Genomic DNA, 72,089 nt, shown 5'->3' with positions numbered 1-72,089 from the left:
AAAAACTCCCAAGAAAAATACCCCCTCAACTGAACAAATTTGGTATTTTAATGAAAGAAGGCACATGATTTAATAAACAATACCCATTCTTAGTTTCTGGAACCTTTCATGTGCCAGATACTTTATTCTATTGCTAATTTTCACTTTAGGTAGATCAATCTCTTAAGCTGAAAATCTCATGGTGTCACTTTCCTAAGTGACACCATTCCAAGGCTTCCCCTCATCTTCAGGGCAGTGTCCTAGCATCACCTGGTAAAGGAGAGGTCCTTCCTCATGGGACTGCTTCTGACCTCTCCACTCTCTGCAGTTTAATCTCTTCCCTTCACGTGGGCCTCACCTCACTCTCTTCTCCAATCAGATTGTAACTGGGAAACCTCCAAGATGCCTTGCTCTGACTTGCCTCCCGGCCTTGAACTTGATATCCTCTCTGTGTGGCAAGGTCTTCCTCAACCCTATCCCTCTTTCCTAACACCAACTTGTTTTATTTTGGTATCATCTGAGATCCCATCACTTCCCCAAAACCTCCCCTGAACATTCTTTCCCACTCAAGAACGATTCAGATTTTCCTCCTAGGTGTTATTATAAGTCTTTCTTCCTTCTTTCCTCTTAAGAATATGTATCATGTGGTGATGATGTAACTGCCTGTTTACCTGGGGGTCGTCCCCAGCAGACTTGACATTGCTTAACAGTATGTTGTATGTGTCTTGGGTATCTGGTACACTGAAGAGTTCAATAAATATTCGTTAATTAAATCCTCATAAGATAAATATAATGATATCATCCTCATTTTACAGAAATTTAAGCCTGGCGAGGTTAAATAAGTTGCTCCAAATTGTGCACTCAGCACATGGCAGAGCTTGTTTTACACTAAGACTTATTTTACTCCAAAATCCTTGTAATTTTTAGTACTTCACCATTTACTTCTATGGTTATAGGTAACTGAGCACATAAAAACTGGTGATGATCAAAGTTTGATTACTCAGAAAATTGATATCAGTTTTATGAATGTAAGATAAATGAGTGAAGGAATAAATAAATGATGGTTATATTTCAGGCTAATGAGAAACTTTTTAAATTCATATTGTATCTGAACTGTGACACTCTTTGACTAGAACCCTAGAATGTCAATGAAGTTCTCTATTGGAAAAGGTTCTCTTGTGATAGCAGAACATTTTTACCCTGATAGAGGTTTCTGTCCACTTGCAAGTTCTCACTCCCCACTGAGAAATGAGTTGGAAGGCCTCCAAGTTCTTTCAAACCATCTTGCCAGCTGGTGTGATATGATTAGCAGAGAACCAGGACTATCGAGCCAGCAATTAGGGGTAGTGGAGAGAAGAAAGGGCCTCTTTCCATCGAAAGCTCTGAATGACCATTCTTGGTCAAGCTTAGCTTCTCTGGTCAGCTCTTTTTATTCTGAGTGATACAAGAAGTGGACTTATTTTCGTCCATCTTGTTTATGGTATCCTTTCTTTCCTTTGACTCTAGCCTTGACAATAATGATGAAACAGAAAGGGATTAAAAAAAAAACTTCATTCCTATGATGCTATGCCTTCCCTTCTCTTTACACTTAGATGTAGTAGGGAAATAAAAAAAGATGTGGAGGATAAAGGTGTGGGGCTTAGGACAGAAAAAGGAATGTTTCAGAGGTATATGCAGTGTCATTTATCTAAGTGTTTCAACACTGGAGATGGGATGGAGCTCCAAAGTGAGAAGGTAGGAGGAGTAGGGAAGAGGTAAATGGGATGGCTCATCAAGTAGAAGTAGGAACAGGGAGCTCAGAGTGGATTTGAGAAAGAAGAGCACTTTTTAAATCTGCCTCCTCCCCTTTTTACTGGCATCTCTCATTTGTACTCTTACTCTACAGAAGTCATCTGGTTGTCAGTGGGATGAAGAATGGGGTGAGTGGGGCAGCTTCCAAATAGAGGACTTTTCAGTGGTGAGGAGGAGGGAGAATGAGCAAAGAGGAAAATCCCATTCTCTAGCCAAGTGGAAGAAGGCTTTCCAGGCAGGGCTATTACTATTATTATTATTTTTATGATGGTGGTTTCTAGAGCCTTCCAGGTGAGATGAATGAATGGTTCTCCTATTTTAGGAGGTTTATCACCAAGACCTTGTGATTCTTACACTCTACCCTTAAAGTTTTTACTTCGACAGGTCAGTAGGAATTAAAAAAAAAAATACCCCAGGCAATGAGAATGGAGGTGCTGCATGTGCTGTAATTTGAAATGCATTGGCTGTCCTTATTTTTGAGATTCACAAGTAACTTTGTGGCCTAAAATAGTCATATGACCTTAAGCATTTCTTTAATGCATGAGGTTATAGTCTATTAATTAAACAATGGCATTTAATTTAACATACATGCTGAGAACAAAAGACCTATTTTTGTACATCTAAAGCAGATATCATTTGTCTTATTGTTTGAAACTTCTATGGTAATGTTGTGCTTTTTCTCCAAATAATTGGCATTGGCATTGTGACATCCTTCTATCTTCATTTTTTAATGGTTTAATATGATTTTTCTCCCTGTTTCAGCTTCCTGTTTAATCTGCTACTGCCTGCTAAATTGGCTTCCCTTCAGGGCAAAGACAGGGCCTGCTTTTGTTCGATTAAACATTCTTTTATTATCTGACCCGGCTTTCAGCTTCATCTGCTTAGTTATATCATTGGTTGGTAACAGAAATTGCTGGGATATCACCCAGTAGGAAAACCAGTTCACGAAAGAAGGCCTAATGCTGTGCATCTGACTTGAGAGCATCTCTCTTCTTTTTCCCAGCAGATCTGTCTTCCACACACCTGAGTTTTCCTCCTCAGAGCTGAGAAGAAGTTTTTGCCCTGCCTTTAATTAGCAGCACTCCTTAACCCTTAGTTAATGGGTGAAAAAGATTAATTCTCTTCCGTGTATTCCTAAGAGAGAGACTCACTGAAAAAGGACAAATCATTATAAAATGAAAAAGAGGTCAGTGGAAAGGTGTTGAAAGATCATTCCTCTCCATTGTTCTAGGAGGGTTTAAAAATAAATGTTACTCATAATGTAATCTAATTGGGCATGAGGATTGTTCTTGGTCCATGAATTGAGATGTTTCAAAGGTAAGTTCTTCTTCCCCTTTGATACTTAGTATCTTCTAGCTTTTGGTTAAACTCAAGTTTCTAAATTTGTGTGTAGTCTCTTACAGAGGTATGCAAGAGCTTCACTGGGTCCCAATATATCTGATGTAATATGAAAATCTGCAGATGCATGCATGTGCATTTTTTTGGAGGAGATTTTTCTTGAATTGCGTGAGTTTTTATACAGGATATATGATACCAAAATGATTAAGAACCACTGAAGTAATGATATAATGTGTTGGACTATAAAAAAAATGATTCCACTTTCTGATAGTGGTATTTTTGGGGGGCGATTTTGAGTTAATTTCCATAGAAAGCTAAACTTAAAAGGGAAGGTGCTTCTTTCTCCAGAGAACTCTATTTTAGAATGAACCCCAAGATGATCCCTGCCCAGGGGATTTCTCTCTCTGAATTGGGTTCTGTGAAGTAGTCTGTCGAGTGTTTAATTGAAATGAACTCTCACACTCACCTTTTTTTAAAAAGAAAATTTATCGTGGTTTCATATATAGCATGCAATTTGTCACTGTAACAATTTTAAGCATGCAATTCAGTGGCATTAGTTATATTTGCAATGTTCATCGCCTCAATTAGAAATTCTGTACTCATTAAACAATAACTCTCCATGTCCTGTCTTCCCCTGCCCCTGGTCACCTCAAGTCTGTCTCTATGAATTGCTCTTGTGTTAAGGGGTAAGATTTCAGATGGCTATTGAGAAATTGGAGAATCTTGATTCCTTGCAATTCATCTCTTACTATTTACTGGGTACGTTAGTACTAAATTTTACCTTAGGAAAGTCAGATTGCATACCTGATAGAATTTAGGTTGAGATACAATCAAGTACTTCAGTTTCCTTATCTTTAAAATGGGAATATTACTTTTTATTTTGAGGTACCCAGGGCAGGGGATTGAACCCAGGACCTTGTATGTGGGAAGCTGGTGGGCAGCCACTGAGCCACATGTTTCCCTGAGTTGGTTTTCTCATTTGTTTTGCTTGTTGCTTGTTTTTGTTTTTTCAGGAGGCACTGGGAACTGAACCCTGGACCTCCAGTGTTGGAAGCGGGAGCTCAATCGCTTGAGCCACATCCGTTACCAAGAATATTATGTTTCATAAAGGGGTTGTTTGAAGATTTGATGAAATAATCCAACCAAAATGTTGAGAAAAGAGTCTAGTGCGTATATGATTCAACCTATGTTTACTATGATTATTATTGCAATCTCTGCTGAATAAAAAAGTTGAGCAATGCAAAAATGGGCACTTAGACTAATTGATATATTTCTTTTGTTGTTGTTTAATCTTCACTGGGTCTGGTTTTTAATGCCTTCATGAACTTTGGACAAAGTTAACTTTTAGTTAAGTATATAGACAAGAGGGACATAACTTACTCTTGCTTAGCTGCAGTGATGGTTTGAAGCTGTACCTACCCCAGAAAAGTCTGTCCTTAAAGTTAATCAATTCCTGTGGGTATGTAGGATCTTTTGGTGAGCAGGATCTTAAGTTAAGATGTGACCCACCTCATTCAGGATGGGTCTTAATCCTCTTACTGGAGTCCTTTATAAGAGAATAAAATTCAGATAGAGAAAGCCACAGAAGAAGCTGGAAGCAATGAAACATGGAAGAGAAGGGAGAGACCAGCAGGTGCCACCATGTGCTTTGCCAGGTGACAGAGGAGCCCAGGATTTCTGGCAGTCGGTCTTCAGGAGGAAGGTACCATTTTCATGATGCCTTGATTTGGACATTTTCCTGGTATCAGAACTATAAGCATCTAAGTTAATAAATTCTCATTGTAAATGTCAACCCATCTCTGATACATTGCTTTTGGCAGTCTAGCAAACTAGAACACCTGTTTAATTACTTCTTGTCCTTTTCTTTTCTGATATCCTCATGTCCTTATGTTCATTCTACATATTTCTGGATCTCTTCTCCTGACCTAAGAAACTTAATCTGTTTTGTGTTCAATTCCCCCAGGGATCTATTATTCCTTTTATGGCTAAGTGATTTTTTAAAATGATTGTCATCAGAGCTGCTAAACGTTTTTGTGGTTTCTCTGGAAAGTAAGTTATAATGGATATTTCTTTTCAATAATATTTGTACTTAACATTTATTGGAAGGAGGGTTTCTAGTGATAGAAATCTAGGGCACATGGAAGAAGGTAATTTAAAGACCAACAGAACTTTCAACTTTAGGACATTTTATTTTTATTTTTTTAATGCATAATAAACTTTATTTTTAAAGAAGTTTTAGATTATAGAAAAGTTACATTGAAAGTACAAGGGCTTCCCATGCACCAAACCTCCCCCTCCCACATCTTCTTCTGTTAATAATATCTTACAATTGTGCGGTACATTTGTTACAATTGATGAATAAACATTGAAGCATTGTTACTAACCAAGGTCTATAATTTACACTGTGGTTTACACTTAATTTTAATGCCCTAAAAATGCCCATGTTCCACTTATTATTCCTTCTGCCTCTCCTCAAAACCTCTGATAACCACTATCTTTATAACATGTTACATGTTCTTCCATTCCACACATTTAATAAGTTAATTTTGTCCATGGTTGCATTCTCCCCTTATGTTTGTTTATTCCTCAACCTTGAAGATTTTGGGATGGTGATGCCCACTCTGCCTCAGATTGAGAGGGGGCTTAGATCTTATGGGGCAGATGGAAGGTACAGTTTGCTTGCAGTCATAGATACTCTCTGTTTTTTGGGGATGGGAGTTGTCCAGCATCATCATTTCGTTACTTGTCCTGAGCGAGTACAATAATCTGAAGAGTAAGTGTTGGCCGTAGCTCTTCTGAGATTCAGAGAGCAACTGGCATATGAACTGACTGAAGATTTAAATCGCTGAGACATTACATTTAATGGGTATACTGCTAATTATAGGTTCAAACAAAAGGGGTCGAAGGATCATGCATAGGGAAATTATAAATGAGTCTAATTTACAGTGGGGAAATAGTTTGTCTTACATTCTAAGGTAAGGCCCACTGACATGATGCTGATTTCAAGGGATTGTGTGCCTCGCCCATGGTGTCCAGATGGCTCTAGAGCCCTCAGAAGCACCCCTATTTGAGGCTTTGTTCACAGCGGCAGTTAGTGGGATCTGCCCGAGATACATGTACGTGTAACCTCTGGAATGACCTCCCGATGGAATGACATTTTGAAATCCCTTAGCTATAAAAACTCTTGCATTTGTATTTGATGCTTCCCCCTTTTTGTCAAGGTCATTTTCTAAATGCACCACTGGTTGGTGCTTGGTATTAATTCCTCTCCTCTGTGCCAGGCAGCCTCAACCCTCAAAGTCTTGTTCAACACCAAGGGAAGTTAATGCATTTATCTGCTGAGTTGAGCTTAAATCGAGTCCAAATAGGAGGTTTTCAGGAGGTAACTCTTAGGCAGTAGTTATTATTAAGCTAAGTTGCAATTTTACAAGAATAGGGTTCATGGTTACATGCATTAATATTTAGGGCTTGACATATTGGTCTGTTTTCTATTAGGTCTGAGGTGCGTTTCTTGTAGGCAGCATATAGATAGGTCATAGTTCCTTACCCATTCTGCCATTCTGTGTCTTTTGATTGGAGAGTTTAATCCATCAATATTCAATATTGCTACTGTCAAGACAGTAGTGACTGTCTTTTTAAAATTTAGGCTTGTATGTGTCATATTTTGTTTGTATTTCTCTTTTTATCTTTTTAATTATTCTTACTAATAATCTTCCTTTCTACACTCTCCTTCAACCCTCTTTCTCCTGTGTTCTTTTTCTCCTTTCAATCTGCAGAACTCTCTTCAGTACTTCTTTTTTTTAAGATTTATTTTTATTTTTTTCTCTCCCCTTTATCCCCCACCCCCCACCCCATTGTGTGCTTTATTGTTTCCATTTGCTGTGTGTTCTTCTGTGTCTACTTGCATTCTTGGTGGCACCAGGACTCTTTGTCTCTTTTTGTTGCATCATCTTGCGGCATCAGCTCTCTGTATGTGCAGCACCACTCCTGGCTGGGCTGGGCTTTTTTTCGCATGGGGCAGCTCTCCTTGCAGGGCACTCTCCTTGTGTGTGGTGCTCCCCTACATGGAGGACACTCCTGCATGGCATGGCACTCATTGTACACTGCAACACTAAGTGTAGGCCAGCTCACCACATGGGCCAGGAGGCCCTGGGTTTGAATTCTGGACCTCCTATATGGTAGGTGGATGCTCTTATCAGTTGAGCCACATCAGCTTCCTGCTTTAGTATTTCTCAAAAGACAAGTTTCTTGTTTTCTTGTTGACAAACTCTCTTAACTTCTGTTTATCTGTGAATATTTTGAATTATCCCTCCTTTTTGAATGCCAGCTTTGCTGGATACAGAATTTTTGACTGGCAGGTTTTTTGTTTTTGTTTTGTTTTTTCATATAACACCTTAACTACATCATATCACAGCCTTCTTACCTCCATGGTTTCAGGTGAGAAATCAGCACCTAATCTAATTGAGCTTCCCTTATATGTCTTGGATCTCTTTTCTCTTGTTGCTTTCAGAATTCTCTCTGTCCTGAGTATTTGACAATCAGATAAGTATGTGTGTTGAGGTAGGCCTGTTAGAATTTATACTGTTTGGAGTGCACTGCATGTCCTGGACAAGTTCATCCATAACCTCATAAGAACTGGAAAATTTTCAGCCATTATTTCCTCCAACATTCCTTCTACCCCCTTTCCCTTCTCTTCTCCTCTGGGATGGCTATAATGCAAATGTTTATACATTTCATGTTGTAATTCAATTCCCTGAGTCCCTGCTGAATTTTTAAAAATTTAAAAATCTATCTGTTCTACTATCTGTGCAATTTCAGATGTTCTAGCTTCAACATCATTAATTCTTTCCTCTACCTGTTTAAATATGCTGTTGTGTGCTTCCTGTGTATTTTTAAATTCTTGTATTGTTTTTCATCACTATCAGATCTGTGATTTTTAAAATATATGTTTATAGTTTCTTTTGTATGTTCCCTCAGTGTCTTTTTAAAATCCTTTATCTCTTCCTTCACATCAAGTTGATTTATGATATTTGTTTGGACATTCTTGGTTAGCTGTTCCATGTTCTGCATCTCTTCCTGCTTTTTAGTTTGCTCATTAGATGAGATCATGTATTCCTGTTTCTTAGTATGGCTTGTAATTTTTTGCTGGTGTCTAGGCATCGTTTATCTTGATGGACTTATTCAGTAGGTTAGCTTCTCTTTCTACTCTAGGCTTTCATTTTATTTCGTTTGTGTTAAGGGTCCTCTTTGACATTTGATTCCACTTATTCTATATCCTTGTAGTTGTCCATGTTCCTCTGAAAAAATATTAAGACCATAATAAAGTAAAGAAAGAAGAGAAAAAGACTAATAATAATTTTAAAAGGATGGAAAAGGAACAATAAAAGCTCCAGGAAAAAAAGTCATGAGTGAAAAATCATGAGAATAAAAAAGATTGAAAAAAGGTGGAAGACGAAAGAAAAAAACCTATGGAAAAACAAAAGACTGTAAAGATGTGACAAGAAGAAAGAAAATGAAGATCAAATAAGAGAAGGTGGAATGAAGGAAAAGTGAAGAGGGAAAAATGAAAGAAAAGAAATAGAGAAACTAAGGAGAAAAAAGAAAATAAAGAAAAAGAAAAAAGAAGAAAAGAACAGAAAAAAAACAGGCAGTATGAATGCATTAGGATAATTTTTTCTTATTAAAAAATCTGGAGTGTGGATGTAGCTCAAGTGGTTGAGCACCTCTTTCCATGTACTAGTTCTTGTGTTTGATCCCTGGTACCTCCTAAAAACAAACAAACAAATAAACAAACAAAAACCAACTCTCTTTGGGGAGTGGATATAGCTCAGTGGCTGAGCACCTGCTTCCCAGGTATGAGGTCCTGGATTCAATCACTGGTTCCTCCTAAAAAAAAATCTGAAATCATACTTCCACATGTCATTAGAACAGATAATGACTACATTTTCACTAAGGGAAATTGACATTAGCAGAGTGACCAAAGGGCCACATGTCCAAATTAATACGAATACAAGCAGTAACAAGAACAAATCAAATTCCACTGTGTCATTCTACTAGATCTCAACATTAGTACAACTGATTTATAGAACTCATGAGTTTCTTTTTCAACTTATTTCTCCCTAAGCATTTCCCCCCGTCTTTCTTAAATATTTAGGGAGATGAGCATTTTCCCTTGTCTTTCTTACATATTTAGGAAGAAGAATTACTTGCCTTACACTTACTCAAATCAGAAAAAAGTCCTGTTATATGAAAACTGTACCAAACCCAAAATGCATGTCTAATCACAACCTCCTGAACACTTCTAACCCTGAGTTTTCTATTATCTCCTTGCTTAGGTGTGCAAAAACCATTTTTTTCTTTGCACTGTCTTACAGCCATGACCAAATGACTATGCTGATGCTACGTTGCCTTTTTAGCAATTTGTAGTTAACCTGTGGAACCCATGATGGCAGGGTATTTTTCCGGCAAGAAGCACAGCATGTTTTGAACAGGGATTAAATATTTATAAATGAAAAAGAAGAGCATTTGTGGTTGCTCCACTTTGGGTAAAATTACAAGGCCTATCAATCTAATGCTGTGGAGCATGAAATCAGGAAGTATTTTTCCTTCCACAGAATATTTTATTGCACAGTTAGGTGCATTTTGTGAGGAATGCTTCTGTGTGGGAAAAGAGAATGGAAAGCAGAGCACAGACTACACTGAATCAAATCAACCTTCCAGTTGTGATTTCTCTGTTAGCTCATATCAAGGGTTTTCAATCTTTGCCCTTAGGCTCTAGCTGGATGAATAACACCCAGCTCTTTCCTTTGGCTATGTCTGGCTATCATTTGAGTTATTGACACATATCTCTATGACAATATGACAATATGGAGATACCCAGGCTGTGGTTAGAAGACAATGTAGACAACTGGGTTCTTTGGGATGTATGCATTTGTTGTTCTTATCGTTTGTTCCGGTTGAGAGGGAAGAAGAGGATGGAATTAGTGATTTGATGTCTATCCTTTTAGCCAAGTATTTTTGTTAGTCTGGAAGAGTAAGCCTTATTACTAGAACCAAACTGAGAGATAAGATTTTTTTCTTTATGGTTTGTTATTGACATGCTAACTGCCTGATTTATGGCTGGGCATCTCTTTGTAAAGAGAACCATTGGTCCATAGAATACAGTACCAGGCTTGCCTTAAAGAATGTGTTTGGTTGCTGCTACTTAGTTGAATGGCAAGAGGAGTTCTAGTCCTGTCCTCTCCAATCCAGTATCCATTAGTCAGAGGTGTTTACTGAGCACTTGAATAGTGGTTAGATTGAACTGACATGTGTTGTAAGTATAAATCACATGCCATATTTCATAGACTTAGTATGAAAAATGAATGTAAACTCTCATTAATAATTTTATATTTATTGTATGTTGAAATGATAATATTTCAAATAATATTTTTATTTTTAACACAATATATTGTGCTTAACAGAATATGATGAAAATTAATTTCACTTATTTCTTTTTTTGCTTCTTTTAATGTGGTTACTAGAAAATTTAAAATTACACATGTGGCTTGCATTTTATTTCTCTTGGATAGTGCTGGCATTTTATTTCTATTGGATAGTGCTTGATTTAGCAGCTCAAAGTTCCATGTTAACAATCTTACCTGAAACATGCACCAAGTACACTTCTCATCATAAACATAAGTCAGAATACTATTTGTATCTTTGTAGCTGGAAAGGAACAAAACAACCTATTTAAATGGACTGCCTTGGTAAAAGTGCTTCACATTTTCCAAATGTCACCTGTTGAATATGCACATAATCACAAAGTCTACTTTCTTCTAAATTAAAATTCTGTAGGCAACGTTGTTCTGTTTTGTGAAGATATGAGTTCTACCTGACACAGTGCCATTAGTTCATGGATAAGAGGATTGCTTGGAGGCAATCATTAGACAATGATAAATTGTGTGTGTGTGTGTGCGTGAGAGAGAGAGAGAGAGAGAGAGAAAGAGAGACAGGTGTTTCCAAGACTTTTTTGGTAAATCTTCCACAGATTAAAAAATCCAGAAATTGCTTCATTTAACTCGGTGCTTACAGTACATTTTTTAAAGTGACACAAAGACGGATAACCAGGGAGGCATTTGAAAGTTAAGATTCATTGATCAGGTAATTTGAATTAGCTAGACATCCTTGTAGGTTGCATTACCTTAAAATATTTTTTAAATAATGTTTTCTTGTCAATATTCAACCAAGTTTGAACTACTAACTAGAACTGTCCTTTCCACAATGACACACTTATCATTTATTACCTATATTTGTTATGACAATTGATCAAATGATGTTTGAGCCCCTATTATGAACAAGAATGTGTCCAATATATGGCAATTTTAGTTGAGTACAGACTTCACTCTTCAAAAACTTCATGCTCCAAAGCAAAGGATAAAAAAGTCAAGATACTCTGAATTGCTTGAAATGTTCATGAATAAATTCTGCAACAACTTAACTATATTTCATAGAAAAAATTTAATAATTATTGTTCCAAGATAACTTTTCACCAACATAGAAAAAACAATTGTATTCTTATATACTACTAATGAACACTCCAAAAAAGAAATTTAGAAAGCAATTCCATTACCTTTAGATATCGACACACCTTTTCCCAGGGCTTTTACGGATTTGCACCTCCATCAAAGTATGTGAAAGTTCTAGCTGCTCTGTACCCTTGCCGTGCTTGGCATTGTCTGCCATTTTCTTTTTAGTGTTGGGTGCATAGTGGTGTCTCAGTGATTTTATTTTGTTAATTCCCGATGACTAGTGGAATTAAGCACGTTTTCATTTCTTTTTTCCATTTGGATATCTTCTTTGTGAAATGCTGGTTCAAGTATTTTTGTCCATTTTCTTCTTTACCAGTCTGTTAATTTCTTCTTCTTCTTCTTCTTCTCCCTCTTCTCCTTCTTCTCCTTCTTCTCCTTCTTCTCCTTCTTCTCTTCTCCTTCTCCTTCTTTTCCTTCTTCTTTTTCTTCTGTTGTGGGTTTACATGAAAAGTTTTAAAGGTCATGAAGGGTGATTCTTCTGACTTCGTTCTTCTTTTTCAAGATATTTTTGGCTATTCATGTCTCCTTACCCTACCAAATAAATTTGATGATTGCTTTTTCCATTTTTGAAAACAAGGCTACTGGAATTTTGATTGGGATTGCATTGAATCTGTACATCATTTTGGGTAAAATTGATATCTTAATGATATTTAGTCTTTCAATCCATGAGCACGAAATTGTCCTTCCATTTATTTAGGTCTTTTTTAAAATTTCTTTTAGCATTGTTTTATAGTTTTCTGTGTACAAGTCCTCTACATACTTGGTTAAATTTATTCCTAGATATTTGATTTTTTTAGCTGCTACCGTAAGTGGAACTTTTTTCTTGATTTTCCCCTTAGCTTTCTCATTTCCAGTGTATAGAAACATTACTGCTTTCAGTGTGTTGATCTTCTACCCTGTCAGTTTGTTGAATTTGCTTATTGGCTAGTAGCTTTGTTGTAGATTGTTCAGGACTTTCTATATATAGTATCAGGTCAACTGCAAATAGTGGAAGTTTTGTTTGTTCCTTTCCAATTTGGATACTTTTTATTTCTTTTTCTTGCCTCACTTCTCTGGCTAACTTGCAGGACAATGTTGAATAACAGTAAAGACAGTGGGCATCCTTGTCTTGTTCCAGATCTTAGAGGAAAAGCTTTCAGTCTTTCACTACTGAGAATGATGCCAGCTGTGGGTTTTTCATATATGCCCTTTATCATCTTGAGGAAGTTTCTTCCTATTCCTACTTTCCTAAGTGTTTTTAATCGAGAAATGATACTGGATTTTGTCAAAGGCCTTCTCTGCAATGCTCATGTAGTTTCCCCCTTCATTTTGTTAATGTGTTGTATTACATTAATTGATTTTCTTATGTTGAACCACCCTTGCATACCTGGGATGAAACCACTTGATTGTGGTGTATAATTCTTTTAATGTGCTGTCGGATTCAATTTGAAAGTATTTTGTTGGATATTTTTGTATCTCCATATATCTGAGAAAGTGATCTGTAATTTTCTTTCCTTGTAGTGTCTTTATCTGACTTTGGTTTGAAGGTCATGTTGGACTCATAGAATGAATTAACTAGTATTCTCTCTTCTTAACTTTTTTGGAAGAGTTTTATCCGAATTGGTGTTAACTCATCTTGGAATGCTTGGTAGAATTCACCTGTGAAGCCATCTGATCCTGGGCTTTTCTTTGGGTTTTTATGAGTGATTCAATCTCTTTACTTGTAGTTGGTCTGCTGAGGTCTTCTGTTTCTTCTAGAGTTAGTGTAGGTTCTCCACTACTTGGGTCCCTGTACCTGGATATGCTTGTGGTTCTAACTCACTACTGTTGAGTTCCTTTGTACTCTGTGCTCCCAAGACAGACCCTGGCTGCTGCCTCTGGAGAATTTCCAAACTTTGCAAGGGATCTAGTGCAAGGGATGGAAATTTCCTACCTGATATTTTTCTCTTTTTTTTATTCAACATTTGTGGAGACCTTCTGCATCTCTACCATCCTCCACAGTTCTAAGCATGTGCAATTTGTCTTTATACTCACTGCATCTCTGGGGAAGTTTTTTTCTGGGGATGCCTTATGTCACCATGTTGATGATGTCATCTCCTCTAATAAAACTTTTTAATTCGTATGCATGTTGGAGATTTTCTACTAACCCTTTTCTTAGACACCCCTACATTTCTTAAATAGACATTTAATTGCTGTTTGAGAGACAATTAAACTTTAAAATAACACACTAATACCAAAAAGACAGTAAAAAAGGAGAAAACATATATAGCATTAAATTGTAATAGAATGAACATTGAACAGGCTTTGGAGGCTGCCAGTTCTAATCCAGACTCCACATTAATCTGCAATCTGATTGTAGATGAGTACTTTATTAGTTTTCTTATCTTTAAAAGGTTGGTAAACTTTGTTATCTATTTCTTGGGGCTTTTATGAAAGAAAACTAATAAAGCCCCCAAAGTACGAAAGCACTTGGCAGAAATAAAAGTTCTATATAAAGGAAGAGGAGAGCAGTGACTGATTAAAAGAGAAGCTTTCAACTCTGATTTACACCCCAGTGAAATGGAAGATAATGTCAAGGATAGCAGGCAAAGGAGCTCATTAAAGAAAACCAGGAACCATCTGTTTTTGGGATTTGTAAAATTGTGAGTAAACTCAAAGTACAAAATTAATTGTCACTATAATTAGTTGATGGAAAACCATCCATATTTTCCTAAATTATACATATTAAGCACCCATAAATAGTTCTTGATTTATAAATATATCAATGCTAATAAGTAGTATGTACCAAGGTCATAAACTCTCAATATATTTAGTAATTTTAGACACTGGTATATTGTAATATGGCAAGAATAGAAATTGTACAAATGTTCTGATACAGGACTATATATAATATTGTCCTTTATAGGGAAAGTTGCTAGTTAAAGGCTAAAGGACAGCTAGAGGAACAGTCTATCAATCAATCAAACAATAATTGAATTCCTCCTATGCCCTGGCATTGTGCAAACACTGTAGGCCATCTTATCTACATGGCACGTGAAGGCATAAACATTAAAAATACAAGATAACATGTAATTGAAAATGAACTTGCATGGTACAGTCAAATGATGTAATGCTTCAGAAATGGAAAGTGTTCCAAGCAGAAGGATTAAGCAATTCGAAGCGATAAAGTAAAGGTATATATGATAACATTGATAGATCTTATAAAGGAGAGCTTTGAATTAAAAAAATAAGGAAAAGAATACCGCAAGTGCAATACCACTTATGTATAGGAAAAGAAAAGGACTACAGGAGTGGAACTTAAGATAAAAAGAAAAAATAATAATAGCCTGTTCCTGTATGAATGAACATGATAACAGATCATGACCTAAGACAATAGTGCATAATCAGAATACCTCCGTTTAAATCCTGGATCTGCCACCTAATTGACTGCGTAACTTAAATTGGACAAGGTGCTTAATTTCACTGTTGCTTCAGTTTCCTCATTTCCAAATTAGAGTTTACCATAATACCTACGTCATAGGAGTGCTGAGAAAATATCTAGTGCTTGACAGATAATTTCAGCTATTGCTGTGACCTCTGTGATGAACTGTCCAGAATCTCTGGAGGACTGAATGATGTTTTCCTCTAGCTGCTAGGATTGCTGCAGGCGGAAACCTCTCAGCTGTCAGCCCCTTTTGGGAATTGCCTTGTGATGACAATTGCCTCACTCAAGGTTGGCCTCACTTCTTGGAGCAGCTTACATCCAATGAGTGAGAATACAGATGCCTTGTTCCTTTGGAGACCACTCTAAAGGACCACCTTAGCTCCAGAGCCATTACCGCCCACCTTCTTTCTCTTCCCAGTCCTGCCTCCTCCCCTGCCCCTTTGTAGATGCTCATTTTGAGAATACTCCCAAATGAAGTCCCCATAGTCAAGTCTCTTTCCTAGAGTCTGCTTCCCAAGGAACTTAATATGTGACAACTATTTTTATCTGATACAAATGTCTAGTTCAATTTTCTGCATCTAAGGGTTCAAATTAAAGAAAGAAACAAAAATAAAGTGAAAGGAGGAGAGATAAAAGAAGAAATGAGAACATAAGGAATCAGTCACCAAGATAAGAAGCAGAGTTCACAAAGAACCAAATAGAACTTTTGCAATTCAAAATATGTATGTTCAAAGAAATTAAAACCCAATAAGCAAATTAAAAAGTGGCTTAGAAGCAGCTGAAGGAAAAAACACCTGGAAGAGGGATATGAGTAAAGTATCCAGAATGTAGAACACACACACACACACACAAACAGAAAATCTAAAAAGAGGTTAAAAGTTGTGAGATTAGAAAAAGGTTTGGCATACATTTTTTTTTAATTATTTATTTATTTATTTTTTTAAATTACGTTATGAAAAATATGAGGTCCCATTCAACCCCACCGCCCCCGCCCCCCACTCCCCCCACAGCAACACTCTCTCCCATCATCATGACACATCCATTGCACCTGGTAAGTTCATCTCTGAGCATCACTGCACCCCATAGTCAATGGTCCACATCATAGCCCAGACTCTCTCACGTTCCATCCAGTGGGCCCTGGGGGGATCTATAATGTCCCGTAATTGTCCGTGAAGCACTATCCAGGACAACTCCACGTCCCGAAAACGCCTCCACATCTCATCTCTTCCTCCCGTTCCCCACACCCAGCAGCCACCATGGCTACCGTTCCCACACCCATTCCACATTTTCTCTGTGGACATTGGATTGGTTGTGTCCATTGCACATCTATGTCAAGTGAGGGCTTAGATTCCATATGGGTACTGGATGCACTCCTCCCGCTTCCAGTTGTAGACACTCTAGGCTCCATGTTGTGGTGGTTGACCTTCTTCAACTCCATGTTAGCTGAGTGGAGTAAGTCCAATAAATCAAAGTGTAGGAGCTGAAGTCTGTTGAGGCTCTGGGCCTGGGTGTCATATTATCAGACCAGAGATTCAAATCCCCTACATATATCTTAAACCCAGCACTGACTACAATTCCAATAAAGTAGCATGCAAGTCTTGTGAAAAGAGATCCCCTCTGAGTCCAATTCCATCACGCAGAAACACCAGCTCCAAAGAAGGGCTATCTGTCGTGGCAGTGAACCCCTTCTGCCATGACCATAGAACCCGTGGGTCTCTTTATCCCTCAAAAGAACCAATACCTGGGGTTGTATCTACCTTATCTGTCTCTTAGACTCTGTTCAGTTGTACATAGGGGTATTCCTTCTGACAACCTCCAGACTCTTTTTTAGAGACTCACAGCCTTATAATCTCATTTCTCCTTTCCATTTCCCCCTTACATTAGGTCAAACAGCTTCCCGAAGTCATGTCATTATATGTAGACAGGTATATTCTGCTGTTCTGCATTGAATCTTTAATTCAAGGTCATTTTCTAGTTGCTTCTTCAGCTGGTATGTGGTAGTGATCCCTCGGTGCCAGGGAGGCTCATCCCCGGGTGTCATGTCCCACGCTGGGGGGAATGCATCGCATCTACATGCTGAGTTTGGCTGTGAGAGTGGCCACATTTGAGTAACATGCAGGCTGTCAGGAGGAAACCCCCAGGCACAATGCTACTCTAGGCCTTGTTCTTATTGCAGGTGTATAGGCTCAAAAGTGTAACCATTAGTATCACGAGCCCACTGTTGGGCCCTCCTTCCTTCCTGGTTCTTGCCGTTGCACCTGGAGGATTGGCATACATTTTTTAAAACTAGGCCAGTAGAAAGAATTTTATGGGAAATGGGGAAAGAACAGAGCTTGCTGAGAAATGGAAGAGAAAGATGGAACTACACGCCCAGATTTGGTACTGGCGCCTCTAGGCAGAGAAAGCCGTGGCACTCATCTTTAGGAAAAGGAATTCAAAAGGAAAGAATAGAGAATGGGAAAAGGCAATCTTGAAAAAGATAATGGTTATAATTTTAAAATATGATGAGCAGTACAAATATTTAAAATATATTCTCCATACCTAGGCATCTAATGGTTAAGATGAAAAACACCAAAACACCAAAAAAAAAAAAAAATCTTAAAAACAATCTTCAGGAAAGACAGATAGGATAGATTTTCTAAAATACCAAAATAGAAAAGATTATACTGACAGCAGACTTCTCAAAAAGCAACAATCCAGAAAGCAGCAGCATAACATCTTTTTAGCATTGAGGGAGAATTACTTATTTGAGAATTCTATATCCAGCTGTTCTATCATTCAAGAGTGAGGGCAAAATAAAGATGTTCTCAGACTGAGAGACAACTATTCACATACCTCACCTGACAGATCCTTTGAGAATGATTTTAGGAACTAAGAAATTAAACCCAGAAGATAGTTGTGGAGGGCTGACCTGCCTGCAATAAGAATTTTTTTATTCAGATGAAATTCATATAACATAAAATCAACCAATTAAAAGTGAACAATTCAATGGCATTTAAAATATTTGTGATTTTGTGCAAACAGCAATAAGCAATTATTTATCCAACAAATTGATAATCATGTGGGTAAATTTGGCTATAAAATCAATAATAAAAACAATACCATAATGAATGATTTCAGAGTGTTAATGATAAGAAATAGATAAATGGATCAATGTAAAAAGAAGAGAGAACCTAAAAGCAATATATATAAATATAGGAATGAGTGTTTGGAATATGGTCTAGAAAGCATTACAAATCAGCCACGTAAAGATAGATTGTCTAATAAATGGTTCTGAGACAATAAACTCTCCAAACAGAGAAAAATGTCCAGCTCATGTGAGAAGGTCACAATATTTTAAAAAGCTTTAAACACTTAGGAAACAATGTAGAAGAGTATATTTATGGTACTAGATGAGGGAACAATTTCTTCAAAAGCACAAAATATAAAGAAAAAGTTTGAAAGATTTGGATCGCTCTGCATGTCACGAACTTAAAAATATAAGCAGCAATTTAAAGAGGGAAACTGAATGGACAATAACCATATGAGAAGATGCTCAAACTCTAAATTAAATGGGAAAATTTTAACTAAACAATATGATACCCTTTCACACATACAACATTGGCAACGAGGTAGAAGTCTGTTTGCACCATATGTTGTTGGGTATGTGGTAAAAAGGATTTCATATAATGTTGGAGAGAGCTGTACATTAGCATAACCACTTTGGAGAACAATTCTGGAATACCTAGTTAGGTAGAATATACACACAATTTTTTTTTTTTTTACCTTCAATTCTATTACTATTTCCCAAAGAGAAATTCTTGGGATTGTACAGATGGAGTTATGTAAACACTTGAGCACTGCAGAATTAAAATCAATAGTAAAAAAATAGAAATACTTAGCTGTCCATCAATGATGGAGTGAATAATCTTTGTTTTGGAAAATCATATAGTATTTAAAAGAAATCCAGTATATCAAAATGAATTAATATGGATACATTTCAAAACATGATGTAAAGCAGATAAAGTAATTTTTATAAAAGATTATGTATGGCTTTTATACAAATTTTTGAGCTTTGTAAACCATTTTGTGTGTTACTTGTGAATAAGTACCATGATAGAAAATCCAAATTAAGAATTGGACAGGTAGTCCCATGTGGTTATCTCTACCTAGAGAGAGAGGTAAATGGATGAGATGAAGGTGTTGGTCTTTTGCTGTTATCTCTAACTCTTTATCTAAAAAAAAGTGAAAAGAGAAAGGAATAAGAGAAATAAAGAAAGTTGAAGCAAACATGGCAAAATGTTAATGTCTTTTTTGGTGTTAGATAAGAGACTTCTTATTATAAATACATGTACATATGTTTCAAGCATTTCATAATTAAAAATAAAATAAGTAAAAGGATGATGTACATTTTTCCTATATCAGGTTTGCCTATTTTATTCTCCCACAATGGTAATGTTTCTATATATTTAAATTCTAATCTCAATGATCTTCTTTATACTTCATCTCTAGATGGTAGATTTCCACACAAGTATACTCCTTCATCATGTAAAAACCCACCACACTTTCCTTTTTAGTAGATATTTTCTTTTAAAAAGTACTTTTTTAGTGCCCATTTATAAACATAAAACCCATATTTAGTTTGTTTCCTGCATTCTACATATAACATTCATGTATTGTTCCTGACAAGGTTTCTATGGTAATCTCCACTTTGTTGATTGCTTTCCAAATCACTCATTTTGTCCACAAAATCTGTTCCCAGTGTTCTTGTTTTTCTTTTTTCTTCTTGATTCCTTACTCTCTGCTCCACTAATTTGGGTTATATTCGTTTCAATGGCATCTTTCCATTTCTGGTGAAGCATTTCCCCCTTTCAGTTTGGTAAAATAAACATCTTTTTCCAGTCTATCTTTAAATTATATGATTTTAACATGTGATATACATTGGAAATCTTCCTTCCAGCAAGAAAGTTATGACAGTTTAATATAGAAAACAAACAGTTGGTTATTAATATTAGTATCATTGATTTGTTACTAATTCTATCTTTTCTGCATTCAAGCTCTATAATGAAAGAAAAATATACACCTTGTACCTTCAGGTTTCTGTGACATGACCTGAACTTTAAAGTCTTAAGAGATGCAATATAGATCTCTTCTAAATATATCATTTGTTCCTACATGAATCAGCAGAAGAGGGTAATGCTCACTGGCTGATCATATTCTGAAGGTTTTCCATCATGGCTTGTATACTTGCTCTAGGAAGATGGCATGCCTCCAGTTTACTTAACCAGAACTATATATATTCATCTCTTTCCCCACTAAATAGGGGGTTGCTTTTTCCTCTGGAATACTAATATCCTTTGTCATAACTGCTAGCAACCACGGAATTGAGTGTTCAATGAAACAAGGAAGGGTAATTTCTTAAGAATACCATAGTCATCCTTAAGAAGAGGAAGGGTGGTGAATTAGAAAGCTCACTGGGTGAAAAATCAGATATACAGGATTTGGTCCCATTCTATTACTGTAGATAAAATGAGAAATCAACCTCATTTAAAAATAAAATCCCAAGTATTAAAAAGAAATTTTGCACTTCCTAGAGACTAATACAGCCTATATCCGCATTAGATATCCCCCTTTTCTCTTCCTCTATGTCCAGCCAACACACAAAGATCCACATATTTACTCTTCTTTGCCCTTAGAAGCACTTTAAGCGGGAAAGTTTGATAAGCATGGGTATATGTAAAAAATGTCTTATAAACTACAAACTTGTATGTACTAAATTAAAGTGGATGAGCAGAAGAAGCCAGTCCACCAAGATGGTGGCACAAGATGCTCCAAGGTGCTGTTCCTCTGCAACATCTTTGAACAACAAGCACAAAGTGGCAGAGCATCTTCTTCAACACCCTGGAAGACAGTTAAAGTGTTATGGCACCAAGGTGACAGAGTCAGTGCCAATTCATAACCATATCAAACTGCCACACTCCACCCTCTGAATTCCAAAAAGACAGAAACCTTATATTAGTCACAATGCAAGTACTAAATCATATCACAACCATTTTAAAGAAAGACAGTTTGTCTTGGGGCATAGTCCTGTCTGCTATAGACCTCTGAAACTTACAGAACAATTTATCTGTTTCCAATACACAAAAGGACAGATGTAGGATAAACATTTTCATTACACTAAGGAGAAATTGGGAGGGAAACCTGAGTCATGGGTCCTCTACAGTTCAGTAAACCTGCAGGACATCCTCCATTCGATTTCAAAGTCTGAGAGTCATTCTTAAGATGATGGTTTCTTCTCCTTGGGGCCTTATGGAAACTCACCCTTTCCACATGCTTCCCCAAAAGTCATTTTCTTGGTTCTACACTCATCAAGCATCTGGGTGTCAACCAAGCTCCAGACCTCTCCCTCCAAGAGTGTTGGGGTGATTGCCACACCTTACCCAATCTTTGGGTTAGAGTCTTAATCCCTCCAGCACAGTGAAGTGAAGACAACATTTCCCCTAACCTTTGGCCTATAAGTTCAACCCTCTCAGAGCAATGAGTAGACCACCTGGCCTTCCCTAACCTTCGGGGGACAGGTCTACCCCTCTCAGGCCTGTGGGTTCTGATCTTAACTGCCCTAATTTTTGGAGAATGTGCTCCACTCTCTCTGCACCCTGGGGTGGCAAAACTCTCCCAGAACATTGGATGGGAACATCCACTCTCTTCAACTGTTGGGGCAAACTCACCCTCTCTGTACATTGGGTGAGGTTCCTCTCTTGGCCCAAGGTGATGTCCTAATTCCAGATCTCAGCTTCCATGATTTTCCTCTTGAAGATGTTTCCCCTTCAGTCCCTCCTTTCCATGTCCCTTTTATTCCAGACTGACAGTGGTTTTGTTCATACAGCTCTCTCAAAAAGCTTGTTGGTTTGGCATACAGGAAGCAGGGGTCCAAGTCATCAGACAGTAAGGCTTTCCACAAATCTTTCCTAGATAACTGCATCTTCAAACCTGATTTACAAATTCCAAATTTAGTTAAGTCCTCCAATGGGGCACTTTCTTCTGGGAGCTTGATTTCCAGAGGCTTGGAATTTCCTGAATCAGTTTCTGTTTTCTTTGTGCCTGACAGTTCAGTCCTCAGTATATCTCTCTCATCTAGCATTTTGCTATAAGCTGCAAGCAGAAGCCAAGCTGCATTCTCCAGGTTTACTTTTGAAATTTCTTCAGTTAAATGCCCAGGCTCACCATTTTCAAATTCTGCCTTCCATAAAACACCAGAAGTTAATCTTGCTAAATTCTCTGCAACTTTAAAACATGGATCACCTTTCCTCCAGTTTCCAATAATAGTTTCATCATTCACTTCTAAGGCATCATAAAAAGTCTCTTTAGCATCTATATTGCTATGAACAGTCTCTTCAAAGCCCTGTGGGTCTTTTCTTCCAAGAATCTCACAATTCCTCCAAAAAATACCCCTTACCCATTTATAAAACCATTCCAGCATTTTAGTAATTATAAAAGCTCTTCCCCACTCCTTGGTACCAAATTCTATATTAGTCAGCCAAAGGGCTGCTGATGCAAAATACCAGAAATTGGTTGGTTTTATAAAGGATATTTATTTGGGATAGGAGCTTACAGATACCAGGCCATAAAGCATAAGTTACTTCCCTCACCAAAGTCTATTTTCACGTGCGGGAGTAAGATGGCTGCCAATGTCTACGAGGGTTCAAGCTTCCTGGGTTCCTATGGGCTCAGCTCCTCTATTTTCTCCACAAGGTCAACTATAGACTATCATGTAAATGGCTCTGTATCTCTCCCCAGGGTTTCTGTCATGTCTAAGGAGCCATCTCTCTTCCTCTGTGTTCTTCTCCTGGCTAATATCCTCTCTTCCCAGGGCTTGCTTCTCTTTCTTCTGAATGCTGATTTCCTGGGGCTCCAGCTTAAGACTTCAGCATCAAACTCCAACATCAAAACTCCAACATTAAGAAACCCTTAACTCTGTCCTTTGCCATGCCTTTTATCTGTGAGCCCCCACCCTCCAAGGGGCAGGAACTCCAAAGCCCGCATCAAAATTCAATCATGTCCAGGCACAGACCAGATTACAAACATAATCCAATATTTATTTTGGAATTCATATCCGTGTCAAACTACTGCAGTAGTCAAATTGTTGAATGCCAAGGACAAAGAGAGAGTTCTGAATGCTGCAAGAGATGCAAGAAATGTGCTAGTGAGACTGTCTTTGAAAAATGAGGGCGCGATTGAGACATTCCAAGATAAGTAAAAGCTATGGGAGTTTGTCACCACTGAAGTGCCCTGCAAACAATGTTAAAGGAAGTTCTTCAGCCTGAAAGGAGGAGCATTAGACAATGGATCAAAGCATAAAGAAATAAATATCTCTTGAAAGGCAACTATGTGGTAAGTATAAATGCCAATACTATTCTCTTTTATGATAGGTAACTCCACTTTTTACTTATTCCAGGTGCTGAAAGCCAAATGTATAAAGCTAATGATAAATCTAAGATTTTGGATTCATGATGTATAAAGGTATAATTTGTAAAATGTACAACAAAAAGGTGGGAGGACAGGGTGGTGTAGAACAGTATATTTGTATGCTATTGAAGTTAAGCTGGTATTAAATCAAACATGATTATTATAGATTTGAATGTTAAATCTAAGACCCTAACCACAAATGAATACATATGAAAATGGATAAATCTCCAGGATAGACTACATATTAGGTCACAAAATAAGTCTCAATAAATTAAAAACATATTGAAATCATACAATGAAATGAAGCTAGAGATCAGTAACAAAGTGAGAAGTGGAAAATTCACAAATACGTGGAAATTAAACAACATACTCTTAAGCAACTACTGGTGAAAAAAGAAATATGGGAAATTAGGAAATATACTGAGGTGAGTGAAAATGAAAACATAACATACCAAAACTTATGGCATGCAGCAAAGGCAATGATGAGAGGGAAATTTGTAGCCCTAAATGCTTACATTAAAAAGGAGGAAAGATCTCAAATCAGAGACCTTGCACCATAACTGGAGAATCTAGAAAAAGAACAAACTCAATTCAAAGTGAGCAGAAGGATGCAATTAAAGCTTAGAGTGCACACACATGAAATATAGAATGAAAAACAAAAACAGTAAGACCCATGAAACAAAAATTTGTTCCATGAAAACATCAATAAAATAGACACACCTTTAGATAGTATGATAAAGAAAAAAAGAGATATGACTCAATAACTAAAACCAGAAATGAAATGGTGGGACATTACTACTAACCTCACAAAAACAAAAAGGAATATAAAAGGATACTATGATGAACTGTATGCCAATGAATTAGATAACCTTGATGAAATGGACAAATTCCTAAACCACATAAACTATACACATTGGATAAAAAAGAGATGGAAGATCTTAATAGACCAATACATAACAAGTAAATAGATCAAAAGCTTCTCAACAAAAAGAAGCCCAGGACCAGATGGCTTCACTGGTGAATTTTGCCAGATTTCAGGAAGAATGAATAGCAATTTTATTTAAACTGTTTCAAAAATTTAAGAGGAGGGGACACTTTCACACTCATTCAACAAGCATGTTGCAGTTTGGTATTATTTATGAATTCCAAAAATAGATACTGGATTATATTTGTAAACTGGTATGTTCCTCTGGGCATGATTAAATTATGATTAGGGCTTTCATTGGGCCACATCAGTAGGACGTTCATTAACAACGGGGACAGGGACTCACAGAGAAAACTACAGGGCAGAGAAGTGAGTGGGAGTTTTGAGCTGGAGCCCTGGAAAGCAAACATGCAGAAGAACAAGAGGAAGAGAAACAGCTCCATAGATATGGCAGAGGCCCTGGGAAGGGAAACGAGCTGTTTGTCTGATAGTTCACAGTTGGCATTGTGGAGGGAGCAGAGCAGCTGAGGCCAGAGAGAACTGAGCCCTAGAGAGAGAGGCAAGACCTATAGAGCCTCATAGTCCATAGCTGACCTTGGGGAGAAAACAGAGTAGTTGAGCCCAGAGAGAAATGAGCCCTGAGAGAGAGACAAGACTTATCCCAGCCTATGGCTGATATTGGAAGAAACTGGGACCATGGAGCCTTAAGAGGGAGAGGACGGTTGAACATTGGCAGCCATCTTGCTCCAACATATGGCAACAGAATTTGGTGAGGGAAGTAATTTAAGCTTTATGACCTGGTAAATGTAAGCTTCTACCCCAAATAAATACCCTTTATAAAAGCCAACGGATTTCTGGTATTTTGCATCAGTACCCCTTGGGCTGACTAAAACAGAGACCAGTATCATCCTAATACCAAAGCCCAGTGTTTCACTGTTTTTCAACATTGTACTCAAACTTCTAGCCAGAACAATTAGTCTATACAAAGAAATAAACTGCATCTAACTGGAAAGGAAGAAGTAAAACTTTCTCTATTTGCAGATCACAAGATCCTATAAAAAATCCTGAAAAATTTACCACAAAGCTACTAGAGCTAATAAATTAATTTAGCAAAGTGACAGGATAGAAAATCAACATGAAACAGTCATTACTGTTTCTATATACTAGTAATGAACAATCTGAAGAAGAAATCAAGAAAAAAATCCATTTATAACAGCAACTAAAAGAATCGAATATCTAGCAATTAATCTATCCAAGGATATAAAGGAGGTACACACAAAAAACTATAAAACATTGCTAGTTTTATAGATTCAAAGAAGACCAAAGTAAATGGCAGGACATTCTGTGCTCATGAATTGAGCAAAGTGAGTTACAGATTCAACACAATCCCAAACAATGTTCCAGTAGCCTTTTTTGCAAAAATGGAAAAACCAATCATCAAATTATATGGAAGGGTAAGGGGCCCTGAATATCCAACATCATATTGAAAAAGAAGAATGAGGTGAAACTTACCTGTCCCAATTTTAATACTTATTACAAAGCTAATGTAATTAAAACAGCATGGTATTGCCCTATGGGCAGATATATTGCTCCTTTTTGTCTTTTGGAGTCTGGCTTCTTTCATTCAAAAGGATGTCATAGGCAAAAGAATGAATGTGGGCCCCCTTCCTCACATCAAATACAAATATTAACTCAAAATAAATAAAAAAACTTAAAGGAGAATTAAAACTAAAACTCCCAGAAGAAAATATAGGGAGCATCTTCAGGGCCTTGTGTTAGGCAATGGTTTTTTTTATGCTTTACATCAGAAGCTCAAGCAACAAAAGTAAAAAAATAAAGGGGACTTCATTAATATTTAAAACTTTGGCCTATCAAAGGACTTCATTATAAAAGTAAAATGAGGGAGTTTTGATGTTGGAGTTTGGTGCTGAAGCCTTAAGCTGGAGACGCAGGAAGTAAGCGCACAGAGGAAAGAGAAGCCAGCCCCAGGAAGCCTGAACCCTCACAGCCTTCAGTAGCCATCTTGCTCCAATGGCTTTGTAAAAACAGACTTTGGTGAAGGAAGTAACTTATGCTTTATGGCCTGGTATCTGTAAGCTCTGTAACCTCCTACCCTAAATAAACACCCTTTATAAAAACAAAACAAAACAAAAAGTAAAATGACATTCTACAGACTTGGAAGATATATTTGGAAACAACATATCTAATGAAGGTTTAATAAACAGAATATATAAAGAAATCCTAGAACTCAACAACAAAAAGACAAACAACCCAATTTAAAAATGGGCAAAAGACGTGAATAGACATTTCTTCCAAGAAGATATACAAATGGTAAAAAAGCACATGAAAAGATGCTCAACATCATTAGCCAATGAGATATCATTTCACATGCATTAGAATGATTTAAAATAAAAAATATGTAAAATCAAAAGTTTTGGAGAGGAGATGGAGAAATAGGAACACAAGTTCATTGTTGGTGGGAAAGTAAAATGGTGTAGTCACTGTGAAAAGCAATTTGGAGAATTCTCAGAAAGTTAAGTATAGAATTACTATATGATCCTTCTTCTGTTACCCAAAGAAGTAAAAGCAGGGACTCAAACAGGTATTTGTACACCAAGATTCATAGTGGCATTATTCACAATTGCCAAAAGCAACCCAAGTACCCATCAACCAATGAATGGATAAATACAATGTGGTATATACATACAATGGAATATTATTCAGCTGTGAAAAGGAATGAAGTTCTGATACATGCACCAACATGGATGAATCTTGAAGACATCACGTTGAGTGAAAGAAGTGGGACTCCAAAAGACAAATATTTTATGATCTCATTAATATGAAATAAACAGAATAAGAAAATCCATAGAATCATAAACTAGAATACCAGCCATGAGGCATCAGGGTGGGGTTAGGGATTGGAGAGGTAAAGCATAATTGTTACAGAATTTCTTTTGGAGGTGACTGGAATGTTTTGGTAATGGGTAATGGTGATGGTAGCAAAATGATGTGAATATAATTAACACCACTAAATTATATATTGGAATATGGTTAAAAGGAGAAATTTTAGGTTTGTGTATTTGTTACTAGAATAAAAGCTAAAGAAAAAAAAAAACCAGAACTATGCAACACAAACTGAATTCTAGTGTAAACTATGGACTGCTGTTAAAGTACAATTATAAAATTATAATATTCTTTCATCAATTGTAACCGATGCAAAACAAAAAGTACCAAACTAATGCAAAATGTTAAAAATAGGGAAAAATGCATGTGCATGTGGGGTGCATGGGAACTGTATTTTCTATATGATTTTTATGTAAACCTACAACCATTCTATTAATGATAACTAAAAATAAAAGAAACAATGAGAATGTGAGTCTAAGATAAGGGGCCTAAGAATTCAACAAGCAAACTTACATGGGAAAAGTTACGTGAGTATTTAGAGTCAAAGAGTTAGAAGTTGGTTTCCCTGTTTCTTTCATGTTAGATAGAACCATCAAAGATAGATTTGTCAAACAAAAATAAATACTTTAGTAAAAAATGCCACTCTGAATAGGATATTAGTCCCTCCCTCCCTCCTTTCCTTCCTTCCTTCCTGCCTTCTTCCTTCTTTCTTCCTTCCCTTTCTTTCTCTTTTCTTTCTTTCTCTCTTTTCTTTCTTTCTTTCTTTTTTCTTTCTTTTTTTCTTTCTTTCTTTCTTTCTCTTTCTTTCTTTCTTTCTTTCTTTCTTTCTTTCTTTCTTTCTTTCTTTCTTTCTTTCTTTCTTTCTTTCTTTCTTTCTTTCTTTCTTTCTTTCTTTCTTTCTCTTTCTTCCTTCCTTCCTTCCTTTCTTCCTTTCTTCCTTTCTTTCCTTTCTTTCCTTCTTTCTCCTGTGTTGTATCTATCCACCTCCACTGATTGGCACTTCTTCCTCTGTACTCTTGGAAACATTTTCTTCCTGTCTTTCTTCCTAGCTTTTTTCCCCTTCTGGTCTAAGAAGCCTTCATTGTATTTAATAACCCAGAGTAATGAAAGGCATTGTTTAAACCTTTTGCCCTAACAAGTACAAGATGAGCTTGTACTTGTAACAAATATGAGTGGTGATCACACCCCCCCCCCCCAAAGGAAAATGCCCAGAGGTCATGCCGTTTCTTCACAGGTCACTGCATTGTTCCTAGTGTTTCTTTTTGTCCCTAGTTGAACAAGCATTTTTTAAGGTTCCTTCATGGACTCTTCTGCAAAATTATTTGTCATCATATGAGTAACAATATCTTACTCCAAAGGGATTATTTTCTAAGGGGAAATTTTCAGTTGCTGGGAAAAAACATAGTTTGAATCCTGGACACCTCAGAATATTTCCACAAGCACTGGATGGATGATCTCTGCTACACTGAATTGCAAAGTCAAACTCACTCCTACTTTTCAAAATATATTTTAATTATTTTATTAGAGATGTTTTAGGTGACAAATCATGCAAGAAGTATAGATTCCCATATACTTCTCTCATATGCATGGTTTCCCCTATTCTTTTTTTTCTTTATTTTTAAAGAAGTTTTAGATGACATAAATGCTACATCAAAATTATAGGGGATTCCCATATACCCAATCTCTCCCCTCCCACACTTCCCCCATTAACAACATCTTTCATTAGTGTGGTACATTTGTTACAATTTATGAATACACATTGAAGCATTGCTACTAAGTGTGGCCCATAGCTTAACTATTGTTTAACCTTTGCACCACACAATTTTATAGGTTTTGACGAAATGTATAATGGCATGTATCTGTCATTGCAATGACATGCAGGACAATTCCAATGTTCCCAAAATGTCCCATGTTACAATTATTCTTCCCTCTCCCTCCCCTCCTAACTTCTCGTGACCATTGGATTTTATCAATGTTACAAGTTCTTCCACTGCTAGAATAATAAGTCTACTTTAGTCCATAGTTGCATTGCCCCCTTATGTTTACTCATTCCTTAATCTTGAGGATTTTGAGATGGTGATGCTCACTCTGCCTCTAGTTGAGAAGGGGGCTTAGATACCATAGGACAGATGGATGGAACTGTCTTGCTTGCAGTTGTAGATATTCTGCTTTTTGCGGGGATTAGCATTGTCCTTCACCATCCTTTTGTTAGTTGTCCTGGGCAAACTCATACCAATATATAATAACTTCAGTGAGGACAAGGCACACTTCTGTTTTGAACAAGGAAGTGATTAGTGCCAGTAGGATAGCAGTTTATACATTCACCAGTGGTTAGTTCCTGATGTAGTCAATATTGTATATGAACTAAATAATAAAGACCTTTTTTTCTGTTTTAAAAGCAATTCCTGTTCATTGGAGAACATTTGGAATGTACAGAAAAAGATAAAGATGAAAATCACAATCTCCTGCTGAGTGATCTCCCACTCTCTCAACCATCCATCCACGGGTAAAAGCACCTTTCAGGATAAGAGAGCAGTAGTAGAGAATAGAAATTATCAACTTATTTTTAGGCGCTGTGTAGTCATGTCAGAGGTGGGCTTCCAATCAAGGCAGTCCTGCTACCCAGGACAGTAGTCTCGTACCAAGACAGTAGTCTCTGGTATGTGCTTCTGGGATTCTAGAGTAATGGTCATGCGCACAGCAAAAATAATGATGACTTAGCTTTTTCTCCATGCCAGCACCTTACATGCATCATCTTAATTAATTCTCACAATAACCCTTTGAAGTAGATATTATTGCTATGCCCGTTTTTTTTAGATGAGGGAATAGGGGGTTAGAGAGGTGATAATCTTGCCCAAGACCAAGATGACACAGCTAGTGAGCAGGGAACCTGGGATTTAAAATATCTTTTGGCCAAAATCTTACTTGTGAGCACCTTAATGAACATTATACTTCTTTGCGGGACCACTTGCCCTGGAGGGATCTTCAGACTTCCAAATTGCTTACCTTATAGAAGGAACAACTGAGAACCAGAGATTTGAAGCAATTTACCAAAGAAAATAGCCATTTGATGGCCATGATTACCAGTGTGGTAGTGTCATGCTGTAGAGCTGAACTCCAGTTAGGGGCAGTGGAAATGGGTGTTCTTGAGCACTGGGCAGCTTCTCTCAGGGGGACTGTGTCATACTGCCCTGAACATCAATTCTTACATCATTTTCTTGGGCCATCCTCAGTAACAAACTCAAACATTTTCATATTTCATCCATTTATTTTTCTTATGGTAGGAATTCACCTAGAAAAAGTATAGTTCAGTCTCTAGGGTGTTAAACTCCAATGTCAAGAAAACTGAATGCAGTGTCTGTAAGTCAAAATTCCAATCTTACACCAAGACATTAGTGGACATTATTACTCTCCAGTTCAAATGTGAACACACTGTGCGTGTGCAGGCATAGATCAAAAATAGGAGACAAAGGCCTGTAATCTATGCCATTAACTATAGGAAGACACTTTTCTTTAGAGTTACGTAGATGGAAGGTAACAGACACTTTACCTAGCTCTGGTGAAGGAGATCCAGTAGAGCTGAGTGTTTTCGTTCTCCACATAGCTACAGAACCCTCTTTTTACTCTGTACCCTCTTTCCAATCAACAGAAGCTCCATGTAGGGGAGAGAAGGACAGAGACACAAAGGCACAGCAATCAGGCAGCATGTGGAATAATAAAGGTCCCAACGTGAATGAATCTCAGAAGCCAAGAAACAAATTCCAAAGGAATCATCCCCAAGAAACAAAGAATAATAAACGAGAAAGGAGCAATGGATTATGCCTTCTGCAAACAATGTTCTGAATGGACAAGCTCATGTTGGGCAATCTCATCGGCTTTCTTTTGAACTCCTTTTTCTGTTCCTGTTCACTCACCCTTTTACCTCTTACACAATATATTACTTTAACCCCATTTTTTCATTGAAGAGTAGGAGAGAGACCCACAATATCAGTGGTTCATAAGAGTTCTTGCCAACACTGCACCATGAGGATGTCCAAGAATTCTCATTGGCTGGTTGGGCAAAAGTGTGTATTGCTCAAAGCAACTGTGATATTTTCGGGGTGCACCATTTAGGCACAGCCTTCTCGTACCTAAGGAAGCCTGGGTGGTAGTGGTGGAAACACATTCCTCTCAGGATTTTCTGTGTCCTGGGATTTTCTTGTTTAATTTCCCTCAAAAGTGGCATAAGCACCTGCTCTTTTACTGGCATTAGGAATATTTTAAATTAGAGCAGTGTTTTTGGAGGCATTTCAGGAGCAGTCACAATTTTTGTTTTCAAATGTAAGAAAAAAAGACCCTAATTATTTCACTCTTTATGTTAGGCTTTATTCTTAAAATTTAGAAGATTTTCTAGAAGAAAGATACTCCAGCAGACAAACATGAACCAAGTTTAAGTTAGGTGAGTTCCATGGTTTTTAACGTAGAAAAAAAAAATCTTGAGCTGATGACTATGTTTACTAATAGCTGAAATAATGTTTAGTTCATAGAGTTATTGTTTTGCATTATTAGAAAATTTGATAGTGAAGCAAAACTCTCTCATATTACAAATTTTAGCATCACTCAAGGAAAGTGTAAGAAGATTCATTGGTTTATTATGTCTGGTCACTTCCAGTGCTCAGGTTACTTTTACTGCAAAGTAATGCAGTAAAATTTTACATCTTTAGGGCACTGCTGTAGTTTGCCACAGGGCTGCCAATGCAAAGTTCCATAAATGAGTGGCTTTTATAATGGAAATGAGGTAAAAGCTTACAGTTCAGAGGCAATCAGATGTCCAAATCAAGGCACTATCAGAGACGATTTCTCGCAACGTCAGTTACTGTTAATCCTAGTGTCCTGCCACATGGTGAAGATGGCTGCCGATCTCTGCCCTCTCCTCCAGAATCTACTGTCCCCCAGAGCTCAGCTGTGAGCTACCAGGCATATGATGCATCTCTCCTGGACCTGAGCTCCTTGAGCCTGTCAGGGCTCCTGTTTCCTGAGGTCCTCTCTCTCATATGGCAGGATCAGTATAATATGGTGGCTTCCTTCTCCTGTAGGTCTGTCTCTGTGTCTCCATTTACAGCAAACCCAGCAAGAGGGGAGAGACCCACGCTGACTCAGGCCTCAATGATGTAGTCCAATCAAAAGCCCTAAAATGATCATATCAAGTAATCCAATCAAAGGACCCCAACCAAATTTAATGCAATCAAAGAGCCCCACCCCCATAGGAATGAATTCATTCAAGAACGTAATCTTTTTCTTGAGATTCGCAAAATTCAAACTGTCACAGGTACTAAATGCTACCTCTCCATTTTGAAACTCTGATGGTAGGTTGGTTTAATAAACCTACCAGATACCTTTCTCCCCATGATGGCTTATCAATTCATTATCATTCAACTAAGTAGAGTGACTTAGAATTGCCTACACTTCCTAGGGAATTAAAGATAACCATCATCAATAAATATTTATTGAGCATCCTCTTAATGGTTAAGAGACTGTGTCAGTTTTGTACAAAATTTGATTACAATGACACAGCTACTGCCCAAAGCAGCTTACAATCTAATTATAGACAATCCAGATGAGATAAACACAGATGACAAGCTCTGGCCAGGCAATCAAACATTGTTCATCTAAGAGAGAGAGGGAAAACATAGTTCACTTTATTGGGTATATAAAAAAAGGTACTTCTTTCCCTCATCCTTTGTGTTTATTTCAATCTGGTTTAAGGAAATAAGTTTGAATTTGGGTAAATGTGGCTATCAAGGGGGTCTGACAAAGACTGATTAAGTTTGTGGAACGCTTTATAAGTTTTCTTGTCTTCTCCCTCCTTTCCTTCTTATACCCCCACGATTCAGGCATCACTTAATATCATTTAAGTCAGAAGCAATTAGTCTCCAAAGAGTAGCCTGCAACAAGGTTCCTGGACTTTTGTACGTTATGAATCAGCAAGGTAACAGGGAGGGTCAAGTGAGAATGAGAATATGACAAGGGGTTAGCAACGAACCCTTGTGTTTGTTATCAATAGTTCTCAAAAGGGTTCCTGGACCAGCATCATCAGCATTAGCTGATCAACTTGGAGGAAATGTAAATTCTTGGCTCCACCCCAGACCTACTGAATTAGAAACTCCAAACAAGACTTGGCAAGCTGTGTTTTAACAAGCCCTGTAGATGATTTGGAGGCACACTCCATTTGAGTGCCTCCATTGGAGGCACGGCTCCATATGCTCAGTTCTCATAGTGGTTTTGAGGTTGTCACAGTTGCTGCCCCATTTGGTGCCAACAGATGTAAAAGTCCCAAAGCCTCTGAATTGTTGTTTGACTGCAGTTGAAATGACACCTCCGTAATTTCAAGATAAGTGGACTTCATACTTTACCAGGGCTGGAAATCTCTGTGGGGGGAAAGAGGCCAAAGCAGCTCTCTGATGGGATGTGTTCCCTTGTGGAGCTCCAATTTACTTTAAAAAAATATGGAAGCAAACCTGGGACAGAAGCCTCTGTTAGCTGCTACAGTGCCTTTTTGGGGGCCATAAAGGGTTTCATAAAATATAGGAGCCCTTGCAAATGTACCATCCCCAATGATGAATTACTGATCCATCAATAAGAACATTGTGAAAGAAATCATCTTGGGTGGAAGAGAAGGTTGTCTGCTAGTACCTGATGCCAGGAATTGCAAAGCTGGAGCTCTTAGATGGGAAAAAGAGACCAAAGCATCACATAAGCAAGATCAGTCAGGACAAGCAGGAAGAAACCAATATTCCTCTGGAGAAATGCAAGTATAAACTCTATGATTACGTATGCCTGTAGAATATTAACATCTATAATTTCCTCTTACAGGTGAGGCACTGAGCTAAGCATTTTAAATGCTTACTTCACAAAAATCTTACAATGACCCTCTTTTGGTAGTTATTATCACCTCCAGTTTAGGAAGTGAGCTGAGAAAGAAGTAGTTTGATTAGTAGTAATGCGGTTACTGGAACAGAGTCCTGTGGCATCACCAATCTTCAGCTATGATTTGGTGGGACAGAAGTAAAAGCAATGGCGGCTCTATGTAAAGGGGAACCACGTGAATCTGAATGAAGACCATTTATGGTCAAACAATTAGGCCATGCCCTGATTTCTTTTTGGGGAGAGATCTTATATCATTGTTCTAAGATTTCTGGCGACCAGAGAGGGTAACTGCATTTAATATGTTGTGGGGATGATGGAGAAGAGAATAAATGCAGAAGAGACTCTTCAATTCAAGGCACCAGGGTGTTTACTGAGCTCAGTTTTGCTCTCTGCAGAATCACTTTGAGTGGCTACTTCTGACTGACAAGGATCTTGTCAACTGACAATGACATCAGAACCAAGGATGGAGGTGCTTTATAGCTTAGGGTGTTGAGTGTTCTTATCCTGGGAGAGGACTTGCTTCAAACCAGGAGTGGCCTCAGGGAACTCTATTAGGACTCAAAAGTTACTGAACCAATGGGGAGCTTTGCTGTCTTTGTCTCTCAAATTGTTTTTCAAGTAAAGTTCTTTAGAAGTAGATGAGCTCTTCTGGAGCTATAGGACAGGAAAGTAAATAAGGTATTCTATTTACAATTAACCAAAACAAAAAGAATATAGGTGATTAATTTCAGTTCAGACTAATAGGGACATTGGTCCTACTAGGATGCTCGACAAGCACATTTAATTTTAAAGTGAATGCAAAAACTTCCCCCTCCTAATGTTTTATATATTGCAGTTTAATAAAAAAAACTAACTCATTTAGTCATAACATTCATATATATTTCTTTAGCATAATTATGTATATATGTCACAACTACTCACTTACAGAATTAACTATGTATCATTTTAGAGATTTAAATATGTAAAAATATAATATAAAGGCTTACTATTATCAAACACCTCATATATATATGCATATCCTTAGTACTGAAATGACCATAAGGGAACCCATCGGATCAGCTGTTTTCAGTTTATGCTTTGTTTTATTGTGAGGAGTCACATATTAAAGATTTGTTTGCTTTAAAGTACCTCAGTAAGGTTATCAATTGATATAGTTATCTATTGATATAGTCGTTTTCTTGATAAAGAATGATGGCATTTAAAGAAATGCTGGGCCATTATTTCCTAATGACAAGAAAATTAGGAATGTCTGTCTCCAAATTTTGCAAGAATAGAGAAAAAGTTGTTCAGCTGAGCCGAATCCATGCTCTCCATTCCATCTGAGTAATTTAAGCCCAGGCTGGACTGGACAGGGACAGGTGTAATTGGCCCAGTCTCCGTGACTTCCAGCCTTGCAATTACCATAATGAGGTTGTCTATGGAGAGGTCAGAAGCTAAGGGCCAGTTGGGCTGTAGCCTTCTAGGACTGTCATCGGTGGGAGAACAAGGAGTCCATTCGGTCAGAAGAGAAGCTGAATAGATACTGGTAATTGGCCCAGTGACAAGAGTGTCTGCCAGAAAACAACAGAAACAGGCAGTAGCATTGAAAGATGCAGCAGCAAAAAACAGGATAATGTGGGATGAATCACCCCAGTAAATTTATAATTATATTGTAAATAAGGCTGGAAGAGGGTGGGTAGGAGGACGGTTAAATATGAGAGAAATATTGTTATTGACTCTAAGTTCATTTAGAAATAGAAAAATGTGCTTGTCTTAGTTTGCCAGAGCTGTTGAAACAAAGTACCACAGAGTAGCTGACTTAAACAACAGAAATTAGTTAGCTCCCAGCCCTGGAGGACAGGAGCCTGAGATCAAGATGCCAGCAGGCCCAGCTTCCTCTTAAAGAGGAGGGAATCCGTTCCAGGCCTCTCTCCTGACTCCTGGTGGGGGCCACAATTCATGGTGCTCCTTGCTTGCGGCGGCATAATTCATTTTCTGCCCTGTCACACGGCCATCTCTCTGTCTCTGTTTCTCTCTTCTCTCTGTCTGTGTCCAGATTTCCTCTTCTTATAAGGATACTGATCATCCTGGATTAGGATTTACGCTAATCCACTTTGGCCTCATCTTCACTAATAACATCTTCAAAGGTTCCATTTACAAATAAGGTGGCATTTGCAGGACCAGAAGTTAGGACTTGAACATGTCCTCTTGGGGTACCCAATCCAATCCATCCCAGTACTCGTTACCAGTTTCTCTTGATTTAACCCCAGTGTCTTGGCCATAATGCAAATTTCCATGGAAGAGAAAGCTCTACCAGTCAATTTGCAAATTGTCCATGGATTTGGAAGTTTCATAATAAGAACACTCTGGAGCAATGCACTTTAAAATGAGATTAAAAAGTGGTCCTTCTTTAACCTAAGACTCCTGTACTTTTCTAGAAAGTACTTTTCTAGAAAGTAATAATGGCGAGACTGAGGTCAGATTGGTGACTCTCCTAGTGCATACATAATGCCCAAGGTTGGTCATCTTGTGAACTTAACCAACGTATCTGCTTTGGTTTGGTGAGAGTCTTTCTGTGACTGAACCAAGTGTCCCCCAATAACTCCTGCTCCCTCCTCCCTTTCCATCACAGCTCTGTATGTGTCCACTCTTCTATATTCTGTCCACTTTGTGAGTTAGAAGATGAAGAATTCTTTACTGGTGCTTGTCCGCCAGTACACTCATACTCCCTTTCCCTCTGAGTATGAGTTCCAAGTCAACAAGAACTTTCCCTTTGATGCTCATTTTTGATGACTCCCTAACAATGAACAATGCTATCACGAAATTCAGTTCAGTTATAATCTTCCATCTGTGGTATTTCCAAGAGTGATTCTTCCACTTCTACTTCGTCTATTTCTATGTACTGGAAATAAAGGAAATTGAGTAGTGAAGGAGAGAGGCTCTGGTTACTTTGTTTGTGGGCCCTCTTGAACATAGAAGGGGTTTCTTCTTTGCTATAGATTCACTCTCTGTCCCTCTATGCATTTTATGTAATGCATTACCTGTACTAGCCCCTGCATAAATGATTCTTGAATGGGTGCATGAATAACCTAAAGAGATTACTAAGTATAAAAGGACTCATATATTAATTCAGGTGACAAACCGTTGAATTCTCCTAAAATCTTTTCTGGAAATTCTCTGTTGTCCTCATGGAAAGGCATGAAATTAGCCCACAGCTTGCATGAAAGAAACTGCTACATTGTTTTCAGGGTGTGGCATGGCCCTATCAAACTACAACAAAAATTAAGAGTCATGTTTGCAAGTCTGGTTCAGTACTGGTTCAGTCAATGTTTTAGGAGCTGGAGACACAGAGGTCAAGAAGATATTATCTCTGCTAAAAATGAAACAAGCTTGATGACAAAGACACAGATGTTGGAGAAGTGTGTGAGGAAAATAGAAAATGGAATTGCTTCATGAAATGAGTAAAAAACAGTATCTCTAAATTAGTGTTATTACAAATTAGAATATAAATCAACACATTGAATATTCTAAACATATATTTGATTTTTTTAATCTACATTCTTAGTTTATATACTCATGGTGTCCAAAAAACTTAAAAAAAATACTTCACATTGGCAAGATAACATTATATTTGTGATCAACAAAGCATATATGCCTTGCTTATCACCCAGTACTATGTGGTAGCATATAATCTACATTCCAGAAGTTACTGTGTTCCTAATTTCATATTTATTACAAAGAAAGCCATTTGCATTTCATATTTCCCCTGTTATCCAAGTTGGAAGATTTCTTTCATGGTTTTTGCATTCCTTTTTGTACACGCAGGACACCACAGAGTGATATAATATATCTACATGTGTCTCTGTTCTCAAAAAAGATGTCTATTCTTATGGAGGATACAGGTGTCTAAACAGGTAAATCTAACACAGGGAGTGCTAAGTTAATGATCTATTTATAGTGTACTATAAGGATATGAAAAAGAGACACTTGGCTTTGCTTGGTTCATAGGTGTGGGTGACAGTGGAAGTGAGGGAGAAAAAGAAGATATTGCCTGATATGAGTTAGAGATGAGTAAGAACCAGATGAATTAATTTGGGTAAAGCAAAAACTGGAGCAAAAAGCACCAACGTGAACAGGACAATGGGCAGGTGGAAGATGAGTTTGGAAAGATAGGACCTATTCTTATCACGAAAAGACTTGTGAAATGTGTTTAAATGAATTGAACTTGTATCCTAACTCTGACAGGATAACACTTGATTGTTGAAAATGGGAATGCCATGATCTGATTGACCTCTACCAGGTAGTTTTGGTGTAGGGTTTTTTTTTGGTCTTTAATTTTCAATGTTACATTAAAAAAATATGAGGTCCCCATATACTCCCCACCCCCTTCCTCCCCCCATAACAACAACCTCCTCCAGGTCTCTCTGACTCCTCGCCTTTATCCACTGTGATCTACTCCTTTATTAACTCTCTTATTTACCTGCTTTGTCATTAAAATTGTGCTGTCCATTTGGGATTGTTATCCCAAGGACTGTTATCATTATTACTATGCAAAACCACCTCAGGAGATACTGACCAATCTTGAGGTGGCTTTGCATGATTGGAGGCCACCAAATAAGGTTATCACTGTGGACCAATTAAGGCCACCACTTCCTGAAAGTCATCCTAGGGTTCTCTTTCTCAGGAGGTCACTGCAAGCATGGCAGGTTCTATGAGGGACATGCCTAGCCGTGGGGTAGAGAGGAAGGAAATTGGGAGGATGCAAGGGAGACTACTTCTGTGGTTTGTACTTCATAGCTAATTTTTCATTGACTTGCTCTGTTCTTGATGTATGTAATCCCATTAAATTTTTAGATCAGCTATAAAAGATAAGCTATTTTATTATCCCCAATTTATAGACACAGAATCTGAACAAAACAAAACAAAACAGATGGAGTAGGTAATTTCTCTAAGTAAATGAGGATTTGACAAAGTATCTAGTTAGTGGCCATCATGGAGGGCTTTGGGGTGTAAAGATGGAAATGAGAGATGTTTAAGATCATTAACAATTATCTTCAAAATTAAAAGAAATGATGGGACCAGAGCAAAAAAGCATAGAAACAGAGATACAACTTGGGGAACACTTTCTTATGAGCTGCTGAAACTTGGGCAGCACCCTTAAACACAGGGTTTGTAACATGTGGCAAATTCTCTCTTCACAGGCTTTTTATGAGGAAAGCATGCTCTTTATAAGTTAAAAAATTCTTTTGTAATGCTGTTACAACATAGTTCTTGAGTGCTATTTTAACACAGTGCTAAGTTCCAATGTATTAGCTAATTAATATAATCACAATTTGAAATACTTAATTATATTAAATATTCAGTTATAATTAAGAGAATTTATGATTATTAAGTGATTCAGTAAAAAATTTTTATATAGCAGCTATTAATATTCTTAGCCTCTGTTACTTTTTCTAATGTACTTTTATAACACTTTTAATAAAGTAAGACTTGTTTTAGGGTTCATCCCCCTTGGACCCCATCCAAGGGGATTTAGTTCTCAAGTGCAAAAAAGATCTCATTAAATGTACTCATCACTATCTAAGGTGTCCTATGCCATGTACTCTTAGGACAAGATAATGTAAAGGCTCCAGTGTTACCTAGCCTTTAGCTTATTCTCCCTGTAATGAGAGATATTAACCAGAACAATTCAATGGATTAAAAAAACAAACTGGTTAGAGATATAGTTATATGAAATGATCAAATTCATCAAGCTATGCATACATGGTATGTTGATTGACTGAATGATCCAATTAAACTGATATAACCAGTTAGTGCATGATGTAGAAAGAGACTAATGCTACTTAAGGTCAAAGTAAAGAAAGCTTACATTTCATTTTCAAACATCTCCCTCTCCACACCTCTCTTATATTTGAAAATCCTGGTAATGCAAAATTTCCTAAATAAATTCATGCTTAGTTTTTATCTTTTTTAAGTAACTAAAAATTCGTCTGTGTGTTAGTAGAAACTATTCAAATAATGCTTTTCAAAAGTCAACATACACACTTTATTTTTGCCACAAAGTACTTCTTTGCTTTAAGACAAGATTTTATAGGAAATTAAGAGAAGGAACAGACCCTTTTATCTAGATGAAGAGCAAAAGAAATAAAATAAATGAGGCAAAAACTACCATGTTGTTTTATTACATTTGCGAGTAAGATGCCCTTAGGGCTTAAGGCTGGTGGGCCTGTGTTATTTTAAGTTCAGTGCAAATATGGGTAATTTAATAAGACAGCTTGTTTCTAGTTTTCCTGGGCTACATGGCCCCTGTCCTTTCCCTCTCCTGGTTAAACGTAGAGGCCAAACCCAGGTTAAATTTGGAGGACAAATCCTGGTAATATAAATACATGTTGCTGGGCAATGTTAAGACTGGAGTTTGAGGTCCATGATCCTGCCCTCTGGCTTTTTATTTCTTCATTTCTGGAGAGAACGTTGATTGAAGCCTTTGAAAGCATTTTGGCCTGGCATGCTTTCAATTTCTCTGCCCAAGTGGCAATTATCTACAGAAAAGTAGTTGATTGCATCAATAGTTTTCGCCTGTGTTTGCCAAGGCATCTCTATTAATATGAATTAATTACCTCTCTTTTACTAAAATTAAAGGTAGGCAACATTTTTATTATGCTTATGGAAGGATTATGCTAGGCAACTGGAAGGCTAGATGGCATCAATTAACGTGTGGCTGTTGAGCTCTACAGCCGCCATGTTTCTTGTGTCCAGATTAGGCGTTCCAGTCAACAGCTTGAAGACTTGAAGGCCTGCTAACAAAAAAGTCAGACTGAAAGAGGTCAAATAAATAACTTAGTTACCATTACCGTCTCTTTCTCCATTGCTAGACCATATACCTGTATGTGGGAACTTACGCCACCTTTAGCTGTAGGTGTGGGAAACTCAAGGCAAAGCACGACTGGCAAAATCTGGCATCTACTCTCCTTGTTTTCCCAAACTACTGTAATTTGTGATATGCTCAATGACTTGGTTGAGAGAATTCTGATGTTTTGATATCAGTGCCTCTGGGAGAATTATATTTACGGATAATTACAAAGGAAAGACTTAGATTTTAAATACCTTGTGATGATTTTAGCAGTTCATTTACCTTCCTAATTTAGGTATGTATCAAAATAAGTTTGTATTTCTGAATATACACTGATAGAAGGAAAAGTGACATGTTAGGAAAGAAGGTTGGATTAAAAACTAGCTTTTAGGCAACTAGTAACTTATTTAAACCATGGTGGGGGAAGTGGGTGTTGACCATATTTTCCTTGCTTTACACAGAAAGACAGTGCATTGCAGCAGACTGCTGTCTGGTTTGCTAGAGATTGCAGAACATGTGCCACTGATTAATCCTTCTAAACTTTAATTTCCAAAAAATGAGATAGTAGTGAATTTTGAAACAATGATAAGGAAAATATGATACATTATTTGGGAAAGTAATTTATATGTGGGAAAAATGTGAAAAGCTTAAGATGTTTAACAGCCAAATTCAGTAGACTTCATGGAAAATTAAATACAATTATTACCACATGCTATTTGAGGAAATACATTTGATGTATTACTGGTGATGAAGTGATTCTTCACCAGAAGGCAGTGTTGTTATGATCTTAAAGTAGGGTATATATAAGGACATTCTTTTTCCCTTAAAGAGCCATTGCAAATTCCCATTATTTGAAGACACTAGTTTTCAATTGCCTAAAGAATACCACAAACTTTTCAAAGCTTAACTCCCTGCCTTCTCCCCACCATAGCCTGAAGACAAAGATCCTGTCACTTGATTTGATATTTTTTGATGAGCAGTTCAAGGGGTCATGGTCCCTTGCTTCTGTGTTTATTGACATTTTAAATGTCTGTGGCTAAGAGCTTTCTTTTTAAAATTTAGTTTAGTCCCTAGTCCAGGTTAGCAATGAGGACATTTATTCATTTCTTTATAAACTTTCCCCAAATAAAGATCAAATGGTATTCTGAGGAAAGATAATTTTGGGGCTTGACTGCATGTCTATGGACATAATATTTTAATGCCTGTGGGAGGATAATAAGCATGGCCCAGGGGGAAAAAGGACAGCTCTGGATTCCAGAACCTTGGATTTCAGGCCTGGCTCTGGTGCCAATTGACCAAATGACCTCAGAGAAGTCATTAAGTCTGCAGCTGACATCATATGTTTATAAAATGGGATTGGACTAGGGTCCAACCCAACATAGGTGCTCAATAAATGAAATTTGAATGCAATTTCCTTCTATTGTTAAAAGTCTCTAATTCTATGATTTTCAGTATGACACAGTTACAGAATCTCAGGGATGGAATGAATTTTGGGGTCTGTAAATATAACCATGACCTAGGCTTCCTTGAATGGCAAAATTAAGGGGAAAGAAACAAGGAAAGAAAAATCAGCTGTGTAAGTAAAAAGGGAGATTCACTCTTTTGCTTTTTTTTACAATCAACAAACTCTTTTTCTATGCTACATTCACCCCTCTCTCTCAGATTACATATAAACGTGACTGGCCAGTACAGGAAAGACTGGGTTCTCTTTGGTTGACTTTTTTACTAGTCATCTCTGAACTTTTGAGTTTGCTTAGCCTATGCTTATCTGATCCTTATACAATATATATATATATATATATACCTATTAAATTTTCTCATAGGCTGTTACATTCTAGTTTGAGATGATCTAGAATTGGCCTAAAACCCTCCTGGTTTGTCTTACCTTCGGTTTATGAATTCAAACAGGAAATACTTAAGAAGATAAAAACAGTAACAACATGGTATTTTCCAGCATGAATAAAGTATTGGTTTAAAGTGGAGGGGATTTCCATTACCAGAAACTTCTTTGTTTCCCTAACTCCGTAAGAATTGTTTTCCCATCCTGGAATCGTGATATTCCATTGACAGGCACTGATGAAAGCTGGAGATAAAGAGATGCCCCAGGAAGGAGTGAGGGTGGAGATTCACACCCAGGAAGGGACACAGTGCCCCTGAAGCTTGCCCAGGGCCACAGGGCTAATTTGCTGTTCAGAGATTGTTTTTTCCTTTTGAGTTTTAAAGAAGCATCTAATGTGCCATGTCCCTGTGGCCCAGGAATCTGACTCTAGGTTCCCATCAGATTTAACCTGAAGCCTGGCCTAACACCTGGAAGCAGATATCTGGACAGGGAAGAACTGCACTCCGCAAATAAGCAGTGAGCCAAACAGTGTTCGTTCAGAGCACAAACAATGTTCCTGAACATTCTTTATGGCATTCTTTCCTATGGCACTTTCCGCTCAAGATGGCGTGCAAAAGAACTACTTTCTGAGAGTGTGGGGAGTGGGGTATATGGGAAGCTCTTATATTTTTTAATGTAACATTTTGTGTGATCTCTGTATCTTTAAAAGAAAATAAAATGGTGAAAAGAGAAAAAGAAAGATAAAGGGGGAAAAAACTACTTTCTGGTAAAGATGTTGTCATCCATGGCAAGTGGAAGAAACTGCCATCTTATTATCCCCTACTTCTCCTGTGCCTTCCACCCACCCATGCCATCAATGTGCAGAGGGATCTTTCCACACCTTGGAACTGACCTCGAAGTCCTCAGTGGCCCTCTCTGCTCTTAGAAAAGGTCAAACTTTTTTTTGCATGGCTTGTGGGCCATTTGGGATCTGGATTCCGCTTATCTGCTGGTGTCTTCTCTCATCCTCCCCCTTGAGTGCCTGCTTCCTCCCCCACCCTTTTGTCTGATGTCTCGGAGACACCTTCCCTGTCTCTTCCAGGGCAGTCTCCATTGCTGTTCTCTGGGTCTTTGCCTATTCTTTTTACTCATAGCATTTCCACACTTTCTTACTACTTCCTCCTGGGTCTTAGGGTTAGCGTAAATGTCACTTCCGCCATGTCATGACCTCAAATTAGGGTTAGGGGACCTTTTTCTGTATCCCCCCAGCACTCTGCCTTTCTTCCTATCAGAGTGGCTACATGCTTCTCACAACACGTGTGCTTGTCTGGTGACTTGTGTGACTAACTAGACAGAACCTTTATGACGACACCTTCCAGGTCTCTCGTTCCTCATTCCTTACCATTTTCTGCCCTTTGCCTTCTTCACCCCAGTCATAGTGAACCACTTATAGTTCCAGGAACTCTCCAAGCCATCCTCTTGCTCTCTGCACATCCAGGTCCAAGGCCTGGAATACCGTCCTCTTCCCGCCACGTTCTCTCCTCAGTCTCCAGCTGGATAACTCCTGGTCAGTCTTTATGACTCTTTAGAACTCTGGCATCTCAAGGCATGACTTTCTCCTCTAGACATTCTCATGCCTCACTGTGTTTATTTGTTTACCTGTACTATAATGCACATAGAAGCCTTTTGTAATTAAGAATATGAAATACTCAACTGTATACATTTTCTAGAACTTGTTTTTGAGATGTTAATCTTTCTTTTACTTTTTCTAAGAACTATTACCTTCTTCAAAAAATAAAGAAAAATATAGGTCCATTATTTTTTTAAATGAGACAATGGAAAATATAAAGAAAAAATAATAAATCCCACCACTCTAAATTAAGTAGCATTTATATTTGATGAACATTATTTCAGATCTCTCTCTGCAACCAGGTACATGTTTGCTGCAGAGCAGAATATAAATATTGCAAACTTTGGCAAAGAAGAATAAATCAATAGATGGAAAGAAATAATTCTATATTGGGGGATCATAATATACATATATTTTTTTATTTTTGTGGTATAAAATTTTTAATTTTGTGGTTTTACCCTGGACACAACTATGGTCTGTTATGGAAGTAGATCCTATATAAAGGTATAAAGAACGTTAACTTTTTAGCTGAAGGCAGCAGTCATTTTACTCACCAGCAAGCCCGTGAGTAGCAGAATGTAAGTATATTAAGCTCATGACAATGCTGAAGATTGTGATTCTTATTCAGTAGAGTCTTCCCGCATTGTGATTTCCTTATATTTTCCAACCTTGGTCACCTCTTCTTCCCCTGAAGGCTCCTTTCTGCTCACAATTAAAGCTGCCCAAATAGCTTATATAATTCTCACTAGGATGATTATAAATTGGCCTGGCATTCCTTTATGGTCCTGCTGGAGATTTCTTGGGTAGTGAGCTTGAAGTTGCATCTTTAATGCTCTCTTTGCTCACTCTCAACCTTGTGTACTGGTTTCCAGGATAATGTTTCTACGATTTGGTAAGAAGGAGGAAAATGGAAGAGATCCTTGATTAAAACACTGATATTATTTGTTATTTTCAGTACAATACCTTTTTTGTTTTCTTCTGATTTTAAGGCCTCTCCTGTTTTCCCCTGAAGAGCCAAACATAGTTGTCTGATATAAATTTGTAGGCACCATGCAAAGTACAGAAGCCCGATCTTGACATCTTTGAGCTTTTCATCCCTCAGTTTGGCTGTTAGGAAATCTGGAAGTTTTTGGCCCAGCTGGTGAAAACTACACAATAAATGGTCTACATAGCTGAACTGTAGTTTGGGTTCTTCAGTACGAGCTTTCTCTCCATTTTCTGCTTCTTCTGGAGGGAGAGACATGTACTTCAGTAATTTATCAAATAGTTTCCTTTAATTTGTTTGTAGCTTTTCTACACCACCACAAAGTGAACTCATCTCCACCAACAATACCAATACCTCCAACTGTGTATTGAGACCTTCCACGGGGGTAATCAAGGAACTGAGGTTGGGGAGGACCTGCTCCCAGAAATAAGTCACAAACCCTGTGGAAGGAACATTTTTTAGCCAAGAGGGGTACTGCCTGGTGAGTGCCCTGTAAGAGCCTGCCCATGCAGTCAGGATCTGAGCAATCAAAGTTCTGTTTCAGGTCAGCTTGTTTAGCCTCCAATTCTGCTAGTTGCTGTAAGCTTTTTAACCCAGACAGTACCTTCTAGAGCAGAGCAAATTCTTCACCAGTCACATCTCCTAGGACCTTTTTGAGTTCATTTGGCATAAGCTCTCTACTTCCTTTGTTAAGACTTCATCTGGGAAAGTCTTAAGGTTTTATTAAAAGGAATTTGATTGCTTGTTCTCTAACAATGTCCGTTCCTTAGAGTATTTGGCAAAACAACCTTCCTATAGTCCCTTTTGCATCCATCTTAAATATACTTAACAGGACATGGTTCGCTAAGTTAAATTCTGCAAAAGTTGGGTTAGTATGCCTGCCACTGGGGGAAGATTTTCTCCAGTGGCAAATTGAGGCAGCTTTTTAATTGCTTGACTTGGAATGGATACATCTTCATCCTCATAGAGGTCTAACTGCATTGACAGCAGACTCAGCCAGTTCAGGAAAATGCTCAAAGAATTTTGGAATAAACTGAGCTGCTAATTTTTTTTCCTTGCTACCACCTTTCACAATATCCGATATCACTTGATAAGCATCTTTACGCTGGCCACTTGCTCAGTGGCATCGGCTGGAATGCCAGAGTTGTGGTAAAGCTCCTCCACCATTGACATGATGAGCCAGTTCCTGCTTTGTAGTTGCTGGGTCCACCTCGCAAGTTCTCCAAGCTCCCAAACTACCCTATTCCTCCTATATATGTATACAATTTTTAAAATAGTAAGTATTTGATTTTACTTTCATTGAAATGGGTAAAGAAATTCTCAAGTGCTGTATTTTCTTCACAGGGGATATTTGTGCCTTTAATGTCATCTAAGATTTAAAGGTAAATAGAACAAAAAGTAAGAGTCATGATTATTTCCAAAGACCTGTTTCCATTTCAAAGCATGTCAGTCAAACTCTTCTATAAGACTACGCAATTATGGTGTATAGATTAGTTTTAGTCCATTGAGTCCTATTTGTACAGTGTTTCAATTTTGCTCTGCAACGACGATTTACTTAGGTGTTTTGTCTGAAGAGTTTTATTTTTACTTTAACAACACTAGCCCTGAGCTTCTTGTGTTATAATTCTTGGTTAGCGGTGTTTTTCAATCAAGCAGTGTTTGTTTTTTCCCCAAACACCTCAGTGGTCCTCAAGGATTCACACATAGTTGAACATGTCTTCAGTGATATTTACACTGACAATTGAGCTCGGTATCGTCTCCCTCACACTCTTTCCCTCAGAACGCCGAAGTACTGCTCAAGCGTCTGGTGGAACTGAGGATTAGCAAGGGAGTCTGCGCTCAGGCTTTTCGCCATTCCTCTACCTCTCGTGCACATCCGGGGCATTTGCTTTCTCTTTCACGGCAATTTTTGGAGGCACAGGGGGCATTGTGGGTAATGGTTGTGGTTGTGTGTGTGTGAGAGAAAGAGAGAGAGGGGGAGAGAGAGAGAGGATGTGTGTGTGTGGGGGGGAGGGCTAAGCCTGAAATTTGTTTTTGTTTTTGTTTTGTAGGTTTCAGGGTGGACAGGATCTATTATCCTGGCTTTTACCGCCACCTTTGAATTCATAGTTACTACCCAATATTTTCCCATTCCATCTGTAATAATAGGAATGTTTTGTAAAAAAAAAAAAAAAAGTTAAATGCTAATTATAAAATACAGTTTATTTGTATTACCATTGCAGTGCTTTCCCCACATGAATCTCCATGGTACAACCATAAAATATTATATCCAGCAGCAAGACTTGAGTTAGGTATGCCAATCTGAATACTCTTTGTGAGACTCATTAAAATATGGTTTTTCCATTTAAAATTGGCTCTTTGTATACTAAAACTTAATTTAAATTACTTAATATGAGCATGTAAATGTTATATTTATTTAAGTTTATAATTTGTAATAAAATTCGAAGACATAAATACAATTAGGTACCTTTGTACAATTATGCTGTTACTCATTATAACTGCTTACCTCCTCCTTTTAATAGAACCTTGTTTTTCTCTATGATTGGAGAAAAATTGCCCAATCAATACGGCCTAATCAATAAACCATATTGGGAAGTGGATAAAGCTATGAAAGTCTTTGCTGCTTCAGAGAACTTTAGCATCGAGAACTCTTCCAAAAAGCTTTTCTCACATTTCAATAATTTTGCTTTCTATCACTCACTAGCAATCTCTTTTTCATGCCTGATTAGAGAGGTTTCTTTAAAATGATGTCTTTGACCTTCTTTCTAACTGCTTTGCTTTACAACTTTCCTTTTTCTTCTTCTGTGTATGAGAAGAAGCAGAGAAAGAAAAATTCCATCCTTAGGCTATATATAAGTGATGTGAGTTGCCATTATTATGTTTTCCAAGACAGGAGTATTTCTATTTTTCTATCTTATCACTTCATCCCTTACCTCCCCAGTTATTACTTACTTAAAAAATGTCTCTACGATGGAATACTATTCAGCTGTAAGAAGAAATGAAATTGGGATGCATATGACAATATAGATTAACCTAGAGGATATTATGTTGAGTGAAATAGGTCAAACACAAAAGGACAAATATTGTATGGTCTCACTAATATGGGTAAATTGTATAGCATAGGTTACTAGGAAAGAGAATGTTGGTTGAAAATGGGAGCTGATGCTTAGTGCATGTAGCATTATTAATAACATTAATTGTAAAAGTGTGGAAATGAATAGAGTTGAGAGTAACACATGATGATGAGTATAACTAACCCTGCTGATTTATGTGATTGTGGCTAAAAGGGGTAGTCTGTGGATGTAAATGGAAAATGAAAGAAAACTAAAGAATAATATTGGGGGTGTGCAACATAGTGATTTTGGTTGTGAATGAAGATTGTGGTTAATAGTATAATTATAGGAATTCTCTTCTTTTATAAAGTGCTAAGAATATGGCAATACATGGGAAAATCACCACTAACGTAATTTATGAATGCTAGCTCACAATAATATTGTAATAATTTGCAAAGGTAAGAGGATATGATTTCAATACTAAGGGACAACAATAAGGGAGTGTATGGGAGTTATGAGAACCACTTTGTGTACATTTTGAATGGATTGTACAAAGCATGGAATTATAAAACCCAGGGAATCCAGTGGTGGATGATGGACTGTGGTTAAAAGAACAAATATGAGAATGTTTTCTGCTGTATGATAGCAAATATATAATACTAATATAGGGTGCTAATAATTGGGTAGGTTGGGGAAAATATATACCAATTGTAAGATACAGGCTATAGTTAGTAGTAATATTTTGTTGATGCTCTTTCATAGTTTGTAAAAAATGTTTCACGACAATGAAAGGTGTTGATGGTGGGGAAATGTACGGGAACCTTGAATGATGATATACAGATTTGTTCTGTAAATTCACATATTTTACTATACACTTATTGTTTATGTATGTTCATGTATGAATGATATACTTCAATAAAATTTTATTGAAAAAAAAGAAAACAAACAAAAATCACATCTCCTGCCATTTTCCATGCTCCTCAATACTGTTTATTTGTGGTTTGTACATAAACTCTTCAAATACTCTCTGATTTTCCTGTGGGCTTTCCAAACTGGTGTCTTAGAAGGGACCGTGTTCCATTTCCAATGATGGAACCTTCCCAAAGTCCCTCTGAATATGCTCATAGAACTGATTCATGTAATAGAACTGAATTACATCTCAGGAGCTATTAGGGAATTTAAAAATCTTGTGTTTTAGACCAAGAATTCAATTTCACAGAAATATTCAGAGATATGTATACAGAGGTATACCCAAGGATATTCATTTTAATGTTACTTTGAAAATTGAAATTAATGTGAATGACCCACAATAAAAAAAAGTTCACCAAAGGATGGCAAGCCAAGTTATAGAATAGCGTGTACCCATTACAGTCATATGGCAGAATTGTTAAACGGGTGGTAAAGTGCTTACCGTATTTTTCCAAGCAAGCAAAACAATGTGATCCCCTTTTTGTAAAAGGTATCAATGTATCCAATGTGGATTACTCAAAAATTTTCCATATATATTTATAAGAGAAATTGGTCTGTAATTTTCTTTTCTTGTTGTATCCTTATCTGGCTTTGGTATTAAGTGACATTGGCCACATAGAATGAATTAGGTGTGTTCCCTCTTTAAATTTTTGGATGAGTTTGAGCAGAATCAGTGTTAATTTTTCTTGAAATGATTGATAGAATTCACCGGTGTAGCTACCTGATCTGGGGATTTTCTTGTTGGGAGATGTTGATAACTGATTCAATCTCTTTATTTGTAATTGGTCTGTTGAGGTCTTCTCTTTCTTCTGGAGTCAGTGTAGGTTGTTGGTGTATTTCTAGGAATTTATCCATTTCAACTAGGTTGCCTAAATTTTGTTGGCATATAGCTGTTGAGAGTATCCTCTTATGATCCTTTTTCTCATGCACTTCTGATTTTTAAAATTTGAGTCTTCCATGTTTTGTTTTGTTTTTTCCTTTGTCAGTCTAGATGAAGGTTTGTGAATTTTATTGATCTTCTCAAAGGCTAACTTTTGGTTTTGTTAATTCTCTCTATTGTTATTTTTTATTCTCAATTTCATTTTTATTCTTATTCTAGCTCCTCCAGGTATGCAATTAGGTCTTTCTCTTTTTTAATGTAGGCATTTAGAGCTATAAATTCCTCTCTCAGCACTGCTTTCATAGCCTCCCATAAGTTTTGATTTCTCATGCTCATTGGTCTCAACATATTTACTGATTTCCTTCGATAGTCTTCTTTGAGCCACTGATTATTTAAGACAGTGTTACTTAACGTCCATATATATGTAGATTTTCCGGTTCTCTGTCTGTTATTGATTTCCAGCTTCAGTCCTTCATCATCAAAGAAGATGCTTTGTATGATTTCAGTCTTTCTAAATTTATTAAGACTTGTTTTGTGACCCATAATGTGTCCTATCCTGGAGAATAATCAATGTGCACTTGAGAAGAATGTATATCCTACTGTTTGGGGTGCAATGCTCTGTAGTAGATGTCTGTTATGTCTAGTTCATTTAGCATATTATTCAAGTTCTCTGTCTCTTTTTGATCTTCCATCTAGATGTTCTGTATATTGCAGAGTGGTTTATTGGTATCTCTGACTATTATTGTGGCGGTCTCTTCAGTTTTGCCAGTGTTTGCCTCATGTATCTGGGGGAACCATGATTAGATACATAAATACTTAATGATTGTTATTTATTTTTGGTGGTTTGTCCCTTATAAAAATATATAGTGTCCTTCTTTGTCTCTTATAACAGCTTTTCACTTAAGGACTGTCAGATATTTTATATAGCTACCCAGCTCCTTTTGGCTACTATTTGCATGGAATAACTTTCTCCAACTTTTCACTTTCAACCTATTTGCGATTTTTGGGTCTAAGGTGAGTTTCTTGTAAACAACATATAGTTGAATCATGGAATTTTATCCATTCTACCGGTCCGTGTCTTTTGATAGGGAATTTCCCCCTTCAGTGTTATTACTGTAAAGGAAGTACTTAATTCAGCCATTTTGCCCTTTAGTTTTTATATGTCATATCATTTTTTGTCTCCCTTTTCCTGTATTGCAACCTCATTTTCGGTATTGTTGATCTTTTTTGACGTATCTGACTGATTCCTTTCTCATTTCTGTTTCTGCATATTTTTAAAATACTTTCTTTGTAGTTACCCAGGGGTTTATGTTATCCAACCTATACCTATAACCTACTAATTTGAAAGATAACTTTGCCTCAGTTGCATATAAGTCCTCTGCTCCCATATCCCTGTTTCCTTTGTTTATGTCATTTTTGTCTCACTTTATCATTTTATATTTTGCATGTCCATTATCAGGAAATGTGCCATTTTCTTGTTCAATTGTGTTCTAACTCTTACATGAATTAAATTCTAGAGTTCTATACTGAGTATTCAGTACTACTGGGCTTTGTATTCACCCTTTTTGTTACCCTTATTGATGATCTCCATTTCTTCACATTGCTTCAAGTCACTCTCTCCTCTCTTCTCCCTTTAACCTTTAAAACTCCCTACAGTAATTCTTGTAGGGCAAGTCTTTTGCTGATGAGGTTCCTCAGTTTCTGTTTATCTGTGAATATTTTAATCTTTCGCTCATTTTTGAAGGACAATTTTGCTGGGTAAGTAATTTTTTTAAAATCAGACATTTGGTGTATGTGTTTAGCTGAGGAGCCAATGGGGTGAAGCTACCACCTACGGGATTATGACTGAGTGCTTCTAAGTCAGAATCCCACCCAGGCAGAACCATCCGGCAGCGCCACAGAGCTCAGTTGGCTCAGGTAGCTGTTCCCTGGAGGCCGGCTGGCCCCGCATGTGCCTCTCACACCGGAAAGGGGCGTCTCCTTGCATGTCACATACCCCATGTTCGTGAGGAGTTTGTGAAATAAAAAGAAATTTGGCTGGCAGGTTTTCTCTTTTAGTACGTTAAATACATCATACCACTGCCTTTTCATCTTCATGGTTTCTGATGAGAAATAAACAGTCTTACTGAAGATCGCTTGTATGTAATGAATCACTTTTCTCTTGCTTCTTTTAGAATTCTCTTTATTTTCAGCATTTGACAGATTCATATGTGTCTTGGAGTAGGCCTATTAGTGTTTACTCTGGAGTATGTTGTATTTCTTGAGCATATATATTTATGTCTTTCATAAGAGTTGGGAAGTTTTCAACCATTATGTCCTTAATATTCTTTTTGCCCCTTTTCCCTTCTCTTTTCCTTCTGGGACACGTGTGTTGTCACTCAAATCCTTGAGACACCGTTCAATTTTTTCTATTCTTTTCTTTCACTTCTGACTATGATTTCGATTGTCCTGTTCACTGTTTCTTACTTCTGCCTGCTCAAATCTGCTTTTATATGAGTCTATTGTATTTTTACTTTTCTGCGATTATGAATTTTATCCCCGTAATTTCTCTCGTGTTTCCTTTTTTTACTTTCAAATTCTTCTCTATTTTAACACATTGTTGTTTTAATATCCTTTACTTCTTTATGCATATTTTCCTTCATCTGCTTGAATTGATTTAGGAGAGCTGTTTGAACATCTTGAGTAGTTGTTCCAACTTCCAAGTCCCCTCTTAAATTTTAATTTGTTCATGTGAGTGAGCTATATTTTCCTGTTTCTTAATATGGCTTGTTTTTGCTGATATATAGGTGTCTGATTATCTTGAAGAGTTAACTCTGGAGGTCCATTTTTCCCTCTTGTCTAAGGTTTTACTGTTGATTGACTTTGTGTTAATGCTCTTCTTTGATGCTTGTTCTAACTTATTAGAGACCTTTAGAATAGCCCATGTTTAACCAATCAGATTTTCTCAGCTCTTCTTCATCTGATTCCTGTCCTGGATATGTGATATTATTATTTTTAAGATTGCACTCTTTGTGCAGTTATTTCACCTCCAGTAGAGAATTATTTCCTCTGTTCCTTTTCCAGGAACCTTGATCTGTTGTTTGTTTTTGTGCAGACTTTTCTCTCCACCCACAATGATTTGTTTAAATTCTCTCCCTTGTTTGGTCCCTGTTTTCCTTTTATCTTTTCAGTTATGTGCCCCATCCTACCTTACAGCAGTTCAGTTTAACCACCTTGTAATTTTTCCTTTCTTCCTAGTTAGGGTGTCCTACTTGGGGAGCTAGGTAGGGTCAATCCAGAAATGTGGGTCTCTTCAGAAAAGTCTGTTTTGCCTTTAGTATGTCCAGACAACTGAGACTGGATTGTGGGCACAACCATCCTTACCAGCCTTTCTATCACGGTCTCTCTCTCTTCCCCCCCACCTGGGGTCCTTTTGAATGTAGCTCTCTTCAGCAGCTTGTTTTTGCCCTGGGTCTCTGAGGCCTTAGATGCCTGTGGCTGGGTCTGTGTGGAGTTCTAACTAGGTACTGTGAGTCTACAGTCTCAGTCCACACTGGGAGGGACCCGGGCTGTGCTGCCTCCTGGTGACTTCACATGCAGGTGGGGCCCAGTGAGGGGGAGGGGAAAGGGACCTGACCAGCCCTCCAGGACAGAAGTTTCTTACCGAAGCCCTTTCTGTTTCTTTGGTTCAACATCTGTGGCATCCTCCTCCAGCCTCTTCCATCCTTCAGCGTTCTTAGCAAGTGTGATTTTTATTCACTAAATCTCTGAGAAGACTTTTTCAGGGTATGTCTTACATCACCATGCTGATCCTGTCATACTAGTGGTACTTATTTCTGAATAGAAAAATTATTGTCGATTTTTCTTTTTATTTGTTTAGGGTGTCCAAGTTTTGTACATTAAAAAATGTATTACTTTGTAATTGCAAAAAGATTAATAAAAATGTGAAACCAATGGACTTGGTTCACCAACTCAGGTTACAAATTCTCCACGTTAAATTTTTCCCCAATTAATCTTTTGAAATATAACTCGGTACCCATTATCTCAAATTCTTCCATAACTCCTGCATTGTATATATAGATAGACAGATAGACAGATGTATCTATCTCCTGTTGGCCCCATTGCTCTGGGGGAGCACTACTCTCTTGAGAACTCATCCTACACACTCAGGCAGATGCTTTGCTGACGTGATGCCTTGAAGGTCTTGATTCCTTCCACGCTTGTAGCACAGACTTTCGTGGTCTTGTTCAGAAAAGCACAATATTGAGCCAAGAGAGAGGGGCCCAGAGAGGATTCCATGTCTACCCCTTGTTAAGCGAGGGTGAAAGTTCCAGCTCCCTCTGCAAACTGGCAGGCTATGCTGAGCCGTGTCACAGCCCAGAGTCTCCTTCCTTCTGGCACCTCAGTGTCCTTTTCTGCAGGGGAACGTAGTTGGTATCATCAAGGTCTGCTAAGCTGGGTTGTGCCAACTTCAAAATCTGGGCATCAAAGAGTGTGGGTTGTTATTCTTCCCTTTGCAGAAAGCTCTTTGTGCAAATTGACCCCACCCTGACTTTTCTCAGATTATCCCTGCTCTGATTGGACAACATCACCACATGAAATGAAATATTCGATTACACCTTTTTCCTTTGTGGGGGGCATCCACTTGCCTGACATTTGCATTATGAAAAGAGGCAACTTAGACTCTTATTCAAATAAGTTCTCCCAGCCTTCTGTTGTAGGAAGGAAAAAAACAGCCAAATTTAGTCAACTTTAAAAAACCCATTACATGTAGAATCAAGGAATGTTAGAAGCTAGAGGTCATTTGAAAGACAATTTAATTCAAGGTCCTCGTTTTTACAGATAATAAATCTCATAGGGCTACATGTACCATAGAATAAGTTAATGGAAGAATCAAGGCCTGAATTTGGGTCTGCTTTTGCCCAGTCAAAAGCTCAAGTGTTTTTTTGTTTTGTTTTATTTTGTTCTTTCTTTTACATGGTCAGATATGGTAAATAAAATGTCTTTGCCAGTTTCTGGCAATGTCAGCCAGAAATATTTGGTCAATTAGAGAGATCTCTACTAATTATCACTAGCTTTAAGAACAGACTTTTTTTCCCTATAGTTATATACATAAAAAAATATGAGTGGACAAGCAGATAAGCCTTTTCGTTCACAATTAATAACTCACACTTGAACTTCTGTATCTCATTAGAGGTTGTTGTCTCACCTTTAACTAGAGAAGACAAGCTCTATTTTTGTAGTGCTTTTCCCCATTTTGTTCAACAGTAATAATTCACAGTGACAGATATAATCCACCAAACTCATTATTTTCAGCCATGATCCATCTATTTTGCATTACTGATACAGTTTTGATGCCTATCACTTGTTGGACTGGAGTCCTTGATGAAATGTTTTATTGCAAATATGTCAGAGTCTGAATAATTAACAGCAGGATTAAGGGTGAAGCCTTCCAAAGTTACTATGTGTACTATAAAATAGCATGTAAAAAGCCCTGCGCTCACGAGAACATATCCTAGAGATGAGGTTCAGATAAGATGATTACATTTGGGGAAATAAGAATGGGCTCTATCTCCTACAGTGGGCCATAGCTCTTCAAAGATGTTGAAAACTATACACTTTATGGAGCAGAAAGTAAACAGGGTTGACATCTTTTTTTTTTTTTTCCTTTTGAAGCGCCAACATCTTCAAAATCTATTGTGAAAAATTCCACTCATTATTTAACATAGTGTATTGAAAAAATGCTTTGCTTTCTCTGCTTGGTTTATATTCTGGCAAAATCCTGGGTGGGACCGAAGGCTACTGTTGTGTGATAGGCAGTATGACTTCCTTTGACTTTAAGGGAATAGCAGAGAAGTCTGAATTGCAACTATTCAACCTTGAAGGGAGAGAAACTAAATGAAACACCTGTTTTTCTGATTACTGTACCACAAGACCTTTAATTAGTTTGTGGTAATAGAAGTTTTAGTTATTGAAGCATAGGGTTATGTTCTCCAAGTAAATGGGCATGTGACCACATGCCATTAATTTGTGATTATTATTAAAATAAGAATGCCATTTAAAAGATGGTACATTAATAGATGTATTTTCTAGACTAGAAAAGAGCTTGAAAGAAGGTGGGAGAAAAATCCATTTACAATTTTCAGTGTTTATATCAGAACCATAGATTGACTGCTCTCATAATGGTGGTTTAGAATGTGCTTTTACGAACATGAGAACGAGAATTGGGTATATCGCATAAAAATGCTGATAATTATTTAATGAACATTCTTTTCTTTTAATCTCATGTAACTCTCCCCTTCCTCCAGAATGGTTAAGGTGAATATATCATTACAACATTTCTGTCATATCATTTTCATCATAGAGAAGCAGAAGTTTATTTTCAGTGTGTTTTAGGGCTTTGCCGTAGAAACTCAAAATATTCTATTGAACTGTTGAGCATCTCCCCCACCTAGCAAGATGTAAATCATATGGACACCTTAAGGACCTTGATGCCTTAAAGTAACTGGAAAGAAAAAAACACATTTGCCTTGTTTTTGATTTGATCTCAGATACCTCTGCTTCAAAGGTAGGGAAATGAAGCCCCTTATTGGGAGCATCCGGGGTATCAAACTCTGAGACATCACATGCATTAATGCACAGGAATCCTTGATTTTAAATGTGAGGGACATGAGATAGCCCCAACTTTGTGGTCATATCTTAAACTACATTCCTTCTTTCTTCATTGTTTTGTGTATAACAGACATTCAAAGAGTATTTGAGGTGCTCTCTGGGAAAGTCTTCTATTGAACTATTGCTTAGTAACAAAGGAAATAAACAGGAGTGGCATGGTGGGTGTGTAAAAATTGAAGTGAAAAAAAATCCCAACTAAGCAAACAACTTCGCTATTAATAAAATTATGAGAACCTACATATAAGCTACACGTATTCACAGTGGCAGAAATGATTCAATGGTTGTGAAATTTGAAATTCTCTAATTGCTTATATCTAAATATGAAACATACCTGGCAACAGCATGAGACAGAACATGTCTTCTTATTTTTCCATATAATTTACACCATGTATTTGGCCAAAAACACTGGTTATAAAATATGACTGCAATTGGAGAGCACAGCAGTATGTATTTCCACGCCTATGGCATAAGGCAGGGTTTGTTTTTCATTAAAGAAATAATGGTGATCCAGTTTCATAATGTTGATCACAATTTCATCACCTGTGCCTGGAAGGACAGGAAAATATATGAGACAGGCGTATGGCAAAGTGCAAACTCATTAAAAATTGTCTGCAAGAAATTATGATGATTACCTTTAAGGCAAAGTTGTGGTATCATGTTTAAACAAAGTTTGCAAAGGGTTTTGTGAACTTTCCTTTGAGTGTACAGACTTGGGCATGACATTTTATTAAAACTTAAGTTTAATGCAGTGATTTTAGAACATATAACTTGGGAACAGATAGATAAATTACCATGAAAAATATTTCTTGCATACCATTTTGTTGAGCAAAATATGTTATTCCAAGGAGATGAGGTACAGTGAGACTATTAAATTCTTAAATGGGATAATCAATATACGTTGTTCTATAATGTTTAAAAGGAAACAAAAATATTGCAATGAAAGTTTCTTGGCTACTAAATGGATTCTTGGAAGATAACATTTCAGCAGAAAGGTCTTGAGTTTTTATGATGCTATTATATCTGATTCCATTCTCAGGTAAGTAAAAAACTAATAAATGAAGATGAGCTCTAAGAAAACATCAGAGAACTTCAGCAAACTTGTTCTCCAGCCTCTTTACTGACTGTCTAAATGGAGTTATAAATGATGCTAAAGATACCTCAGAGAGAACCATGTATCATTTCACTAACAATCAAATTATTTGGCCCGAAAAATATTCCCAAGTACCTTGGGGAAAAAATTTTACCAGATTTGTTGACAAACACTGTTTAATGCTAAGTCTGTATCCAGGTCTGGATTGGGGTTTTTAATTCAAGATATGTCTGGAACCATTTTTTAGGAGAGAAAATCCAGATAGTTGTCAGGCAAATGTTATTCTTTTCGTTCATGGACTAGACGTATTAATTCTGAGTAGATACAGATAAAGTTCGGAACATAAAAATTAAACATTTAACAAAAATTTAAAGTTACAATTTTAATATAAAAATAGTATAAATTTTAAATTACGATATTTAAATGACTGAAGTAACTTTTCAATATTTTTATTGAAAAATAAAATATTTTTATGTACGACAAGGAATCATCCATGCCAAGGGAAGGGAACGTAGAAAGGGCATTTTGTAGTATAGAGAGGCCAGCAGGCTCCGCAGCGAAAGGAAAAGGGAGGTGAGCTGAAAATAGAGCATGCTGTATTCCTCACACAGACGCGTGTAATGGGCTTGGCAGGTGTGCACTAGAGGTGCGCATTAACACACTGTGTGGCTGAGTTGTGTGTGGCAAGCTTATGCCAATGAATAAAAATATCCTACAAGGTAGGACCTAATGATGAATTTGAAATGGATGAATACAATTAATAAGTGTATGGAAAGGCAGAGTGGGAAGTTCAGCATTAGAAGACTCAGCTGAGGGATCAGAGAAGATTTCTGGGAGAAAAGTGCATCTGAAATGGTCTTTAAAGATAAATCAGTTGCAACAGGGCGGGGAGAGGATCTCTGTGCACGAAGAAGCAATTTCAGGAAAGAGGGTAAACCTAAGTAGATTAGCCTCACATAATTATACCTCCTGGCTTTAGAGCACAGTGCAGCTTATGGAACAGGTTCCCAAGTGATACCTCATGTAATTCTCACAAGAACCCTGTGAAATAGGTGGGACTGTTGTTTTAACACCGTTTTACAGATGGGGAAATTGAGGCTCAGCAGGATGACGTCAAGCAACTGGGTGGGATCTCACACACAGGTACTTGACCCTATCTGATTCACTACAATACATTTGCACATTTACATTTACATACCAATTTATATTTTTTACTACAAAAAGTGACCTTGCTAAGTCATAGTGTTAGGAATGCCACATTGGATTAAACTGAAAGAGAACTGGCTAACAGAGTTGAGGAATGAGGCCAGATTCATACCAAAAAAAAAAAAAAAAATTAGTAAAGGTAAGAAATTAAAAAGTTGTTGTTTTTATTTTTTTAAAGTCTAAGCCTAACTTAAAATAATTCCTGAATTTTTGATGAGGGCTAGTAAAGAATGCAGATGCACCTGAAAGAAAAAAGGTAGGACCGACATGGTAAAAGCAAAACAAGCAAAAAAATAAAAAATAAAAACAAGAACAGTGAAAGAAATCAAAGCAGAGTCAGGAGCTCTGTGTGATGTGTATTTCCTAGACTTTCCAGCTCCTGTGGATTGTGTGCCACCTGTTGTCATTGCAGTGACCTCCATTCATCACGGAGCTGAACCCTACCTATGCTCATTTACCTTGTGCCTAGGTGACCTTCCCTTGGTAGCTGAAAATGTGTCAGCGCGCGTAAAGCCATCTTCCCAACATGTCAATAGAAATAGATCATTTAAGCAGAGCAGCATACTTTTTGAGGCCAATTTGTCTCCCAACACTAGTTTGCCTATCTCACAACAACATACAGGGAGACAAGGGTTTAAAATTAATGAAAATATATTCAATCCATAATCAAATGAAAATGTTTTTGGACTGGTGCCTAAAAACGTTTCTGAATTAGACTTTCTTTAGCACCTAAATTTAACCATCTGGCATTCTATTTTAAGGGCTGTTAGAATTTTTGAAATGAAGGATTTGCTTTTTGATGAGGAAACCATAATTTCATTGTAAATATGAAACACATTGTCCTTGACACTGAATGTACTAAGTTCCATATGATGAAAGAAGTGACATCATTAACCACCTGTTTCACAACCAGTAGTGAGGAGAGAAATTATCAATCCAAAGAGAGTATTGTTCTAGAACAGTGGTAATTGTTGCAATAAAAATTATTGGTTAAAAATTTCCAATCTTTTTATTAAAGGCTAAAGAATTACAAAATGTAAGCAGTGTACCACAGGAAGTTTTTTAAACTATGGCTTATGATGGGAAGAGGTCAAAAAATCTTTTAAAGGACATAGTTTTCTTATATTTTATTTCCACCAAGATTAAAAAGTGGTTTTTAGCAGCATCAGCTATTAATTAAACATCTTAGTATATTTAAAAAGATGGGATATTTTAAATTCATTTCAACATTGCTGAAAGTAGTCGTAACTAAAATTTCTTCAAGAATATTATGATATTGTCATAGAACCCTCATTTATTTAACAGATATTATATAGATTAATTTGCATTTTCTAGAGATTTATATTATTTGAATAGTACAGTTTGTACTTTCTTTAATCTAGCTTTTCTTTTCTCATCATATTTATTTTGAGATTCATGTGTGTATCAGTAGATTATTCCTTTTTTATTGCTAAGTTGTATTCCATTGTATGGATATGTGACTGTTTGCTTATCCGTTTTCCTATTCATAAACATTTGGGTAGTGTTCAGTCTGGGGCTATTACAAGTAGAGTTGCTGTAAACATTTGTGTACAAACCAATGCTTGGGTCATATGGTAGCATTAGGTTTAAATTTTTAAGAAGTTGCCAAAGTGTTTTCAGTAGGGTTTGTACCATTTTACATTACTTCCAGTAGTGTATGAAAGTTCTAATTCCTTCATATCCTTATCAACACCTGGAATGATTGGCCTTTTTAATTATAGCCATTCTAGTAGCTGTGTACTGCCATCTCGTTTTTTATTTCCTTAGAGACTGTACCAGTTTGATATTATTTACGAATTCCAAAAAAGAAGGATTATGTCTGTAAACATGGTCTGTTCCTCTGTATTAGATTCAGCTGTGATGTCTTTGATTAAGTTATGTAAGATTAGGCCTTTGATTTGACCATGTCAGTAGGGTGTAACTCAGTTTAAGTTCCCTCCCCCCTTGGTGGACTATATAAACGGACACTTGTTCAAGAAGACACAGAAGAAGACACATGGGAACAGAGAGCTCCATAGATGCCAGAGGACAGAACTTTGTCATGACATGGAAGAGGAAAGAAATTTGATCCTGGGGCCTTTGGAAGAAAGATGAGCCATTTGCCTGAGTTTGCAGCTGAAGAGAACAGAGCAGCTGGGCTGAGGAAGCCGGAAAAGAAACAGACCCTATGCTAGCCTACAGCTGAGATAAGAGGAAGAAGGAAGGAGACACCAAGCAGAGATGCCTGCCAGCCATCTTACTTCAACATGTGGCAACTACTTGGTTAAGAAAATATCTCTTATGGTACCTTGAATTGGGCTCTTTAGGGCCTTATAATTGTATGCTTTTCTCCCAAATAAATACCCTTTATAAAAATCAACAGATTTCTGGGACTTTGCATCAGCACCTCTTTGGCTGATTAATACAGAGGCTAATAATGTTGAATATCTTTTCATGGGCTTTTTGCCATGTATTTATCTTTGGTGACATGTCTGTTCACTTTTGTATTCATTTCTTTGGTGGTGGAATTATTTGTATTTATTATGAGTTTTAAGAATTTTAAAAAATATTTTAATATAAATCCTTTTTCATATATATGTTTTGCAAATATTTTCTAGCATTCTCTGGTTTGTCTTTTTGTCCTTATAATGGTTATTTTCAAGAGCAGGCATTAGAAAGTTTGATGAAGTCCAATTATTAATTTATTTTATGGATTGTGCTTTTGTTGTATTTGAAGGAACTTTGGTTAATTGAAGGTCACAAAGATTAATGTCCTGTATTTTCTTCTTTATATTTTATAGTCTTAGGTCTTGCATTGAAATCTATGACTCATTTTAAGCTTTGTTTTGTATATGATGCAAGTTATGGTTCAAAGTTCATGTTTTTCTTTTTCTTTTGACATATGAATATCTGGTTGATCCAGAATATGTTAAAACGATAACCATTTCTCTAACAAATGCCTCAAAGCCATTATAGCTTTCCCTCCCTGCTCAGTTCCAAATTTATTCCCACATTTGTTATGGTAGCATGCCACTTTCAGGTACCAAAATCTGTGTTAGGTATCTATTGTTATTTAACAAATCACTCCAAAGTTTCAGAGCTTAAACCGCAAGCACTGATTATCTCACACAGTTCCCGTGGATCAGGTATCCAAGAGCAGCTTAGCTAGGGGCTATTGGCTCAGGGTATCTCATGACTTTGCAATTGAGATGTCCTCCAGGGCTGTAGCCATGTGAAGACTTGACTGGGGTAGAAGATCCCTTCTTGACTGGAACCCTCAGTTCCTCACTGCAAGGGCCTCTCCTTATTCCTGTCATGGCAGCTATCTTAACCCAAAGCAAATCACCTGAAGGTAAGAGAGAATGACAAGCAGAAGTTGCAGTGTCATTGACAAGCTAATTTCACAAGGAATGAACTATAATGTCTCTTGTATTCTCTTGGGCACTCTGGTATGGTAGATTGAGTTATGTATCCCAGAAGAAAACACCCCCAAAACGCATGTTCTTAATTTAATATATTCCTGGGAATGTGAATCCATTGTAAATAGACGTACTTTTTGAAGATGTTATTTTTAGTTAAGGTGTAGTCAACAGAAACAGAATGGGTCTTAATCCTACTACTGGATGCCTTATAAAGAGAAGGCTACTGGCAGATGCTGTAATTCTACAGTGAGTGCCCAGAAGGAAAAGGAGAGGACATTGTCACGGGGTGACAGGAAGCAGATACGTAAGTCAAGGAACCCCAAAGATATCTAGCAGCCAGCCACAGAATGTTACTGACTTTGGGGAGAAAGTGTTGCCTTGCGGACACCTCAATTTTGGACTTCTCCTAGCCTCAAACTGTGAGTCAGTAAAATACCGTTGTTTAAGCCCAAGCTAGTTTGTGGTATTTGTAATGTGGTTTTTATAACTTACTCCAAAATAATGATATACCCAGTATTTTTTTAAAAAGTATTTTCATGTTGTTATGGATTGTAAACACACTATGAAATAGAACTTTCATGAAAAACATTAATGAAATTTAGAAATTAGCTTAGTTAATATGACCAATTTAGGTAAAATTATTACATACCTCCTAATTTATGGGTTTATGAGTTTTAAAAGTTTGCTTATGTCAAATACCCTTTAGTTTTAATTTATTGTAAAACTCTTTCATGCCAGACTTGACTTTATTTGTATTCTCCCATCAATCACAGATCACTCCTGATTCAAGCAGAAAAAAAGATGTAGTTGCGTAGTATTTTTCAGGTTGATATTCTCTTTCAAATGGAATTCATGACCATCATTTTTAGTTTGTTTTAAAAAGCACAGCACACTGAAGTCAGTTGAATAATGGAGTCTATTGATGATGAATAATGGAATGATGCATGAGTAGGGGAAATTAATATAGAGGGAAAGCCATAGACAATCATGTAGAGATAATAAAAGAGAAAATCCAGTATGATTTTTCATCATTTAAGCTATCATGTTGCATTGATATTTTCACTATCTTCCAAAACATCAGTTACTGTTTTTTTTAAAGATTTATTTATTTATTTATTTATCTCCCCTTTCCCCCACCCCCAGTTGTTTGTTCTCTGTGTCTATTTGCTGCGTGTTTTTTGTCCGTTTCTGTTGTTGTCAGTGGCACGGGAATCTGTGTTTCTTTTTGTTGCATCATCTTGTTGTGTCAGCTCTCTGTGTGTGCGGTGCCTTTCCTGGGCAGGCTGCACTTTCTTTCGCGCTGGGCGGCTCTCCTTATGGGGTGCACCTCTTGCGCGCGGAGCTCCCCTACGTAGGGACACCCCTGGGTGGCACGGCACTCCTTGCGCGCATCAGCACTGCGCATGGGCCAGCTCCACATGGGTCAAGGAGGCCCGGGGTTTGAACCACGGACCTCCCATGTGGTAGAAGGACACCCTAACCACTGGGCCAAGTCTGCTTCCCAGTTATTGTTCTTTTTTTGAGGGGTCGGAATATCCTATGAGAATTATGAAAGCTATGATCTCTCTTCTCCCCAAAATGCACATGAATGCAAAAATGTCCATATAATTTTAAGCAATTCATCAATCTCCTAAAGTCATAAATAGAGTCCATAAATCTCTCTATGAACCTCAAGTTAAAAATTCCTAATTGAACTTGAAGAGGGTCAGTTAGGGAAAAAAGTTTCTTACTGATTGAGAGGATGTTTTTCAAGGCCAAAATGGGCCAGAACACAATAGAATTTTTAAGAATAAAATATAGTCTCTAATCTATGATACTCAACTGGACAGATTGTGGGATACCAAATGCATTATATTCTGTTGCCTAGACAGCCCAAATTTCTTATTTTAGGTGCATACTCTCTATATCACATCCCCCTCCTATACACATATATTAAAAAATTATCTTTGGGGAGAGGATGTGGCTCAAGCAGTTGAGTGCCTGCTTCTCACATGGGAGGTCCCGGGTTTGGTCCCTGGTGCCTCCTAAAAACAAAAGCACAAGCAACAAGCCAACAAACCAATAACCAACTCAGGGGAGCTGATGTGGCTCAATGGTTGAGCACTGGCTTCCCACATACAAGGTCCCAGGTTCAATCCCCAGCCCCAGTACCTCAAAAAAAAAAAAAAAAAAAATTACCCGGTTTATTCGACTAATGCCAAAATTAGGCTGGTTGGATTAAGTCAAACTTGTCTAAAAATTTTATGCAACAACTGAGCCAGAAATTTCCAGAACCTCAGTTGGCTTTTCTCTAGGTACCGCTTTTCTGATGCACAAAATGGAAAACCAAGAAGGATGGACTAAAAGGTTAAAAAAAAAAAAATTTTACTGATCTGGTCACAATGGGGTTTGCTTTTCAGAGAAAACTAGCCCTAGAAATAAAGTACAACATAAAGAGCAAGACAAGCCAGGGCAGAATTTTGCAAATTCCAGTGCAAGTTTTTAGGCAGTCCTGTCCATGGATCTCCCCTTAAAGGATATGACGCAGGTGAGCCTTACCTGCTGAAGGCAACTAATCCACAATGAGCAAATTATCCTTCCCTCAAGGTAAGCTATAATGTCAGTCACATGCTTTGGGAAGAGAAAATCATGTGTTCTAGAAGATGAGGAAATTAGGGACTAGCTTAGACCTGCCTCGAGATAGAACTGAAATGTAAGCTGAATATATTTAGTTGATTTACAATAAAAGGGTATTCCAATTATGTTACTAAATGTTTCTGACAAGCAATAAATTCTAATAAGGGAACAACAGCAGCCTAGCACAGAAAGAAATTTAACAAATTTTGGCACTTTCATGTGCTCTAAGGCAATGGGCAATGAAGACTTCTAAAGGTTTTAGAAGCCTCAGCTTCTAAAATTGAGGCTGATTTGGTTCCAATGTACTATGGAATAGAAAAAGAAGAATGGTGTGGAATATTAAAAAGAAATGTTAAGAAAATTATAATGATCACTTAAGAGAACACATTTCTTCTCCACCCCCCAATCATTTTTCTCTTACTATATATATGTGTGTGGACATGTATAAATGCACAAACTGTCATACATTTTGAGTAGTGCTGAGATTTTTGGAAAGAAGCCTAAAGATATAAAAACAAAACAAAATAAAAACACCTTCAAGTTGTTAAATCCAAAGAACCAACACTTCCATGTAATAAGTGCATGTAGAGTTAGCCAGAATTGAAAGGAACTACCTTATAACATCATTTCATTTGTGTGTATATAAGACAGTGAAGACAGGGAGGTATGTACATACCTTGGAAATTTAACATGCTGGTATATAACTACAGCAATCAGAGTATATGAAGAGTATTGCCAGATGACTAGAAACAGCATTTTAAAATTAGAAGATCTTTAAAAATTTTGGTTTATTAGTTTTTAGCAAAGCATGAGATAATAGTTAAAATCAGTGCATCTACGTCAAGTAGATGACAGAAAGAGATCATGTTATAAGGATAACATTCCAGCCATGTTTTGACACCGTAGAGTTATAAACCACAAATGACTCAACAAATAATGTTCATAATGGTGACCTTTATCTCAACTTTTTTCCTTTTCACTTCTTGGTATAAATAAATACTCTTCCAAGTGATCGGTAGTCTCTTATAAAACAAGTTATGGCAGTCAGAGAGAAAAAAGGGCAGTAAAGTTATCGTATGAGTGTGAAACTACTAAAGTGTTGGGAAAATTAAGTCTTCATTCTAATTGGGGTCATTTAACCTTTTTACCATCACTGAAGAGTTGTCAGTTTCATGATTACAAAAGACAGGCCAACTCAAAGGATATATAGACACAGACATAGATGTAAATACAGAATTGCGCTATAGCTATTAAATATATAGAGAAAGCTCATAATAAATTTAATTATTTAGAAGAGCCAGAGGATATTCACTATAAACTTAAACATAAGGGAAAATATATTTGAAATATGGTTCCACCTTTGACCATGTTATTTTTATCTCCTACCAAATAAATTTGATGAATTAAAATGTTCACACATAAAGGTGTTAATTCTTTTATATTCCTTTATTCAACTCTGGACTTACCTAATTTATTGACTAAAATCTCCTTGAAAACTTTGTGGGCTTCTTATGTATTAAATTATGATTAAATATATATGGAAAAAAAACCCATACTCATAAAGCTTTTCAAGACAGACCTCTCTCTTCTTTGGGCTATGAGCCTGGATAATGTGGGACAATATTCTTGAGCTCCTTCGAAGTCCTTTTGTCTAGATGAGAGGATCTGTGACGCTCTGCCCTAAGTAATTCTGAAGTCTTTACAAAAGAATTTACAGCAGCAACCTTGATTTTGACCATAGGCCAAGTTTTAGCGGCAGCCTTGGATTTCTTCTTCTCCTTGAAGCCATTCAGGGATGTTCCTGTGCACTCTATACTTCCGTTAAATTCTGATTAAAAACTATCAGCTCTTTCTGTAGCTTATGTTTCTCATGCAATACCTTTTATTCACCTAAAGAAAAAAGCTACCTGGCATTTTCAAAATTTCTTCTAGGAGTTCCCTTAGCCAAATCCACAAGATTAGATGGTATTTTTTCCTGCCTTCTGAATTATTGCAGAGACAGTTTCATAGTGTTTCTGCCCTACCTAGCGCTTGTTGCCCTTTTTCCTGCACCCAAAACAGTTTCCTTCCTATGTTCCTACCAAACAGTCTCCTTGCCTTGCCAGTATTTTCCTGCTCTCCACTCCCAAAGTCAATTGCACACGTTTTAGATTTTACTATGTTGGGCACCTCATCTCTATGTACCAATGTCTGCTTCTGTTGTTTATTGTTGGATACCAAAAAAAAAAAAAAAAAAAAAACCCAAAATGAGTGGCTAAATGCAATTACTATCATATTTGGTCGTAATTTTGTGGGGCAAACATTTGAAAAAGGTTTAGCAGGGATGGCTTGACTCCACTCCACCATGCCTGAAGATTGAGAGGGGATGACTCAAGCTCTGGAGGCATCTGAGATGGGTAGGCCTGTCTCTTCCTTCAGTGCCATCTGGGACCATTCTACTGAGACAGGAGAATCCAACAAGGCCTCAGTCTCTGTTGGCTACATGCCTTGGTTCTTCATATGCATTCTTTCTCTTTTTGGTCTTTCATCACTCAGTAGTCTAGCTTAAGTTTTTCTACATGATGGCTGGCTTCCAAGGAAAGGAAAATGGAAGCCGGTTTTAAAGATTAGCCCCCAATATCCCTTCTGGTGCATTCTATTGATGATAATAATCCACAAGTTTAACCCCGATTCAAGAGAAGGGATAAGCTCCAGCTCTGGCTGGGTAGAGGGGCAAGCATGTTCAGTGATGGAAGGATGCTGTTGGCCTTTATAGACGATCAACTGCACCTGGCCCTTAAGACAAATTTTAGCATAGATAATTTTCCATCACTAACTATTATACACATGAACATATGACACACATATATTTTATATATATATATATATACACACATAGACATTCCTTGTATACACACAAGAAACATATTTAACATACATGCATATATATATAATACATATAATATTCACAAATTACTATGCAGTATGTTAGAGGTTTGGGGGTGATAGACATTTATATGCATACATATCACTATATGCATACATATCACATGTGCATATATATTTTGATGCTCTGAAGTCATGAAAATATAGAGTCAATCTCTAGAGCCATTGAGTTCAGCCAACCTCTTTATCACTGGGGACATTCAGAGCCCCACGTTCAGAGATGATTTGTGAAGTCTTTCCACTAGAAACAGTTGTTTGGAAATGTGCTAAGTCATTAAGCTATGGTCTGCTTCCAGGGGCAAAGTAGTCAAAGACCAGAAATCCTGTAATTGTGTTTGTACTAGAATCATCACATATCTCTACCTTTTCTTGACACAGATTAGCTTGCTGTAGCTGTTGTAACACTAAACTTTAATTGCTTTAAAAAATCATGACATCTAAACATAGATCAAATATTTCCTGTGAAAATTTAGCATCTACCTTGAGTTATGCTATATGTGTAAAACACCAGATTTCAAAGACTTAGTGTCAAAATCAGAATGAAAAGTATCTCACTGATGATTTTATAATGACTACATGTTGATTGATAATATTTTAGACCAATTGGGTAAGATAAAATATGTGTTAAAATTTATTTACCCGATGTTTCTTTAGATAAGATACCAAACCACATTGTGACCAAAGAAAAAAATTGAACTTCATCAAAAGTAAAAACTTTGCTGCTTCCAAGAAAACCATTAAAAATTAAGACAATCCACTGAATGAGACAATATATTTGCAAATTGAATATCTGATAATATAATTGTGTCTTGAATATATAAAATATTCTTATAACTCAGTAATAAAACCACATATAACCCAATTTAAAAATGGGCAAAGGTTCTAAATAGACTTTTATCCAAAGGAGATGTACCAATGGCTAATAAGCATGTGAAAAGATGATCAACAGCATTAATAATTAGGGAAATGCAAATCAAAACCCTAGCGAAATACCATTTCATACCCACTAAGATCATTAGAATAAAAAACTCAGATGCTGAATGTTGGTAAGGATATGGAGAAATTGGAAACTTTATACATTGTTTGTGGGAAAGTAAGTGGTACACCTGCTTTAGAAAACAATTTGGCAATTCCTCAAATTGTTAGACCCAATTACCATATGACCCAACAATTCCATTCCTGGTTATATATCTAAGAGAAATGAATACCTATGTCCATGTAATAACTTGTACACAAATGTTCATGTCAGCATTATTTGTAATAGCCAAAAAAGTGGAAACAACTCAAATATACATGAACTGATCAAATGTACATGAACTGATTAAACAAAATATGGAAAATCTGTACAATGAAATATAATCCAGGCACAAAAAGGATTGGAAGTACTGATACATGCTACAACATAGATGAACCTTGAAAACATCAGGCTAACTGAAAGAAGCAAGATGCAACAGGCCACATACTGTCTGATTCCATTTGTGTAGTGCTCAAAACAGACAAATCCCTAAAGACAAAAAGTAGATTGTGTCAGAGACTGGGGAGAAGGTGAGGAATTGCGCAGTTCTAAAGAGTAAATTTTATGGCATGTGACTTATACCTTAATAAAGATGTTATCAAAAATTAATTTTACTGTTTTTTTTCCTATAACTTTTCTTTTGTGACTATAGAAATTTGAAAGTATATATGTGGACTGCTATGGTGGTTTGGAGCGATGTACCCCAGTAAAACATATTCTTAACCTTAATTCATTCCTATAGGTGTGCATCCATTGTCAGTAGGATTTTTTGATGAAGTTACTTCTGTGAAGTTGTGGCCCAATTCATGCAGGATGGGTCCTAATCTTGTTGCTGGAATCCTTTATAAGTGGAATGACATTCAGGTGGATAGAGAGAGAGTCACAGAAGCAGGCAGCTGAAGGTCAGTGGAATGCAGAAGAGAAGGGAAAGGTCAGGAGAGGCCACCACGTGCATTCCTAGGACAGAGGAGCCCAGGACCTAGGACCACTGGCAGCCAGCCCCAGAACACCACAGCCTTTGTGAAGAAAGCATTGCTTTGATGATGCCTTGATTTGGACTTTTTCCTGGCCTCAAAACCATGAGCCAATAAATCCCCATTGTTCAAACCAACCCAGTGCACGGTATTTGCTTGAGCAGCCAAAAGAGACTAAAACAAATGCATTTATTTCTATTCAGGAATGCTGTTTTAAATGATCAAAAGGCAAGCATTGATAAAGGGAACTGGTAGAATAAATTAATTTGGTAGTGATGATATAATTAGAATAGAGAACAGCTTTTTAAGAAGGAACATATATTTGTAATATTAATGATATTCATGGCTGAAGCAAAAAATTCTGCTCAGAAGAGGATTTATAGGAGATCAAACTTGTTTTAGAGAGTGTTCCAGTATAACGGAGTGGTGAAATCCACGGATTAAAGCTTGGACTTTTGAGTCATCAATTTCTTATATCTGTTTTTTCTTTCTTGGTTTACTGGTAGCTATAGCAAATATTTCCATTTAATTCAGTTAATTAATTTATTTGAACACTTGGCTAGGTCTTAGTGTGTGTTGATAGGATTTCCCATATTTAGATGTCTCAGACAACTCCAAAGAGTATCCTCAAAACAAAACATTAAAAGAAGCACTTGTTACAAAAAACAGTTCTTGAAACCAAAGTAAACCTTATTTCTGTTTCGTTTACATTTCTAAGGGATTTTGGCTTCATTGGCCATGTTTAGGTTGAACTATGAACCCTGGAAGAACATGTCCTTAATCTTCACCCTGTGGTTTTGAACCCATTATAAATAGTACCTTATGAAGATGTAACTTTTGGTTAAAATATGACCAAATGGATCAAATGGGTCTTAATCCTATTACTGGTTGCCTTACAGAGAAAGCCCCAGAGAAAATGTCACCAGGGAGGAGTAGAAGCTGGATGTCAACAGAACCTGGAAGAGAAAGAAGATATCACCATGGGCATTGCCACTGCAACAGAAAAGCCAAGGATCCAAAGATTGCTGGCAGCCATCCCCAAACACCATGGGGAGAAGGTATTGACATTCTGATGCTTTGATTTTGGGCGTCCCCTAGTCTCAAACCCATGAGCCAATAAATTCCTGTTAAGACAATTCATTTTATGTTATTTGTTTTAGCATTTGAGAAACTAAGACAAAGGTTTAATTACATTTTCATCATCTTTGACCTATACATATTTTAAAAAAATACATTGTAATAACTCTGAATACCAAATGTGCAGCATGAGAATGCAATTCTGAGATAGATGCCCCATACAATATGAACAATGTATCAATTTTAGGTAATTGATGCAAAAAAAATTTTAAACACTTGTTATAATTGAGTTTTTTAAAAAGCAATATTTTGTTTGAGATCACATTAGCATCTTTAAGATCTAGATGGAATAAAATAATCACTTTGCTTCTATCTAGTGAATTCACAAGGGAAAAAAAATGTGTTTTAGAGTCAGTAGTGGAGAGAGGGAAGTAGGACTTCAGGGTTTTAAAGAATCATGTCAGTTGAATGACCATTGATGCTTTATTTACCTTCATCCTGTTTCTGCTTATGTTAAAAATAAGGGTAAGATTTGTTGTAATTTTCCATAGAATTTAATCAGAGATGTCATGTTTTTGGCTTTTAAAAAAGGTAGTGAATGGAAAATGACTTGCAGAGAAGTTTGAATTGTTTCATTTCATCCTCATGTCTCCACTTCACTGTCTTCCTTGCCAAGTTGCTCTGACA

The 72,089-nt window shown here is 37.1% G+C and overlaps 1 pseudogene; it reads right to left on the bottom strand.

Annotated features, from left to right (window-relative positions):
* Window positions 1–11,987: 11,987 nt before the first annotated feature.
* On the bottom strand, window positions 11,988–46,697 carry LOC101423473 (apoptosis inhibitor 5-like; annotated as a pseudogene).
* Window positions 46,698–72,089: the final 25,392 nt, after the last annotated feature.

The sequence above is a fragment of the Dasypus novemcinctus genome, chromosome 20 (genome assembly GCF_030445035.2).
Source record: "Dasypus novemcinctus isolate mDasNov1 chromosome 20, mDasNov1.1.hap2, whole genome shotgun sequence".
Classification (NCBI taxonomy): Eukaryota; Metazoa; Chordata; class Mammalia; order Cingulata; family Dasypodidae; genus Dasypus; species Dasypus novemcinctus.
Note: the sequence above shows the minus strand (reverse complement) of the source record. Positions and strands in the feature narration are given on the sequence as shown.